Below are 72,089 nucleotides of genomic sequence, written 5' to 3'. Positions count from 1 at the left end.
CTACAGAGAAATTTCTATTAAATATTATTTGAACAGTAGTTAACATTTGATGGATTTAATGTGCATATAAATTATTCTTAATATTCATATAAGTATTATAGAGTAGTGAATAAATGTTATATATAATTCATAATTATACATAGTACATATTGTATTATATACTATATTCTGTAAATATATTTGTATAAATGCAAAAATATACTAAATACTAAAATTATATATGTATGTATAATTTTAGCCCACATTTTTATTTTGGCCAAACATTTAGAATTAAATCACTAAATTATCCTTGCCTTCCATAAATGAGTAGCATGAGGAAATGTAAAAAAATAAATAAGGATTTCGGATAATCCTGTGATTAGGTCATAGAATAAAAGAGGATAGATGTCTGGAGAGAGGTTTGCAAAAGTTAACTTAGGCCAAACTGCAAAGGCAGTCTTCTTGCTCATGGTAAGAATTTGGTTGGGATTTAAGGACACATTAAATATTATCAGAGAAGGGTTAGGTAGCTGTTTTTTCAGACAGATTGATGCAGAGGAAACAATTCTGTTTACCCAGAAGTGTAAATAAATGAATAAGAAGATTGAGCTTTTACTCATAAGAGTATGGGAAAAATAGACAAACTTCAAGAAATTAAAAATATAGCTACTGTATGACCCAGCAAGATCTCTTTAGGGTACATACTCAAAGGAGATAAAATCACCGCCTCATACAGGTGTCTGCACTCCCATGTTCATTGCAGCATTGTTCATACAATACCTAAGATACAGAAACAACCTGACTGTACATCAGTGGAAGAATGGGTAAAGAAACTGTGGTGTATACATACAATGGAATATTATCCAGCCTTAAGTACAAAGAGATTCTGCCGTTTGCCACAACACGTATGAATCTGAAGGGCATTATGCTAAGTGAAATAAGACAGACACAGAAAGAAAAATATCACATGATTTCGCTTATATATGGACAGAGAAAGAAACAGAGGAAGAGTTAAGCTAACACCATTGGATAACACTGAAATTTGTAGATTTAAAGGGTAAGGTAATTTGACTAAAAACACCCCTTTCCACCCTGACACACACGGTGCTGCCACAGAAATCTGTATTAAGCTGCATTTTAAGTTCCTGGTACTTGTTGTCTTACCAACTTTGATAGTAACCAGGGAGTTAGCTGGCAAGAGCTTCTAGGGGCAGGCAGGCAGGATTTTGGCTTGGATGGATCTTAGGAGATAAAAGATCTTTCACAACCTGTTTGTTCATTTTGTGATACAGCTCAGTTTAGGGACTTTTCTACTACCCGTATCACACATTCACTGCACCTCAGGAATTTGACTTCTCCTCCCTTAGTTACACATTCTCTCACTGCACTTAAGGAATTTGAGTTACTTCCTGTCAGTTTTGAATCACCCTATTTGGCAATCCTGGGATTATTTGAAAATGCTCTCATCTCCTCTGTATTATTTTTCCTCTGTAAACAAGTCTAGCGTTTTTCCTGAGCCCATTCTTTCAGTTGTGTTATCTCATATTTATTTTTTACAGGGCCTAGCTCTGTCTCTCTTCAGCGTAAGCAGTATAATGCTATCTAGAAAGACTCTTTGGTGAGGAAAAGGAATTCTGGTTCTATTTCTGCCATTGATAGATGTTCAGCTTTGGGTAAATGCTTTATCTCACTGGGCTTCTAGTTATTCATTCATGAAATACAGGAAGAGGCTAAAATAAACACACGTTGGCAGCTTTCCTTTCTTCCCATAAAATTCTTTTAGCTTTCCCCAGGTAATCTGGCAAGCTATCCATCTGATCTCTCCTTTAAAGTAACCACTGTATGTTTATTATTGTACTGATTACATTATATTGTAATAATCTTATTCATTTATTTATGTAGTATATATGATATTTATTACACTAATGCTGAGTATATGCCAGGGACTGGATTAAACACAATAACAAGACTCTTGGAACCAGTCCTTTTAGATCTTACAGTGTAAGTGACAATACAAATGAACATTCAGAAGTGTGATGGAAGTAGGCAGAGACAGATTTGAAGGGTACTATGGCATGTAAGACACAGGGATCTTCCCTAATCAGGAAGGAACTACCTTAAAGAAGGAGTTTAAACGGCGATCAAAGGAAAGAAACAGAAAGCGTTTTTCACAGAAGAAATCACATGTTAGAATGCCTGGGGGTGAGAGACAACAAAAATTCAAAAGAAGTTCTATTTGGTTAGGGAACAAAAAAAAAATGAAGGAAAAAGAATTACTGTGTAGAGAGGCAGGTGTGTGACCAGATTTTGCTACAAGGAATTTTGAACTGTTTCAAAGTTTTGATCCCGATTCTATGAACAATAAAAAAGCCTCTGAAAATTTTAAGCAGGGTTGTGACCTGGTCATATTTGCATTTTAAGAGTTTTGATCTAGATTCATAATGATATTGAAAGTAAAATAATAATTTCATTTCATGCTTACCATAGTCAAAACTGTACATTCTCTATGTAAGTTGTCTTAGTTATTCTCTACAAAAACTACAGTAGTTTCTTAGGAGTGTTGCAACAAATTACCACAAACTAGATGGCTTAAAAGAAATTTATTCTCTCATTCATATGGAGCCCAGAAGTCTGAAATAAGGATATCAGTAAGGTCATGCTTTGTCTGAAGAGGCTTCTGGGGAGTATCCTTCCCTGCCTCTTCCTAGTAGCTTGTAGTGGTTACTCACAATCTTTGGTGTTGCTTGGCTTATAGATTCATCACTCCAGCCTCTGCCTTCCCATATGACATTCTCCCCTGTGTCTCACATTGTCTTCCCTCTGTCCATGTTTCTGTGTCCAAATTGTCCTCTTCTTATAAGGGCATCAGTCATTGTATTAGTGTTCACCCTGATCCAGTATTACCTTATTACTTCTGAAAATCTCCTATTTCCATAATAAGGTCACACACTGAGGTTCGGGAGGACACTCTGGAGGACACTATTATTATTTTGAAGGACATTCTTTGTCCTCGTACTATAGCTGTAAGATGTTTGCCTCACTGGAAAGGTGAGGAAACTGAGGCACTCTGAAGTTTAAAAATATGTCCAGGTTCACAAAGTTAATACGTAGCAGAGCCAATTGACAGGGAGACAAGCTAGGAAATGACTGCAGAACCATGATGATATTTTTAGAGTAGACTCAATAATGTTTGTTAACAATTTTGATATAAAGAGAAAGTAGGGAGGATTCAAGAAAAATTACCAGTTTTCTGGCCTGAGCACCTGTGTAGACCTCCTATTCATAGAGGCAGAAAACACTGGACCAAGGGTAGTTTTAGAGAGAAAGGAAAAAGTTTCAGAGATGCCAGTGCTGAGTTTGAAGTGCCCATGGGATATGTAGTTATAAATAAATGGATATAATGGATATAATGTTCTAGCACTCAAAGAAAGATCTGGGTTAGACCATCAGAACACTAAAACATTCACTCATCATTCAGTAAACATTTTTGAGTGTCTACCATGTGTCAATTATTATCTTAGGTATCAAGGACACAGTTGTGAGCAGGATAGGCAAGTTTCTGCCCTCATGGAAACGTCATTCTTGATGAAGGAGACTGATAATAAACAGCAACAAAAAAGAAGACAATTTCAACTAGGGATGGCTGTTGTGTAGACAATAAAAAGGAGTGATATGAAAGTCAATGATTGGTAGAAATTACCTTCTTCAGTTTGGATGATGAAAGTAGCCTTCTCTGAGGTATAAGCACAGATCTGCATGATATGAGGAGATGATCTCATGAATCTAATTGTGCAAAAGCCCAGAAGCAGTAATGATCTTGTCATTTATGAGAGACAGAAACAAAGTCTGTGGCTGAAGCATAGGGAACCTCGTGGTGGTACAAGGCAGGCATCAGTAGAAGATAAGACCACAATATCAAGGAAGATGGTAAGACTGAACTGTGTGTGTGTGTATATATATGTGGTGTCTGTGTGTGTCTTTGGAAGATTACATTTCTTACAAAGATATACACACCCACACTGATTTTTTTTTTTAATTTAAAGCCATGGGAATAGAAGATATTGCTTAGAGAGACTATGCAGAGTGAAGGAAAACAAAAGCCTACAACAGAGGCCTTAAGCCTCTGGTCACTTAAGCCTCATGGATAAAAGGTGGTCAGACCAGAAGAAAGAACATAATGTGCTTTCATGTCTGTTTATCCCATAAAATGAAAACTGTCCCCCCAATCCCAAGCAAACTTCCTTTTATGAAATTGTGTCAATAAATATTTAATGAATTCATTTTTTAAGTTTTACTTTAAGGCCGGGGTACATGTGTAGGTTTGTTACACAAGTAACCTTGCGTCATGGGGGTTTGCTGTACAGATTATTTCATCACTCAGGTACTAAGCCTAGTACCCATTAGTTATTTTTCCTGATCCCCTTCCCCCTCTCACCCTCCACCCTCCAAAAGGCCCCAGTGTGTGTTGTTTCCCACTATGAATCCATGTATTCTCATCATTTCACTCCCACTTGTAAACAAGAACATGAGGTATTTGGTTTTCTGCTCCTGTGTTACTTTGGTAAAGATAATGGTCTCCAGCTCCATCCATGTCTCTGCAAAGGACATAATCTCATTCTGTTTTATAGCTGCATAATATACCAGTGTATATATGTACCTCATTTTCTTTATCCAGTCTGTCATTGATGGGCATTAAAGCTGATCAATTGATTTCAAATAGATGGAAGGACTTAGTAAGATAAGACCCAGATATGGTTTCTGTGTCCCCACCCTAATCAGTTGTTCAATTGTAATCCCCAGTGTTGAAGGAGGGATGTGGTGGGAAGCAATTGGATTGTGGAGGTGGATTTTCCCCTTGCTGTCCTCATAATAATGAGTTCTCATGAGAGCTAGTTGTCTAAATTGTGTAGCACTTCCCGTTTCACTCCCTCTCCCCTGCCACCACAGGAAGACGTGCTTGCTTCCCCTTCACATTTCCAACATGATTCTAAGTTTCCTGAGGCCTCCCAGCCATGCTTCCTATGCAGCCTGAGGAACTGTCAATCAAACTTTTTTCTTTATAAATTGCCCAGGGTCAGGTGGGTATTTATAGCAGTGTGAGAGCAGACTAATACAGACCCCCATTCATGGTATTTTTCATCAATGGTCATGTCTTCACTTTTCCCGAGTCCACACTATTTGCTATGTGATGTCACCGTTTCATGTATAAAAGGAATATAGCATAGTTTCCCAACCCTTGACCTGCACAGAGTTTGACTCTGTGACTTGTGTTATTCATTGACATGAGGTAAAAATGATAGTGTGCCAGTGCTGCATGCAGGTCACAAGAGGCTTTGCATGTTCCTTTTATACACTTGCACTTCTGCAATTACCATGAGAAGAACTTGCGTGAGCTAGACCCAAGGCAAAGAAGGAAAATTAAAGATTTCCCAGCTAGGCTGTCCCAGCCAAGCCTATCCTAGGGAAGAGCCCCAGTCAAATTGCAGGTATACATGTGAGTTGAGACTGGGTCAGCCTTGATTAGCCTGGTCAACTCACAAGCATGTTAGCTACAATAATGAAGGACTGGTCTTAAAACCATTGAATTTGGGGTGATTTGGTACAAAGAAAGGGCCAATATACTAATCTTTTGAGGGGATGACCTGAGAAAACAAGCTATGGGAAAATGAGGAATAGATAAATGGATCCGGGCACAGGGCAGGCCCTGGAGAAAAGCATTTAGCCATCTCCCACGTCTAAGTATATCTTACTATCTCATGAAGATTCTAAGAACTCAGTGGAATCCAGTATAAATATTTGCAAATTTGTATGAAAAAGGAACAGGTTTTTGAGACATGATTCATTTTATTCCCTGAATAAAGCTCTTCAAATTGGCCCAAAGTCTGGCGTGATAGGATAAAGCTTTTCTACATAAGAGCAGTGATTGAAGTTTAAGATTCATAGCTCCTAATGATATATATACTTTATTATAGATGTTGAATTGCACTGTTACTTATCATCTTACAGTGACTTACTCAATGTTAAAAAAGTCAATGTGTATTTTTAAAAGCAACTAAAAATGGCTAATTTTGATTTTATAACATTGAAAAAAGTATTTGATACTCTAATCAAGAGAACATGTGAAGGTCATGAAAAATATAATAGGTAAAGGGAAAGGCCTCTGGAGTCAGGAATGTACAGGTTGAATTTCAGCTCCATTATCTAACTGGCTGTGGTAGCCCTGAGAATGCACCTCCCAGACCTACAGTGAGCTTAGTTGACTGGGCTCAGCCTACTGACAATGAAACCTATTACTGTGTTTGGTTTGAGGCCATAACTTCCATAGGCTTATCTGATCAATGACTGAGTATAAGGAGATAGTAGGCTGATCTATTCCTGGGAGTTAGGCAAATCTTTTATCATTGACTTTGACTCAAGGGTTCCCAATGATTTCACTCAAACTTCTTTAGCCTATAGGCAATCTTCCCTCACTGGCTTCTTCATTCTGGACCAGACTTGCATTGTGGTCTGTGATAAGGTTTAGATGTGTGTCTCCTTCAAATTTCATGTTGAAATATGACCCCCTCTGTTTGAATTGAGGTATAGTGGGAGGTGTTGGGTAATGGGGGCAGATCTATCATGCATGGCTTGGTGCTCTCCTTAATTAATGAGTGATAATTGAGTTTATGGGAGATCTGGTTGTTTAAGAGTATGCACTTCTCCCCACCCTCTTGCACCCTCTCTTGCCAGATGGATAAGCCTGTTTGTTTTCACCATCCACTCTGATTGGAAGCTTCCTGAGGCCCTCACCAGAAGCAGATGCTGGCACCATGCTTGCTGGACAGGCTGCAGAACCATGAGCCAATAAATCTCTTTTGTTTATAAATTACTTAGTCTCAGGTGTTCCTTTATAGCAATGCAAAAGGGGATGAAACAGTCTGTTTTTCTTTTTTTCCCAGCCTTCTCCGGCCTTCTTTCTATTTTCTTCTACATAAGTGTTTCCTTTACTTAAATTTACAAATTTAATGCCATCTTGAGAGCTGCTTCTTGAGAACCCAGATTAACATACTAGCCTCTCTGACTCTCAGTTTTGTCATGTGTAAAATGTAACCTAGTCCATAGGATTGTAGTAATATTTAAACAAACCAGTGAATTTAAAGGAAAGTTGTACAGTGACTGCCATTTAACAAACTTTGAATTAGTTAATAGAGCATTTTATTACTCTTGTCATTATTGCTTCTTAAGCTTTTTTTTCAGTCAAAATCATGAAACATATTAGCAGATAGTGGACTGAAGATTGTTGCTGGAGAGAAAAAGGTATAAACAGATGGAAAGTAGAATAACCAAGAAACAAGCTATGTAACTAATAACAAATATTGCAGCCAAAAAAATCACGAAAAGTTAAGGTTATTTTATGTGCTAGCATATTAAAAGGAAAGGTAATATTGACTATAGGACCATTGGGAATTACATTCTCTTTTAATTGTGAAAACATTCAAGAGCATTCAAGTTAGACTGGACCATTTTCTCCCAAATATAAATCAGAATATCAGGGAGAGCTCCAGCGAGTACAGCAAAATGTTTTTCCTGGCTTAAATTATCCCAGTAATTGCATATATTCTGCGTTTTGCTTAGGTTGAGAACACACAGGTAATTAATGGTCTTAATTTGATAGTGATGATAATTTTGGGGTTATGCTTTTCTAAATACTGTTTGTCTGAAACTAGAGGGCAGTTGAAGGAGTGTGTGTGTGTGTGTGTGTGTGTGTGTGTGTTTTAAAGGCATGTAAGTTAGTAAAACAATAGAAAAGGAGTTCAGGATTGCTTCTTTTCAACTTCAAACATAATTTTAAAATTTCAAGAGTAAGAAAAGTTTGCCGAGTGAATTTAGTTTTTCTTTTTCTAGATATTGTGCCTGCCACATATGAACTCTCAGTAAATATTTGTTGTATTTAATTATATTGGAATAGCTCAGAAATAGAATATGTGATTGAAACAATCTTTATTTAGATCTGCCCTAAAGTAGAAGGACAAATAAAATGAACATTCCAGGTCATTTCCAGCTTTAGGAATATTTATGACACTATTTTGAAATGTTTATTCTAACAGTAAATTTCACTTTCTGCAGCAAAGTGCTGTTTGAATTTTGTATCCCAGACAGAGCTAATCGGGTTAGCTGCTAATCATGTAATTAGAAATCAAAGTAGCTATGGATGAGAAAAGTTACACAGAAAACAGCTGTATTTGAATGTGACAATTATCAGTGTCCCATTAGTATAAGCAAAAGCTACTATTCTAGAACATCAAAAGTTCCTTGAAATATTGTAGTTGCTTTCAGAATAGTTTGGGGCCTCCAATGAGAATCTCTTAGAATTTATTGGGGCTCTATTTTTTTTATCGAAAAGAAAAAGAAATAAAAAAACCTCTTTTCTTATATCAACAGTATAAGCAATGAGTAGATCACTGGTTTTAAACAATTATGATAGTGCTAAATTATTTCACATTTTTCTCTCCTCATTGTTCTACCCCTTATAAATAGGTGTCAAACAGACTTGAATGTTATCCAGCTCAGTATCTAGAAGCTTTACAGCCCTTAACTACAATTTAATTTCCAGCTCTTAATAGAATATACAACCAATAGTAAATATTCATTAATATTTGCTGAGTAAATTATTTTGTAACATGGGATAAACATAACATCTACTCCAAAGAGCTATCATGAGTATCAATACAAAGTCACAGAGACTGCCAACCAGTCAGTAACCTCGTAAGTTGCTTATTATTATATTATTAACTTTAAGATTATGACATCTTCAACCAAAATTCAGTCTGACTTAACTGCCATTGAGTAATTTAACAACCTCTTAACTGGTCTCTTTGCTTTCAGTCTCTTCTTTTCAACCTACTTTTCACACTATTCCAAAGTTATTATGTCTAAAATAAAAAGTTTATCATGATGAGTGCACCCAGCCTCCAATCGCTTCCCATTATTTATGACAATGTCCTTCAAAGTCATTTGGTCACCCAATCCTAATAGTAAAAACACGGATAAACGAATAAATTCTAATAAGTAAAAACATAAATAAATAAATTAAGCATGTACCCCAGGAATATGTATATTTAATTATATAATTATGTCTATGGACCACAAATTTGTTTTACTAAACCTTAAATGAAATTGTGATCAAGATGAAATAAACACTACTTTAAAGGTTTTCTTGCAGAGCTCTATTTTAACATTCAAGGTGCAGTATGTACTTAAGATTCATTCAAACCATTGAGCTATTAAGTCATCCTCTTCATATTTAATTCATTTACTTATCTATGCTTGGCTTTACCAGGTCTTTCTGTATCATCTTTTTTATTGATAAGTTGCTGACAAAGAGCTGGTTATAGTAGTAGAAGTGATAGCCCTCCTCTTCTCATGGAGTTTGTCTGTTCTTAACATTATTCATCTTACCTTCAACTCTTGGTTTCTGTTCTAGTTTCCTGTGGCTGTTGTAACAAATTACCACAAACTTGGTGGTTTAAAGAAATGCAGATTTGTTATCTCACAATTCTGAAGGCCAGAAGTCAAATCAACTGCACTGGGCTGAAATCAAGGTGTTTGAGGATTCCACTTTCTCTACGGGGTCTAAGAATCCTTTCTTTGCCTCTTCCAGCTTCTGCTGGCTGCCAGCATTCCTTGGCTTTTGACTACATCACTTCAATTTCTGCAAGTTATGGTTACATTTCTTTCTCTCTCTCTCTCTTTCTCATAAGGATACTGGTGACTATATCATTTAGGTCTCATCTTGATAATCATAGTTGCAAAGTCATTTTTTGTCATATAATGTAACACTCAGAGGTTTCAGGAACAAGGATGCAAATATCTTTTAGGGAACCATCATTTGGTCAACCACAGTTTTTTTGCAGGAATGTTTAATAAGGCTCTGATAGGTAGAAATCTGAAATGGTTTCCAAGATTTCCTACCTTGCCTACCTTGCATATTAATCTCCTCTTCTCCCCTTATATGTGAGTGGAGCTGTCATATGATGGATTTCACTTTTAATTTTGTCATATAAAAAGGGATATTGAAGATGAACTCTTTTCTTTATGACACTCTTGTGTTGTCTTGGTGTTCTCACTGATGGCAAGACAGGTGAACCAATCATTGTATCTTGATGCCTGGACCACAATCCGAGATGGCACATGATCTGATCTGGCCAATAAGAGACATTTCTACTTTTTAAAAGTGGTGCAAATAGGGCAAAATTTTGTTCTTACTGATTGTGAGATTGGGCAGAAAATTTCACAAGAAGAGATACAGAGCCAAGCCTAGGACTACTTGAAACCTTATCGGTCCAGGCTTTGTGGTGTTTCTGCCATTAAAGAATGAAGGAAACAGCAAGGGAGAAGCAGAGAGAAGAGATGGGAAACACTAAAGGGTTGAATACCCTGAACTTGGATGTCCTTGAGTTTAGATCTATTCCTGCCCTGTCCGATATCTCTGCTTTTTTTATGTGATCTCACAAAATCTTTCCATTTTCTCAGAGTAACTGTGTTTTTATACACCTTAAAGAGCTCTGCTTAACACATATAGTGCCTAACAAGTGGTTTGGCTCACAGAAAAGGCCAAAGTATTCATTCAATAAATCAACATTATTCTAATGGTCTTTCTTGGCACTGTTATATTCACCTGAAGAAAAGAAACTAGAAGACACTCTAACACACACAAAGCATTTCAAAGTTATTTTTAGAGCTCCTTTATGTTTGAATTACTCTTACACACAACAAACCCTCATGGTAATCTGGTCTCTGTTTCTCACACCATCATTATATATTTTAGAGGTAATTAAATGTCTGTGATAAATAGGGTTTTCATGGCTAGACTAAGAAGTGTTTGTTGTTGATGTTTTTAACTTTGTTTTTTTAATGTTGTAATTTCCACCAAAATATTGATTTCTGTGATTTTTCTTTACCTCCCCCTTAGCCAAATACTTAACAATTATTGACCTGTTAAAAATCCCCAAGTCCTGTTATTTTCTCTTCAAACTTTTGATTTTGGATGACAAAAGCAAGATGCTATGAACTCAGTTTATTTTTCTTATTGTACCCCAAAACCTAAAATGCAATTAAAAAAAAAGAAAAAAAAACTTTCTGATAAAAACTACTTGAGAAATAATTTTATACAAAGACCTACCTTTTCTCTAGGATGATTTAAACTTCATAAAAAGTTAAAGCAAAACATCAGATCTCAGGTTATTAGAAAAATGTGTGATTTATGGACTTTATATGTCATTCTCTAGTAATTCTAGTAATAAACATGTATGTTGTTACACTATTTTTAGAAGAAAAATTCCCTCGCAATCTTGTGAGAATCAGTATAGCACATTTTAATGGATTGTTCACGTGTATTGAGATGCTAGTGGCATGCACATAGCCATTACCAGATTACCCACATAAAAGAAAAATAACAATATAATTAATGATTGATGGAGCTTAGATAGGGAAAAAAGCGAAGCAATTTTCAGGTTCATACTTTGATTTCTCATGTCTGTAGAATTCTTTTGTTTGTTGTTGTTGTTGTTGTTTTTAACTTTCTACGAAATGTACCTGAAATGGTCAATTTTTAGCTTTTAGAGTCTTTCACATGAAGAAAATCCGGGTTATTAAAAACTGAACTGAACCTAAAATTATTTTAGGCTTCTCTAAAATTCTCTTAGGTATAGTTTAGATTTAGTCACCCTGAATTTCCTCTTGAAATTCAGGATAAAAAGGAAATTGAGGAAAATCAATGTGATTTTTGCTGAAAAGAATAAAACCCATTATTTTGGTAGGCTAAGAAAAATCTTTTTTCTTTTCAGGCTCTTATACCATGAAAATGTAAGAAATATATTAGTAATTACGTCTTTAGATTGTTTTTATTCTGCATTTTATGGAGTTAACAAAAAAACAAGCTTGAATATGTCTATTCATTTTTTCAGACTATCCTGATTAATTTCTGAGAAAAATATTGCTATAATAAATAAGATCTGAAAGCCATAACTTTCAAATTTAGGTGATGCTTGCTTATAACAAAATGTTGTATACATGAAGCATACATACTCATGTCTGGACAAATCTGTAGATTTTCAGACTAATGTGCATGTTGATGGAAAATTTTTGAACTGCCAGGCAGAAATACCACTGTGGAAAATTACCTATCTGTGGTAAGCCAAAGGCCTGTTTATCTAAAATGATTAGATAGCCCTTCCTCAATCTGATTTAAAACCCAATGTTATTCATACTAAAACATATAAAATAATTTACTTTGTAATAATGCTGACATTTAAAAGCTGTAGGAATATAAAATTCAATTAGTTATATTGGGGTAGCTCTCTGTTTTGAAGAAATAAAGTTTTATCTGTCCCTTACACTATAACATCTTACTGAAATAAATATTTCAAGCTATAAAAGAAAAATTATTATTACAACTATGGATAATTTATATGATTTTGAAGCATAGTAATTACAGATACCATATTATTATTTAGCTTGAAAATAGTTTATTATTCAATTGTTAAAAGTTATATAATATGGCATTCAAATTGCAAAACTATCTTATGTGAATTAATATACAAACATTTTAATGTAGTTGGCATATAATTCACTATGTAGATTATACACAGCCTTGCATTTTATATTCTCAAAAGATGTTAAAAATCCTATTGATTATTATCCAATATATTTAAAGTATATGTCATTATATCTACTTTAAAGCTTTAAAGATATTCAAATTAATCACAGTCCTTATTTTTGGAACTCAAAACAAAGTTGCTTTCATTTTTACAGGGGCTATTCATACAGAATCAATATCATCTTATGAGTGCGTCCTAATACAGAAGTTTGACAGAATTCTGTAGATGAGCTCTGTAGAATTCATACTCTAAAATATGAAACTTCTCTAAAACTATGCAGATCTGGGATTAGAAAAACATAACCTTGAATCTATCTAATCATTAAGCCAGACCCTTCTCTAACTGAGAACTCATAATTTTGGTTTGAAATTTTTCTCATATTTATTGTGTCCTCTCTCCTTATAGCCAAAACTTTGGTTCAAGCAATTTTATCTTTGCCTGGACTAACACAACAAGTCTTTAACACTTCTTTCACCTTTGTTTTCCCTTCCTCATTCTAGTTCCTCTTCTGTGCTTCACCTCTGCTCTTGAACGATCTTTCTCAACTTCAACCATGACCCTTAAGGAATTCTAATTTTCCAAAGATTAAAATCCATTTCCTCAGTATGATACTCAAAGTTGTTTCCCAAATAATTTAAACGTACCTTTCTGACTCCTACACCACACCCTGCACATTTGGTATGTTGACTGCATTGTTCTCTTTCACACATTGGTGTTTTACTGATGGTTTTCCATCAGCCCAGATTGCAAATGTTCCTCTTTCTTATTGTTTCTAAATCTTTCCATGCTTGTAAAATCAAACGACAGCCTGCCTAAAGCCATCTTTGAGTCTGTGTCAGTTATATTTCCTTCTCCATAATCCCACAGTATTTCAGACTAGTCTCATGGTCCTTATTATACGTTAATTTATATTGTATAAGTGTCTTTCTGCCACAATTTGTAAATTCCTTCACTGGAGAGATTGTTTGTTTTACTTTTATATTTCTTTATTCCTGTGGGTCATGGGTGTGCGACCTCTGGTTGTGGGACCCCAACCCACGGAGGCAGGCACCCAGTAGACACGATGCAGGACGCATGGTGACCGGTACCGACTTTATTGGGATCTCCGGGCGACTCAAGCGGGAAGGGAGGAATCGCGCGCGCTTTCCTTGTTTGGTCGGTTTTATAGGGGCAGAGGGCCTGGGGCGGTGGGAGAGCAGTGGCGGCGGGTGATGATTGGTTAGTCCTGGTTGCCGGGCGGGGAGTTTGCCGAACGGGAAGTTGAGTGGGCAGGAGGTTGATAGGGCATATGGTGATTGGTCAGGATTTGGGCAGGAAGTTTGCTGGGCGGGAGCTAAAGAGGCAGGTGATGATTGGTTAGGTGGTTGCTAGGCGGAAGGGGCTGGAGTTCCTTCAGTCGGGGGCATTGTGCCGAGTCAGGTAAGGAAGTTAAGCTCCTTCCATGTGGCTGGGGGGTGGGGCCAGAGAGGCCTTCTACCAGACAATGGGGACCCACATAGAGGTCTGATAGGAAGACTTCAATATATATATACAGAGTAGGACTCTAAACATGAGACTGACATGTATTGGTGGATAAGCAGTATTATTAATTAAAAAAAATGGGATCTTATATTCTGGTATCTTTCCTTTTTATGTTTCTTCCACAAATAAGAATAAATATCATTTGCTTTGTGATTTAGGAGAAATGCTTTTTTTTCTTTTTGCCTCCAATTTCTGTAAGCCCAGAGTGTGACTCTGAATTTTATGTCATAATAAGGGCCACTGAGAGTTACTATAAGGATACCAGAATAAAGTAGACATTACAAAGCATGTCTTCTCCAATAATGTAAAGAGACTATTTCATCTTGAGTGCATTCATTTCCCCAGTTCAGCAACTTGCAACTTCCAGGGTAGGAATGCCACATATGACTGAATATTTCAAGTAGAATAAAAATGAGGCTAGTCCCTCCTGAGTACAAGCACATGGATTAGTCATACAGAAAGATTCACTCTGTGAATTCTTTACCATACACAGAAGGTAGACTGGAGAGCAAAAGCATCACTAGGGATAACAACAATTGTAATTGCAAATTGTGTAGAATTTTGCAATAAGAGCTGGCTGTTTATTCCCAAGATTTCATAATTAATCCCCACAGTAAACTTTTCCTGCAAAATTAAAAAAACAAAAAAAAAGTTCATTGCTCGGGACTTCAACAAGCTAATATTGTATTAGACAACTAATGATGTCCTAACCCATCATACGAGTCTGCCTAAATTGAAATTCAGTGGACATCATTTTTTCATTAAATACAATTCCACTGCAGATCATGTTTCTTTCTTCCCATTGTTACCTTTGGAAGGACATCAGTAGTTACTGAAAGATATAATCCAATTAAATTGGTACATTTTCCTAAATAAGAAACCTTATGGGCTTTCCTTTGGAAAATATTCAGAGTTCAGGATACTACTGAAACCTAATTTATTATTATTTTTAAAGAATGAAAATTTTCAAATTGCAGAAGGCTTCATTCTGGGCTTTCTAATATTTTATTGTTTTGATACATATACTTACTCAAGCCAATACATTTTTCTTATGGCACAGTAAGTATAATTTGTAATCAGGGCATTTGTTTTCTGTATATAAGTGAATGTTTGGGAAATGCTATAATTTGGTCATTCAAGTGTTTTAAGCGCCTCCTGCAATTGCAATCTTGTTTGCATTATGATTTGTCTTATTTCTGGCAAAAGTTTTGATGAATAAAAATTATCATAAATTTTGCTCCTGCACAAATGACCTTAACATTTAAATTCAGACACTACACCATGTGCATGAAGGAGCTCCAAATCTGATTTTCTTGCCGTCTATTCAGTACAGTCACTCAGTTTCTTCCACATATGCTTCGGTTCTAGCTCTATGTAGGTGTTTAGTAAACCCTAGCTGAACTAAATGAGTTGAATCCAGTGCAGCTTTATTGCAATCCTACAGTTGTTTCTAAAAGTAAATGAATATAACTCTTCATTTATTGATGTTTCTTATCCTACATTGTGAAAAACTGTATCTTCAGTCAACTATAACTTAGTGAAAAGCTTTTAATGTAGCATTAGTACTAAGTACAAAGAGGATACAACCTAAATAAAATCTTGTTCCTTATAGTTTATTGGTTGAGTCAGACTGGCAATATTTACAGTTGAATGTGATCTGTGCTGATTCAAAGTTGCATGGGAACACTCAAGAAAAAGAGGTAGACTAATTCTGCTTGGGAAATATTTCACGGGGTACTTTTAAGATTTGAGCCAGGTTTTAGAGGGATAAATTCCCAAAACAGAGAAAATGGGCCAACATGACACTAAGGTGTGTTTTGTTTGTTTTTGTTCTTGTTTTTGAGACAGAGTCTCGCTCTGTCACCAGGCTGGAGTGCAGTGGTGTGATCTCGACTCATCGCAACCTCTGACTCCCTGGTTCAAGCGATTTGCCTGCCTCAACCTCCCAAGTAGCTGGGATTACAGGCACATGCCACTACGCCTGGGTAATTTTTGTATTTTTAGTAGAAACGGGGTTTCACCATGTTGGCCAAGATGTTTCTCCATCTCCTGACCTCATGAACTGCCGGCCTCGGCCTCCCAAAGTGCTGGGATTACAGGCATCAGCCACCGCGCCCAGCCAAGGGCTGGGATTCTTAACTGGGCTGGTCGAAGCTATGTAAGGCTGGGCTGAGCTGAGACAGAGGCTGGGCTGACCCTCAGTCTTTAAACTGTAGAACCAAAAAGAAACTGACTGTGTAATATTTAGAACAAAGTAGGCAAGAAACAAAGGAACTTTGCAAACCAAGTGTAGATGCCCAAAGAACTATAACAAATGGCAGAAATCTAGACCAAGGCAGAAGAAGTACAAAATTCTCTAAAACAGTGTAAATTATTTCCAGGGAGGACAATAAGAACAATTCCTAAGGTTTCAATATTCAGCCCCAGTCCTTCTTTTTTTGAGAGGAGGCCTGAAACCTCACATGTAGGTGGGAGAGAAACTAGTAAAGCAATAAGAATTGCACAAGCCGAGTTTGGGTCAAGGTTTGGGTTTCATAAAGATTTATCTGGTATTGGTGTGACGTGTGAGGGAGGGGAGGCAGGAAGACCATTTTAGGAGGACTTCTCAATCATCAGAATGAGAGAAAATAAGAAACTCAACTGGCATAATATCAGAATTGAAATAGGGAGCATGAGTGTGATAAGAACAAAATGTAGCTAGAGTTTTCAGTCCATTTGTATTATGTTCCATTCCATTATTAATTAAAAGATAATTATTTGTTTGGTTGAATGTCGGCCAGCATCTTAGTACTCTTTTATTTTTCCATTCTATTCTTTGTTCCATTTTTCCTCCTTTCCTTTTATCTTGGATTAACTCTTTTTTCTCCATAGAGTTCCATTCAGTTTCCTATATTGCCATTTTGTCTATTTCTTCTTGTTTTGACTTGTATTTTATTTTTATGTGGTTGCTCTAGTGACTATAATATGCATTCTTAAATTATTATAGTCATCTTCGAAATAATACTATAGTACTTCATGTACAAAGAACTTTATAAAAATATACATATATATATTCCCACTGTTCTTTGTGCTATTATTAAGTGTGATAAACTCCACAATACATTGTTATTATACTTGCTTTAAACCATCAAGTTATTTTTTAAGAATTTAAGAAAATATGTTTAGTGTAGGTTTGCTGGGAACTAATTCCTTCAACTTTATTTATGTTAAAATGTCTTATTCTAGCTTTTAAAAATAAAGAGCAAAAAAACTTGAACACTTCAATGTAATCATATTATTTCATTATTTCATTCAGTCAGTATTTACCCAGCACCCTGTATATGCTAGTCACTCAACAAGCACTGAGAGCTCACAGTCTTTATACTGTTTATAAAATGCTCAGTTGCAATGGGGCATTTGAACATGCATTATCTCAGTTAGTCCTTAGTGAAAGTGCCTTTGCAAAAATTGTAACCAAGGAAATTATGTCAGTGAAAGGGATTAGACCTAACCGACTCCATCTTGCTTCTAATGTGTAAGCTATTCTTGTTCATTTCTGGACATAGGCCGAACTAACCAAGGAAAAGAATTTAGTTTATGGTTTGGTTCTGAAACAAAATTGATAACAGACCTCCCCTGAAAAGACCCCCTTCTTGCCTTGGCATCAGTCTGCCTTTGTAGGACTAACAAATAAGCTACAAGATTAGAAATTATGGGCCTGTGTGGTGGCTTACACCTGTAATCCCAGCACTTTGGGAGGCTGAGGCAGGAGGATCATGAGGTCAGGAGTTCAAGACCAGCCTGGCCAACACGGTGAAACCCCGTCTCTGCTAAAAATATAAAAATTAGCCAGACGTGGTGGCAGGCACCTGTTATCCTAGCTACTGGGGAGGCTGAGGCAGAAGAATCACTTGAACCTGGGAGGCGGAGGTTGCAGTGAGCCAAGACCACACCATTGTACTCCAGCCTGGGTGACAGAGTGAGACTCTGTGAAAAAAAAGAAAGAAAAGAAAAGAAATTATGGTTTAGGGGTCATGCTGTGTCTGGCTGCAAAAGTCTGAAGGCCCCCAAATTGCTCCTGGAGACAACATTGATACAGGAGGAAGAGAAATTATTTAGGCAGATGATAAGGGCAAAAGAGTCCTCAGCAGAGCTTCCCCTCTAACAAAAAACAGCCTAAGAAACTACTTTTTTTCCTAGAAAAGAGCAGGCTGAAAAATTGAGCTGCAAACATAGGTAAGCAAGCTGGAAGCTTGCATGAGGGGAATGCCAGCAGCTGTGCCAATAGAAAAGGGCTATCTGGGGGCTAGATGTGTCCAACATGGGGTCTCCATCTTCCTTTTATTTTTTTTTTTTGTTACCACAAGTACAGTAATAAAGAAATGGGCAATGTGGTACAGCTCAGGTAGAGAATCCACCTGAATAATGAAAGATTAGGGTGGGGACTACCAGAGATTTGTGCCCTATGTAAATGGCACACCTGGTCTAACCAGTCTTTCACACCCTATGTAAAGCAGATAGTACCGCCTCACCAGCTCATCTATAAAGCCCCTGGCATTTCACCACATATTTGGCAGCCCATTTTTCTGGGATCCCTCTTTTTTACCTATTAAACTTCTGCTCTCAACCTCACTCTTTGTGTGTCCACATCCTTGTTCTCCATGGCAATGAATGAACGAACCCCAGGTGTTATTCCAGACAATGAGGCATTTCAACAACACTATTGTAAAACCTAAGATCAGTGCTTGAGATATTTTGCAGACCCTGCACTCCATGGATCACCTAATACCACCCAGGCCAGAAATCTGTTCTGTGATCCTGCTCACCAACAGAAGACAGCAAGAAAACCCCATTTCGACCCCTTGTATGATTCCATCTTCAACCTGACCAATCAGCACTCCCCACTTCCCGAGCCCCCTACCTGGCAAATTGGCTTTAAAAACTCTGCCTGATTTACTCTTTCTCCATTGCAATTCCCCTGTCTTGATAACTTGGCTCTGTCTAGGCATCAGGCAAGGTGAACCAGTTCAGTGGTTACATTAGTTCACTCTCATTTTTGAAGAATATTTTCGCTAAATAAAAAATTGCAAGTTGACTTTTTGTTTTAATTAGCTTTATTTCAAAACTAATTTATTTTCAGATGACAGTTAACTGAAGATAACTGAAATCTTGAAAAGCAAAACTATTAATAAGGATAGGCTACTGTATTCGTATCTCTGTCTCGCTATACATTATATGTTTTTGTTTTTTGCTGTCTTTCTTTTCCCTCTGCGGCCTCTTTTAAGATGCTCATTTTAGTTTTGGTTTTGGCCAAATAAGTGTATTGAGCTTCTTGCCTATATGCATTTTTTAAAAATCAAATTGAAAATTGTTTTCAAGCAACTATTTTTAAACTATATTATTATCTTCCCATTTCTCTTTTCCTTCGGAGACTTCGGTTACAACCACTTGATATTAATTCCCAGGGGACTAAATTTCTCCAGAATTTTTCTTTATTTTCTCTTTCAGTTTAGGTGCTTTTCACTGCCCTGTTTTCTAGGTCATGTTTTTAGATTCCTTTTTACTGTTCAATTTTCTATTGACACCATTCAGTGAATTTTCTAATTTCAGGTATTGCATTTTTTACTTATATACATTCTATTTGGCTGTTTTTCTACAACTCCCATTCATCTCTTTAAACTGATCCATCTTTTTGTCTTGAGAACTGGCTAAGATCTGAAAACTAGAAATTTTACTGGGAAGTTGCTCTCCGCCTCCTGTCTATTCATCCTTAACTTGTTTTGGTTATATGCACTAACACCCTTTTTAGCTGTTTATCTCTTCCTAAGAGCGCTATGGTCTATGAACTATCTTCATAGGTCTGCATATCTCTCATGTCCCCTGGCTGCCACTCTGACCTTTACAGTAATTATATGACCTTGCATCAGCACCACTGGACTATGTTTTTTGGGATTCCCCGTTGTTACCAGAGAGCTCATTCTGTAACAGCCCCCCTGCCATCTGTCCTGGCCTTCTGACGACAGCCACCACTAATCTTTTCAGCTATTCTGATGCTCCATCCACCAATGTACTCTTTATTGTATTGGCCATTGACGTGTCTTTTGGACTCTTCCATAGAATAGAGTTGGATAATGGGCTTCCAGCTTTAGGTGGTATAGCCATTTTGCTATGCACACTTCTCTGAGTCTTCTGATATTTCTTGTCACCATCTTCTATAAAAGTTCTAGTATTTCTACTTCACCTAGTATGAGCCATCTTTTTTCCCAGACTTCCAAGAACCAGCCTCGCAGCTCATTAATACCATTTTCCAGGATCCTTGACCAAGTATTAAACTTTGTATCACAGAATGATCCCAAGACACAGGCTTCTACATAATTCTTATATATATATAAGAATATGTATATATATATATATATATATATATATATGTATATATTTTAATTGTACTTTAGGTTCTGGGGTACATGTGCAGATCATGCAGGATTATTGCACAAGTACATACATGGCAATGTGGTTTGCTGCCTCCATTCCCCTGTCACCTATATCTGGCATTTCTCCCCATGTTATCCACCCCTAACCTCCCTACCCACCCACTGTCCTTCCCCTAGTCCCCCAACAGACCCCAGTGTGTGATGCTCCCCTCCCTGTGTCCATGTGTTCTCATTTGTTCAACACCCGCCTATGAGTGAGAACATGTGGTGCTTTATTTTCTGTTCTTGTGTCATATTGCTGAGAATGATGGTTTCCAGATTCATCCATGTCCCTAAAAAGGACATTAACTCATCATTTTTTATGGCTGCATAGTATTTCATGGTGTGTATGTGCCACATTTTCCTTGTCCAGTCTATCATCAATGGGCACTTGGGTTGGTTCCAGGTCTTTGCTGTTGTAAACAATGCCACAATAAACATAAGTGTACATGTATCTTTATATTTCTACATAATTCTCAGGCAAGGGGGAGCACTAGTCTTTAACTTGAAGAAATGGGCCCCTCCTATGAGCATAGAGAATTCATATTGGGAAAGCAAGGTTTGTAAGTACATCAGCCCGGATATTGCCTTTCCAAGTTTAAAGATCATAGTTCTTCTCAATCAGGGCTCTGATCTTGGCCTGGAAGACTTGCCAGGCAGCAGATCAATGCTTTTCTGGAGCTCTTATGTCCTGGGCCTGCATTTATTGTCCCTGCAGCTGTGGGAAATGAGAGTATTTTGTATGCTGCCTCTGACATTTACCTTAAATTGCTGATTTAAATTATGATGGATAGCTTTTAACCTTTCGTTTTCTTTCTTTCTCCAAATGTATGACATATTGCACCATCCGCGTATTACTTTCCAACATTATGTCATCCAAGTTCATCACTAATGAAACTTTTAACAATGTCACTGATACAGCATGCTAATGCTGTGAGTAATCCATCTATTCCTGTGACAGGGTCTTCATTTCCAGCTGGTTAATAGGTGATCTAGCTTTTTAAAATTCCATTTTAAAAATTGTATCTTAGGCTCACTCCTGATATCAATGATCTTAAGTCACGTTCCCTGGGGAAAGAGACTCTCACTTGGAGACTTAGAAGCGGAGATTTACTAACCAGTGCTCATATGAACACAACTGTAAGAGGGTGAGAGTCAGAATGGACACAGAAAGAAGTTAAACTTTGATACAGTTACATAAGCACTTTGGCCAATCCCACATGGAGCTCCTATTTGGGATGACCTTTCAGAGTTGACCCAAACTGGGGTAAAGGGTCATGACCCTGTTTTCTGCATGCTGAGATACGGACTGCTTTCCAGGAGGGAGGGCATCCTTAGGGAAGAAGCTCCCTGTAACACAGCAGTCGCTAGAGAGGATCTCAGTTATGAGCAATCAGCATCTAAGTCTCCCAGCAGCTTCGGGGAATGAGTATCTTACTCCTGCAGAGGGGTTTGAGAAACATACCGCAGCTTCTGCTTTATTTGATAAAATACAAGCTGAGACCAAAATTGAGAATGTCTGTTGTACACAAAGGCCTTAAAATTGCCCCAAAGCAGCATGTGGGAGTGTTCAAGGAACAAGTTAAATATAAACATTCAGGGTTTAAATTTCAGCACAATATCTAAAACCATGGGTTATTTTGAAATCCTTTTTATCTTTATCAAGACTGTTTTTTATATCTTGCTCCCCTTTGATTAGGGACATTCATTTGTCATCCTGAAAGGAACAAATATTCTTTTCTCTTTTATGTTATGATAGGATAATACTATCTGTTCTGATAAGTCAGAAGGCTTGCATTTGACCACGGATATTAAAGTGCCTAGTGAAACTTCAAATGTGATAGAAAGCAATATAATAAAGATCATTACTTCATGAAATAATCTTTCTATCTTGTGACCTTTTAGATAATTGATACTTAATACTTGAAATGATAAGCATAAGTTATCTTCCCCCAGGAATTTACTAACACACCAGATGAAAGCCATCAAACAGAAAAACTTGGCCTGTGAACTAGTGACTCAATACTACTTCTCCAGGGTGAATTTCCTCAGTGGGGAAATGCAATACATGCCTGTTGAATAAGCAAGGAATATATAATATATTAGGATTAGAGGGGAATCAATGTTAACATGTCCAGATGTCCAATTTATTATTTGTCAAAGAGTATTGTACAGACCATAGTGCCTGCAAAATGCTTTGTTTTGAAGTGGCTTTATTATGAAAAATGAAACCTTTTCTGTGTTGCTGCCTTAACTTTCTGGCCACAGAGCCTACTTTATTGTGGAACTCCATGTAATTATTAGAAGTAGTAGAATATATTTTATGCACTTTTGGATCCATTTCATTCTTGAAAATTTTTAGTGGCAGTAAGATGGGGACAGAAGCAATTATATTAATTAATATGACATATAAAGCTGTGGGCTGCAGTAGATACATTTTGATTACATTCCAATAATCCTTCCTCCCCCTTTTCTTTGCAAAAGTCTCTGTAATCTGTATTTTGATTACATTCCCATGATCTTTCCTCCCTTGTTCCTTTCCAGAAGTCTCTGCAATCTGATTTATGTCGGGTTCTGATGTGGTGCTGGGGAAACTGATGCTGCTTCTGGCTGCAGAGTAGTATACTTGGCTGTGGTAGGCAGCCTTCAAGGTAGCCTTCGTTGATCTCTGTCCCTTTGGTATTCATACCCTGAGCAGTTCGATCCCACATCCTGAGATAGGCCTGTGTGATCAATAGAATTCAGCGGAACTGATGATGTGTTACTTTTGAGATTAGGTTATCAGAAGACTGTGGCCTTTATCCTGAAAGCACACTCTGTCCCTCTGACCACTCTGTGGGAAACCAGCTTTCATGTCATGAGAATATTCAGGAAGCCACGGGAGGGGCTCAAATGACAGTGATCTGATGATCAGACAGTAACTGGTGAGGCACTGAGGCCTGCCAACAATGATGGAATAGACGCAAATCTTCCGCCCCGATTGTGCCTTCAGATGAGACTGTAGGCTTAGCTACCAGCTTGACTTGACCCTCATGAGAGATTCTGAGTCAGAACCACACTGTTAATGTGATGCATAAAAAAGAAAAGATTCATAGAAATGTTTTGTTTGAAACTGCTAAGTTTGTTTGGGTACCTTGTTACATGGTTGTAGATATCTAATACAGTGATTTCAACTAAATCAGCGTGTTTCATTCTTGTAACAGTGTTAGGAATAAAAGTGGACAGATGACTTAAGTCCATCAATTCAGAATGACTTACAGGACTTTTGAAGGAAATTCTTGTACGTGGATATTCTCCTATTTCCTGGATGATTAAATGTGTATATGTGAATGCTAGAGCCATTCTGTCAAGACAAGGAAAGCCAGCATGAAGACAAAGCTGTCATTCTGAAGAGGGTAGAGCATAAATAATTGGCTAAAAATGCTTACAATTCCACCTTTCAGCTATATCTTTTCCCTTTTCTAAGCTAGTCAAACCCTTTTATTTTTACACTTGATTTGGGTTTTCTTGTGTTTGCTACCAAAAACCATTCCAGTGTATGCCTTTAAACTTTAACAAACATCTTAGTTTATAATGTGTTATTAGACCAAAAATGGCAGTCTTGTAAAACATCCTCAAGCCTCTGATCTCAAATAGATAGTCATAAATCTTAACCTGATTATCCTTCCTTTCCATTGCTCTGGGTTATGCAGTCTTGTGTCATGCTCCTTGAAAAGCAGATCTTTTTTCAACATATCACTGTTATTCAACTTATTAATGTCATTTTACTGACTAGTAAATCCTGCTGCCATATGCAACTCTCTAATTTAAACCCTGTACTCAGATAGTCACCGCCTCCAAGGAGCCAATACTAAAGCAAGCTAACTTCACTGGCCCGCTGTACCCGACCATGTCTTTTCTTTCCTTTCTAATTATTACTATTAAGTCCTTAATTTAGCATATGTTTTAACTGATTCATAAAGCTATTGTGGGGTTCAGTTGAAATAGTTTGTTGATCTGGTTTAGAGAAGCTGTTCATGAGAGAATATGCAGTGAGAAATTGCTATAATTTGATTATCATGTTATTTTCGTTACACAATGAATATTCATTATAGAATAGAAAATCTAGATAAGCAAACCACACCAGCAATGAAAATCATCTGAAACATATTCATAAATTTGATGTACATTATCCTAATCTTTTTCTAATAGAAATTATATGAATATTTTAGAAAAATGAAACTTTACTAGTATTAGTTTTGTATCATTCAAAAGTGTGTTATGAACATCTTTCTATGTCCACAAACATGAACATGTTTATTTGTTTATTGAGTTTTGTGTCCTCGAAACCACTTTCTCACATATTTCTTTGTGTGTATCTTTAGGGAAAACAGTGACTCAGGTTCATGATCATAAACAAAATCTTACGAAAGACTGGCTGAAAAACTGACTAAGCCAGACTTAGCTCTGTTTAGACTTGTTTGTTGCAGGGAGGAACTAAATATTATTTTCCCTTTAAAAGGTGTGAGTAGATGAAACATGTGATGTTTTCATGAACTGAGAATTGGCAAAAAGCCTTAAAGCAAATTTTGTATTCTGAGAAAGGCTGAGACATACACAGGACATTTGCTTTTACCCTAAATACCTGACATTCTTCTATATTACGGGTCTGACAATGTAGTAGAAAGGCACAGAGCACTAAATGGGCCATTAGGAAACCTGGGCTCTTAAACTGGAATTATCACCAGCATTTCTGGAACCTTGGGAGGACCTCTTTCCTTTTAAGAAATATCTTAGAAGTATTCTAGCTCTGCTATTTTAAGTCTTTAAGATGGGATTAAAAGATGTGGTGAATTAGTTAGGTGGGGGTTTTGCTTCTTCAGCTTTTTTAATCTAATCCTGAAAGTTCCTCTATTCTCTAGAAGAAAGATAGTTAAGTAAATATTTCCTCAATTTATGTTGTCTTTAGCTACCTAATTTATGAGCATACTAGTTAATTTAAATTCAGTATTTTCCAAACAAATTTTAGTGAATGATTTTAGTGTCATATGTCTTAGTTAATATGACTACCAACTTAGTGTCAGTCATTACAGCTTTGTTGTAAAAATTCAGTTTCTAAATGTGACCATCCACATTGTGCATCACTTACCTTCAGCAGTGTAATTCACACACAGTATGATCTGAATGAAGAGCTAAACCTATGTTGTGTGCAACCTGAAATAAAGTATGTTTTAATTGTAAGTGTACTCATGACATTTGTGATGGTTAATACTAAGTGTCAACTTGACTGGATTGAAGGATGCAAAGTATTGATCCTGGGTATGTCTGTGAAGGTGTTGCCAAAGGAGATTAACATTTGAGTCAGTGGGCTGGGGAAGGCAGATCCACCTTTAATCTGGGTGGCTGAAATCTAATCAACTGCCAGCATGGCCAGAATATAAAGCAGGAAGAAAAATGTGAAAAGGCTCGACTGGCTTAGCCTCCCAGCCTACACCTTTCTCCCATGCTAGCTTTCTTGCTCCTCAGCTTGGAGACAGCCTATTGTGGGATCTTCTGATCATGTGTGTTAATACCCTTGGATATATATATACACATATATATATCCTATTAGTTCTCTTCCTCTAGAGAACCCTAATATAACAGGTAAGCATCTCATATGGGCAATCAGGTATACATGAGTCATACATATGTGAGGGTTATTCTTGCTCATGATAATTTCTTTTTAGTATATTCTCTGACTTTCCTCCTGTCTCATACGTCCAAACCCTACACTTTGTAGGTTCACTGCCACTCCAGGATATGGGAACAAGTGTATCTCTATTAAGAAGGAACTTAATAAGTCATAGACTAATACTCCAGGCAAAAGGAATTAAGTCAGACTCCGATGTTATCAATTTTCCCACTAATGCCTTCTCTTGAACTTATGTTCCCAACCTGTTCCTTGGGACCCAAATTATTTGCTGGTTTCCTTCAAACCAAAAGTTCTATGAAGTAGTGATTTTTGTCTATTTTTTCGCTGATATTATCCCAGACTGCAGGAAAACCTTGAATTAGGAGCTGACCAATAAATATTTGTTGAAGCTGTTAATTAACAAATATTCTGTCCAATTCAACTGGAAGCTGGTGATTTGCTCATTCCTGAACCCTGGTTTCAAGTCAGATGCTCAGTCTGCCAAAGTTTCTACCATTTTCCTTGGTTCTGTAAATTGCAAAACGCCAGATTCCCTGACACTGAAGCCCACATATTTGCTGTCCCAGGTCACTGAACATCTACCTGGCTGTCTGTTGGCTGCCCTTAGACGCCACAAGATTTTGCTTCTGTGCTCTCTGTCTTGAGCTGTTTGCCCTCACATATAAGGGTGTTTTAGTCTGGCTCTGAGCACCTGCTCCAGTATGAAATGTGTTTTATCTCAGCTCCCATGTCCTGTCTCACAACCTTTCTCACTTCCCATTTCCCAGCAGGATTAACTGTACTTGAGGCTGGCTAAGGATGAATCTTGCATTTGGACAGCGTTTGGAAATTATTGTTTTAACCCAAGAGTTGAAAAGCTTTGCAAACAGAGGGAGACACCACTGTCAGCCTCATTACCAATACTTTCAAGATAGACACCCAGCTTCTTCATATCCCTGAGACCGGGAAAAGTTACTAATGCTCCCTGAACTTCAGTTTCTCCAAAAACAAACCAAAATTAGAGCTAGTATTGAGCCTGGCACAGTGGCTCGCACCTGTTTTCCCAGATACTCAGGAGGCTGAAACTGTAGTATCACTTGAGGCCAGGAGTTTGAGAAAACACTGGGAAACATATTGAGACCCCTCTGCCCCCCAAAATTAAAAATAATATTTAGTTGGGCTTGTCTCACACACCTGTAGTTCCAGCTACTTGGGAGGCTGAAGTGGGAGGATCAATTGAGCCTAAGAGCTTGAGCCTGCAATGAGCCATGAATGTGCTACTGCCCTTCGGCCTTGGTGACAAAGACTAGGTCTCTAACAAAAAATAAATAAATTAATTAATTAAAATTAAACAAAAATGAGCTAGCATTTGTGAACTTGTGTAATGTGGCCCTTGGTCCCTAGAAATGTTATTCAAACTAGCTTTCCTTAGATCCTTTCCTTAAAGGAAAATATAAGAGCAGACATTCGTCAAAGGCCTTCTTTAAGTATCAAGGTCTTCCCAGTGTGGTGGCCGGGAGGACCTGTGCCTGTATCTGTTCTGCTTATCTGAGCCTGCATCTTTAGCTCCATCCAGTCCAGCTCCTGTTTCCTGACTATCGACCCCAGCCGTTTAACCCCTCATCTTTCTCTTCCTTCGGGCATTTCTGCCTGTGTCTGAATCCTTACTGTGCATGCTGATAATCTGCCTGACTCTGCAAAGGGCAGCCCCTTTGTTTGTTCTGCCTTCCAATCCCTGACATAGCCAGCTCGCTCTTTCTGTCTCTCAAGTGTTCTTTATCTGACATATGTAACGTTTAGGAAATCCAATTTCGAATAAGAATTTTAACAGCTGAGAAGTCTCTTCCCTTTTTCCTTATACTTTGAAAATGAGGCTCAAGGCAGTGATATGATTTTCCTAATATAATAAATATTTGTCTCAGTTGGGGTTGAAGCCAGGGTTTCCAGAGGCTTAGTCCATTGACTCACCCAATCTGCTCTTTATCCCTCATCCATCCTCAGGGAGTCCCTGAGCCTATTAGCTAGCAAATTCTTACTTCACACCTATGACCACAGCAGCATTGTATTAAGTTTCATTAATCGTACAGGCTAAGAACATATACTTTTATGAGTAACTCATTTAGAACAAATAAATTTGTTCTCTGATTCCCTATCTTCTTGAAAAGCTTCAAAGAAATTTTGACATAATGCTTTTTTTTTTTTTTTTAACCATAAAGGCTCTAAGAAAGACTATTCTTTACTAACTTTTTAAGTATAGTTTGAGTGGTTAGGCCTCAAATATAGTTATAATACACTGCATTTAACTAATTTATACTGCCTTAAATAATGCTATTGTGCTTAAGATAGATTGTGAGCTCCTAGAGAACAGGTCTTAGTTATCACTGATTATCCAATACCTAGACCAGTGCTCAGGCAGCATTCTTATTGTATGAATAAATTCCTCAGAATCAGTCAATGATGTAGGAAATATAATTGACAGTGGTATGTATTTTAAATTGTCTGTAATATGCCCACACTTTAAAAAATAGAAAACAGATTAGTATTGTTTTGGTGGTCTGACAAGAGAACTGAGAGACCCTTATACATTTCCCTTGCAAGTACAAGACTTATTTTACTTGTTAGGAAACTTCTAAATTACCCTTTTTCTCCATTTGGATGGGAGAAGCTTTTCAGTGGCTAAAATTTAGTTCCACATGCTTGTATTTCTTCTGAATAATAAAATGAGTAGAAATTTTAAGCAGCAAAATTTTAGCTTGTTAGGTTTTATGTCATATAATCATAGAACTCAGTCACAGAAAGGTTTTGGAGAGATCAAAATGCAGGTAAAAATCTCCAGATTCCAAGAATCTAGACTCATCTACCATATAAGTAATGGAGTCATCAATCTATGGGGGCATTAGGTTTCCTTCCAGCCCTGAAAAACGTGTGTGTGTGTGTGTGTGTGTGTGTGTGTGTGTGTGTGTGTGTTCCTAGTTTTCCCTGAATCAGAGTCAGAGACCCTTAATGCATAGGGCCAAATGTGTAAGTTATCAGCAAGTTCCGTGAATTGCTTTTGACCAGAAAAAGTTCATAGCCTATAAAGGATGTCATTTAAGGGAGCGGCAAGCTAAGTGTTTACTTCCCTTTCCTGCTCTTTCTAACAGCCTTAAACAATCCATTCTTTATCACTCTGCAGGACTGAACTCGTGTTGGCCACCTGTTTGGAAAACCATCCTCTTGTGGTTGGGCTTAATACATACAGCATGTGGAGGTCAGCAAGTAAGGTTTTGAGCTTTTTCCCACATCTAGACATTAACTTTCTAGCTAGATCTAGGCATATTATTTATGATTTTTAATTCTTCACTTTTCAGCCATTTATCAAAAAAAAAAAAACAAGAATACTTGTTTGTTAAAATAAACAAAAAAGTAAGTTTGTTTTTAAAAAGATCAAGGCTACTAAACCTAGATCAGATTTGAAAAATTTGACATGTCCTGTGTGCTGATTTTATTATTATATTTGGTCTAGTTTTAAGCATTATTAATGAGAATATAAGCAGACAGTAAATAAGACTTGACAGCTTCAAAATAAAGGTAGAGAGTAAGGAAGAGTTAAATAAGTTTACATAGCATTGGATTTACAAGTATCTTGGATTTATATCTATATTATATTTCTGTATTAAAAAAGGCATATACCTATAAAACTTTCAAAGGTACCTTGTGTGTTGTTGCAAAGAATTATCTTTTTATTTATCTCTTTTTTTTTTTTTTTGAGACGGAGTTTCGCTCTTGTTACCCAGGCTGGAGTGCAATGGCACGACCTCGGCTCACCGCAACCTCTGTCTCCTGGGTTCAAACAATTCTCTTGCCTCAGCCTCCTGAGTACCTGGGACTACAGGTGCATGCCACCATGCCCAGCTAATTTTTGTATTTTTAGTAGAGACGGGGTTTCACCATGTTGACCAGGATGGTCTCGATCTCTTGACCTCGTGATTCACCCCTCTCGGCCTCCCAAAGTACTGGGATTACAGGCTTGAGCCACCGCGCCCGGCCTATTTATCTGTTTACTACACTACACCCTCTCGTTTTTTATTCAAAAGGGATATTTAAACTCCGGTTAGTGAGATGCACTTGAGGATAAGCAGTAAGTCACCCTAGCTTTTTTTTCATATATAATTCCTTAAGATCAAAGAAATAATCTTTGTTTAATAACTTACTGACAGCATTTTTGCAAATGTTAACTGACCAAGAGGATTTAGGCTGTTTCATTTTGTTTTACAAACATGGTATTTAATTTTCCTTCAGCCTCTAGGCTCTTTGGAACGCCAAGTTTGCAAGTGTAGGATTGTTATAGATCTAGAGAAAGCTATTGGCCAGATGAAAGTCAGGTGAAAAAAGATCATATGATGGAATTAAGAGGAAGTACCTCATACATGACCATGGGTTATGATCATGCAGAAAGAAACCAATCTGTTTGACGGCTGATCCTAGTTTCAGTTGAGAGATTTAGACATTTCTACACAAAGCAGATAGCAGGCGGTTGAAAAACAGATTATTATGGTACTATTTGAAATTTTAAACATAAGTAAAACCAGATATTCATTAATGCATTTACTTGTTCTTCCTCTTATCTCTTTATTGAACATTTACAATTGATTCCAGTTTATTTCCTGTGAGTCTCCCCTCTATCCAGCGAGGCTTTTGTGGGTTAATGCAAAATGAGTGACTCAAAGGTATTCTATTTTTAGAAGATTTGGCTTCTCCAACTAAACTGTTACTTTCCTCTGGTCATCTTTTCTCTGATTCTTGTTCATTTCTTCACCCTTGCCTCTCAGTTAAACATTTCCATTTAAATAAATAAATAAATAAAACAACCTCATTAGTCTCTGCTGGCCGGTATCTTGATCTCAGAATATAGCTGGCAAAATAATTCCAGTAACCCCCTCCATTTTTGCCAAACATCACAATTATTTTCTTGGACATTTTGTTTGTTTGTTTTAGTGGCAGGTACTACTAGGTATAGCTTGGAACTGAAAGAGCAATAGGGTTGGATGTTTGAGGCGCAATTCTCAAAGGAATCCACATCACTGACTTCAGAATAAGTTGTGCTGAAACTATCAATTACAGATTTATTTATTATTAAGAATCCTGTACCCAATTTGAGCACTTAAAACTTTCCTTAGTACTTGTGCAGGAGAACTGGATTTCTGAGGAATAAATGATATGAAATATTAGAAAAGTAAAGAAATATAAAATGTTGATAATTCAACAACAGAAATGAGAGATATGTTGATGATTACTGAAGGAATCGCAAAATTGAAAAAATCTTAGTCTTGGATTTCAGGAGCTGAGAACTCAGTGGGAGAGATGCTCAAACACATAAATATAAGTAAGACTACAAAGTGTTGTGAGAGAAAAATCAACAAAAGTATCTTCCATGGGAATATACAGCAAGGAGAGAGTAATTTTAACCAAAGAGTCTGAAAGAGATATTGGAAAATAAAGGAATGTATATGGTCATATTGTGGGCAGAGGAAACAATTTGAGTAAATCAGCTAATGATCTGCCAACCTAATTTACTCATTTAGGTATCCAAACTTAATCACTGATATAATGCTGGCATTATAGAAATGTAAGGCATTTCTCTGCCTATAAAGAATTCCCAACTTGGTAGGGAGAAGAGACACAGAGAATTACAGCCTGATAAGTGATGTAACAGGAAGAGGTTGACTCTGAGAAGTTATCTCAGACTCTCCTGGTGATTCAGTTTTAAGAAATGACAATGCCTGTAAATCACTATTTCACTGGGCATCTGATGTTTAATAGCAATTCCCAGGTGACTCTGGTGATCAAACAGGTTTTAGAATCAACTGGCTATCGGATGATAAGACCTGTGTCTAGAAGGAGGCAGAGGAGCTAGTTAAGTGCTGACGGGGTGAGGAAAGGAGAAGGACAGAGAACTTCCAGGCAAAGGGAAGAGCCTTTTCTGGATCCCAGAGAAAATGTTATCGGGTTCAAAGGAACTGTATGCATTTCAGAATAGCAAGAAAGCAGAGAACATATTAGGGATGCGTAAGAAGTGAATCTAGAGAAGAAAAGAAGACCCGGCTTGGGAAAGATCTTGCAGGTCATGCTAAATACTTTGCATTTTACTCTACTATGAATGAGAATCTTTTAAAAGATACAAATGTGGTAATGGAAGCACCAAGAAAATGCTGCTGCTAATGCATTTGATATGCAAATAACTTTTTTTCACTTAAGTTTAAATTCTTAAGATGAACCATTTTACTAAAAATGGAGGTCACATGGTCATTATCCTTCTGTCATAAGAGTTTATACTCTTGGGCTCCATTTGCAACTTCATTAGTTACATCTCTGCAAATAAGTTTAGCTGAGCTTTGTCCCTAGTAAAACAAAACAGAACAACTCAATAATTTGAGATTCTCTGTTTAAAGTCTCCTTAGATATGCAAATAAGTAAGTTACTGCTTTGTATTCGATGTATGTTATTAATAACCATGATAAGCTCTAATATCTCTCTATTTTCTGATTAGTAATCTTTGGTTGCCAAAAAATTTCAGTGAAACATAGCTTTTTAAGCCCTTGCTATGAGCTGGATGTGTATGTAAATTCTGCAAGTGATAAGAGAGTGAGCAGGTGCCCTCTCTGCCCTTGTGAATCTTACAGGTACAGTAAAAGTATGAAGTGAAGAAAATTTGAGTCTGATGTGTCTCACTAACAGCTGTCATCCTGGATAAAATACTTGCCTGCAACCTCCATTTATTCATCTGTAAAATGAATTGGTGAATAAGAGTATCTCCAAGGTCCCTTCCAGTTTTAACTAGGAGTTTCCAGTAATCTAGTACAGAAGGATATGGAGCTAACAAGTTAGAAGTCTATATTGCATAGTGTTATTTAGGATCATGTTCTCTGGAGTCAGTCAAACCTGGGTTTAAATCCTGGCTTCATTATTTACTTATTGTAAAAACTGGGATAAGTTACCACCCCAATCATCTGTTTTCTCATCCGTTAAACATATGTTTATAATAGTGACTACCTCTTATATAATTATTATTACAACAAGCAAAGAGCTAATATTAATTCAAAGAAAAGATCACATACGAATGAGGGCTCACAATGCACTTATAAGAAGACGACAATTGAGAAGATCTTTAAAGTTAGAGGAGGATCTCAGTAAACAAGAGAGAGAATAGGCAAAGATGAGTGAAGTTCTTTCTAAGGAGGTAAAACTCACCAGGTTTTCATGCATGTATAGAACAGGATATACAGTTTGATAGAAACTTCTATCTTTCATGAGTGATGGTTCCCTGAAGGCTGATCACTCATGATCACTCATGATTGAAATGACTTCACTGATAAATTCAAGGGAATGAAGTGACACGCTTCATTGTTTCAGTAGAGAGCTTTCATGAAACAAGGATGACAATCCAAATATAAGTGCCAGACCCTGGTTCCGTGCTATTCAATGGTAGATGTGTTCTTACATATGAATCCTGCTTTAGGATCCTGATGAGTAAGAGCTTGGACAAGTAACAGGTGGAATGGAAGCTTGTTCCTGAATAAGTGCCAGTTTTGAGTAGGCCTTGCTCTCTTTGTGAGGACTTCCATTTCCCTGACTCACCTGCTCTGGCGTCCGTAATTTCCACTGGATGCTTGCCTGTGTTCTACTTGGCTTATCTTGGATCCAAACTCTAATTCTGCCACTTTCTAGCTATGTCATGTTGAATAAGTCACTTAATATATAGTCCTCATTTTTGTCATCTATAAAATGGTGATATTATGATGCCTTTCCAATTACGTCTTGTAATACAAAATAAAAATAAATGTGAACATTTATATACTCCAATTGAATATGACTAACATGAGGAATAATGATAGTTATTTCCATTAATTCTTCAAAAACTGGGCTATAGACCTTTGCTACTTTGAGGCATAGACAAGAAATTTACTTGATTTGTCTTTGTTGTTTGGAGCCTCAGTTACATAAGTTGGCTATCTACAATGGTCAGACTGACTGAACAATTGTCAAAGTTTCACTTTCTTTACTTCAATATAATATAAGCTAAAAAATTCTGAAGTGTACCTTGGACTGAAACCGAGTTTCTATAATTCCAGTCCATTTTGCTATTAAAGTTCTCTGCCTCTTGAATGCAAAATATTTTCCAAATAAACTACATGATTACAGCGTCACCTTAGAAGAATCTCTTTAGAATGCTCACAGTAAAATATCTCATCTCATAAAAAAAATAGCAAAAATCTACTGAGAGCCTAAATACAATTGGACACCATACCCCAACTAGAATATCTTGTTCACTGATTAATTTCTAGTGCCTAGCACAATGTTTGGCACATAGAATTCATTTGTTCATTTATTCATTCAGTCAACATATATGTATTGAAACCCAAAATTTAATAAAGTTAGTCACACAATCCCTATTCTCACTGGGTTTTAAGTCTTCAACAAACAAACAATGTCATCATGTGGTCATCTACAATGATACATTCACTATACTTGGTGGTGTTTTGCACTTACAATCAAAGTCAAAGGAAGGAATTCCTATTCCTAAGTTGTTTATAAGATGCTTCTAACAAACACATTTCTTAATAAAGTGATGCACATTCACAAGTCTTTGTCTTTGTTCAAAGGTTTTCTCTTTAGGAACACTTCCTTCTTTTCTAACCAATTCTTATTATTTAAGAGCTACACCAGCCATTACCTTTTCCATGAAGTATTTTGTAATGATTTCCCAGAGGCATTAATCATTTCCTCATTTATGATCCTATAACATTTTGTGGAAACATATATTTCAACACTGTAGATATAGATTGATTTATCATCTATCTATCTATCTATCTACCTATCTATCTATCATCTATCTATCTATCATCTACCTATCTCTCTCTCTCTCTCTCTCTATCTATCTATCTATCTATCTATCTATCTATGCCTCTACTTGCCTGCAAGCTTCTTGAATGGTGTTTTATTAATCTATAGATACTAAGTGCCTGACCCTGATCCTGACATATTTTTTACTCGGTGAAATCTCGTTCCCTTCCTTCCTTCCCTCCCTCTCTCCCTCCCTCTCTCCTTCTCTTCCTTCCTTCCTTCCTTCCTTTTGGTTATAGACTAATAAACATCACCTAGAGGCATCAAATATATAGAAAGCTTAACTGTGACATACTAAACTATCAGTTACTGATTATAAGTTCAACAGACAGAGAGGAAAGTGAACTGAAGATATCAATTTGGACTTCATAAAGTTAATATTTATTCCTGAGGATGGTTAGGATTATGATAAATGGTAGGGAAAATAAAAAGCACTTTAGGCAGAAGGAGTTGAATAAAAGTTGTTGAGAGACTGAAGTATTCAGGGTTAGGAAGAAAGCATAAAATTGACAAATGAGATCTTATTAAACTAAAGGGCTTTTGCACAACAAAAGAAATTATCAACAGGATAAACAGACAACCTATAGAATGGGAGAAAAATTTTGCAATCTATGCATCTGACAAAGATCTAATATCCAACATCTATAAGAACCTAAACTAATTTACAGGAAGAAAAAATACAACCCCATTAAAAAATGAGCAAAGGGCATGAACAGACACTTCTTAAAAGAAGACATACGTATAGCCAACAAACATGGGGAAAAAAGCTCAAATCACTGATCATTAAATAAATGCAAATCAAAACCACAATAAGATACCATCTCACATCAGTAAGAATGGCCATTATTAAAAAAAAACAACAGATGCTAGCAAGGGTGTACAGAAAAAGGAGCTCTTTTACACTGTTGGTGGGAGTGTAAATTAGTTCAACCATTGTGGAAGACTGTGTGGTGATTCCTCAAGGACCTAAAGGCAGAAATATCATTTAACCTTGGAATCCCATTACTGGGTATACACCTAAAGTAATATAAATCATTGTAATATAAAGATACATGCATGTGTATGCTCATTGCAGCACTATTCACAGTAGCAAAGGCATAGAATCAACATAAATGCCCATCAATGATAGACTGGATAAAGAAAATGTGGTATATATACACCATGGAATATTATGCAGCCATGAAAAGGAATGATATCACATCCTTTGCAGGTCACAGATGGCGCTGGAAGCCATTATGATCCTTAGTGAACTAAAGCAGGTACAGAAAACCAAATACCACATGTTCTCACTTATAAGTGGGAGCTAAATGATCAAAGCACATGGACACATCATTGACAATGACTTCATAAGAGAATACTTAAATATTTGGAGAGAAAGCAAGAAGAAGGAAATACAAAATGATGAGAGGATATTAATTATGACCAATTGAATGTATTTGAGTTAAAAGAAAAAAAAAAACAAACAAACCTCAACTTGTGAGATTAAGCCCAATTCAGATAGATTCATTTTATGTCCTATTTCATAATAAGCACACGATATATGTGGAAGGGTGTAGGGTGTTCAAGAGAAAGGCTTTGTGCCAGAATGACTTCATGAGTTGCCTGCTAACTCACAGGGAGTAAAATGTTAACCTTTCCATCAGGTTTATTCCATTCTGGTTCACTCAAAACACCCCTGATGGCTTAATCATGCTGTGCCATGATGAACGTCTTGTTTTTCCAGGTGAAATAAGTTACAGAATGAGTAATGACATATGCCTTGCTACTAAATTTGAGGCTGATTTTTGATGAATGATTCACTGAGTCATTGCTGAGATTTGGCTTAAGTAAAATTCAAATTCTATCTAAGAAAACAGATACGTAAAGAGCATAAATTTTTTAGGCCCCCATGCTTGCCCACACATTCTCCACATCGGAGATGTCAATTATTTCCATCATGAACTTATTCGTGAATTTTATAGGTAACATTTGTACCAATGGTGATCCTAGCACTACTGGAACTCCCACCAAACCACACCATTTCCCTTTCAGTCAGTTCTAATTCTTGGGAAGTTCTTCCTTAATTGAGCATAATTCTGCTTCTCTGTGCTTTTACAATATTTTCTAGTTATATTCTCTGAAGCCTGCAAGAAAGATCATAGTCCTTTGGGTCATCCACCCATTATTTAAAACCCACTGTCACATTTGCTCTGTTCCCTTTTAAAAAATTTAAAATACCAATTTCCTTCAGTCATGCCTGCTGTGAGATAGTTGCCAATCTCTTCATTAATATCACTAACTGGAACCTCTGTCGGTGGGCTTTAGTTTGTCTTAAATGATGGTACCCAAGAGTAAACACAACAAATTCAAGTGTGGTCTGCCCAGGATAAACACTAGACTTCCAGTGCAACATCACATAAGCCAGTGTGATAGGATTTTAAATTAGAATCATTTCTAACCCAGTTTTGACTGACGCCACTAGACAATAAAGACCAAGTTCCAAAATGAAGCAACAGACCTAGGCTGGAGTTGCAAAAATGGTGGCTGAGAACCAGTTCTGCAGCCCCTAGAGGACCTGCTATCTCCCTCCCCTTCAAAACAAACAAACAAATAAAATTAACTCCAAGAAAGGAGTTCAAGATTAAGAGATAATTTTTGGAGGGAGCTATTGATATGTACCGAGTTCCACTTTTATGTCACGATTGAGGAGGCAGGCACTGGGAGTTCTTGAATCATGTTAAGCAGAAAGAACAAGGCTTCAATTCATCTACTCTGAACACTTGGTACTTGCTCCCTGGATCTAGAGAAACAAGGTAAACTACTACACCTCTCAAGCATAAGAAATCTAAGGAACAGAAGTGGTAGCAGGCACATTGCCTGCATGATGGAGGATGACTGTGTGATGGAGGAGTGACTGCAAAGAGATTGTCCTGTGTACAGGTGTACAGATGTACAGATATTTATATCACTGGAAAGAAGCTGTATCTCTGTGCTTTGAAATGACAAAAAAACTTTATATTTTCTGAAATATTACCTGAAAATGACATAAATGTCATAGAACTTGCCCTATATTTTATTCAAGAGTCAGGGGACGAATAGGCCCAGACCAAATGGATTTGAAGACACCATAGGAGACAAAAATAAAATTGTTTTATGATTACACTTTTTCTTTCCTGTGTTTTCAATTTACTAAGTTGTTTTTTATATAGATATAGATGGATAGATAGATGCAGATACACATGCACACACATACATGTATGTATATACCAACATATGTATATGCATGACACATATGTAAAACAGCAAACTTGTAACAGAAAAATTATACTAGCTACAATTCATTGCTTATTTATGAGGTTCTATGGCCCGCATTAAGACCTTTACAAATGTTATTCATTTTTCACCACCATTTTATGGGACAGAATTCATAATTCTCATTTTATTGACCAGAAGGCAGCCTCAGAAATGTTAAGTATCTTGCTCAAGATCTGTCATATGTAAATAGGCTTAGCCTAAACTCTGGTCTGCCTGACTCTGAGGTTCAAGATTTTAACCACCGATTTATTTTACATTAGTTCTAGCTAGCATGGCCTTTGAGAACAGCAACTAATTTGATTGTCTAGATTTTTCCAATGAGCACCAGAAATTTCAAAGGGAGTGAGAAGACTATAAGATATGGAATAAGTCAGTTTACTCCTTCTAAGAACCCATATTATCATAATGAATACGGCGGGAACATTTTGTGACATTCATGGAAACAACAGAATTAACACAAAAACATTTTGCTATCCTGCTCAACTGAAAATGCAAGGCTGCTTCCACCTGCAGACCAAAAGGACAACTGCAGTACTTTCAGTTCTACAATTACTTCCTTTAATAGCCAGGGTGCTAGATTAAGGGTGTCACTCAACTGATCACCAGGTGGCTCTAAAACCTCATCCAGGAGTTGTGCAAGTGCTGGGTGAGTAGGAGCATAGTGCATGCAAATAGACCAACATGTTTGTCTTAGAGATCTTGCAGAATGAATAGCCTTTGAGCTGCACAGAATGGGACTCTTTTGCCAACCTAGTATCCATCCTGGAGGATGCTGAATGTTTCAGAAGGGGAAAGTCCAATATTACTTCCTCTTCTGTAAAATGTGGTGGCTCAGAATTAAATTAAATTAGTATACATTTGTTGAAGCCTACCCTATGCCAGGTAGAATTTTAAGCATGTGGGATGCACTGGTAAACAAAAGATGCCTGTCTTCATGGAGTTTAGATGAGATAATGTATTTGAAAATATTTTGTAAACCCTATTGAGCAACATACAGTGACAATTTTTTCTGTTTATAATAAATTGGAAAACACTTCATATTTCTAACTAATATGCCTATGTACTCATACTGGGAGTGGTAGTATAACTTAAGGCTGTTATCAGAATTACCTGAATGGAGTTCTTTGCTTCCTGCTTCTGGTTCACTCACTGAAGAGTAAACCTTTCAAGGACTAGGATGAGGTCTTCCAATCATTTATTTTCTGTGTCCCAAGAGAAAATACTAGAATCAGAGTACACTGTCCATAAATGTGTGCTGGATGGAATGGACTTAAACTATAAAAGAGTTGATAAAGCAAAATATTGAAGTCTAGGAAGTGGCAGAATGCAAAAGAGATGTGTTTATATAGATTGGTGAGCAATTCATTCTGCATCTGTGTCCTGCATCCTCACAACTCCCTGCACATTTCTTAGAAGTGCATTCACATCCCATCCATGAAGTCCTTACTGCTCTAACAGCCTGCATGATTCTCCTTTCTTGTATCTCCTATTATATCATGGCCTCACTCACAGAAATTAACATGTAAACCTGACTGTTTTATGCTATTCTCTAAAAGTAGTAAACTTCAACTCAGGAACAATTCTATAGCCACCTGAACAATTCCCTACTCCCAATCACATACAACATTCAGTGACTATGAATAAATGTTATAGTCTAGATCTTTTTTTTGTGTGGAAGAATCCATGATTTCCAGAGATAGTATGCACATGTGTGTTTGCATATGGCAATGCATGCACACGCTCAGCATTTATTTTTCTTCTTTATTTCTCTCCATTAAGTTCAGATATTTGGATTTGGGACGTATTCATGCTAGTTAGGGAGGAGTTTGTAGCAAAGATATAATTCTGATATTTTCTTTTCTAAAGCATTATCTGTGATTTGTAGTATATAACTCTAAAAAACTGATTCAGTTTTTTTTATTGTTCTAAACTCATCTCTCAAACATGGTCATCTGTTTCAAAATCAGAATATTACACAGAACACATGTAAAATATTAATTCCTAGCTTCCACTCCCAATTTCTTGAATCTAGATCTCTGGGAGTGGAATTCCTGGGTCTGCCTTTATAACAAGTGGCCTTAGAGATTCCAGTGCACACTCAGGTTGAAGAACTACTGCCTTGGAGTGCACTGTTAGCAGGTAAAGTACATTGTGAAAAGTCCCTGCATGAAAAGCTATCAAGAAGCCCAGGACTTTTCCTGTAAAGGACATCTGCTTTTGGAATTGGTTTGCTCTCCCAGATCAATAGAGTAAATCTCTACAGCATTTTAAATTTTAGGGCACAGGGAAAGATTCTCCTGTGACTCAACAAAGCAGCATGTGTAGGTGTGTGCATTCCATGGGCAATGATATTCTTTGCATGAGTACTTAAAAAACAGGTATTATTTTTTCCAATTGTTAAATAAAATAAGTCAAATAAAAAGCATCTGTGGTAGGGCGCAGTGGCTCACACCTGTAAACCCAGAACTTTGGGAGGCTGAGGAGGGTGGATCACGAGGTCAGGAGTTCGAGACCAGTCTGGCCAACATAGTGAAATCCCGTCTCTACTAAAAATACAAAAAATTAGCCAGGTGTGGTGGTGTGCGCCTATAATCTCAGCTACTCAGAGGCTGAGGCAGGAGAATTGCATGAACCTGGTAAGTGGAGGTTGCAGTGAGCCAAGATCGTGCCATTGCACTCCAGCCTGGGCAACAGTGCGAGACTCCCATCTCAAAAAAAAAAAAAAAAAAAAGCATCTGTAATGTACCTCATAAACTAGCTACAACAATTGCTAATGTGTACAGTAATCCCCCCTTCTCCTTGAGGGATATGTTCAAAGACTCTCAGTGGATGTCAGAAATGGAGGACAGTACTGGACCCTACACACGCCATACACAACAGTAGATCTGATCGCTGAGGCAGCTACTAAATGACTAAGGGGTGGGTAGTGTATACACTGTGGAAGTGCTGGACAAAGGGATGATTCATGTCCCACACGAAGTGGGATGGCTTGAGATTGCATCACGCTATTCAGAACAGTGCTCAATTTACAACTGATGAATCTCTTATCTATTAAATTTTCCATGTAATATTTGGAGACCATGATTAACCACCGGTAACTGAAACCTCAAAAAGAAACTTGTTTTTTAGATTGCAGGGATGGTACTGTAGACTCTCCATATAGAAATAATTAAGCTTACATTCCACCTATGGTTTTGCAGCTTTTGCATTTAAACTTACATTTATATACTTGAATACAATGAATTAAAATTAGAAAAACAAAGTTTAGTCACAAAAGTTTATCATTGTAATATATTTTCAAAAAAGTTTTATCAATACCGATTTTAGCCTTTTATACTCTATTTTGCAATCAAATAATTTTCAAGTGGAAAAAAAGTAATTCTTTATGAACTATTAGTAAAATAAATATCTTAGTAGCTGATTCATTCCAGAGTAATTAACTATTTCTGGCCTTTTCTTTACTCCTTTCTTTCTCTCTCTCCCAATTTCTTTCTCTCACCCTGTCTCCCCATTCACATTATTTCCTGCATTAATAATAATAAGTTTTTACTATTCTCATTCAAAACTTTTATTTTAGTATATAGACATCTACCTGATGAAGATAAAATGCTGATATATGTGCTTTTAAAAGCATATTAAAGAGTATCGGTTATGGAATTTTTAGACTCATTAAGGATATCTATTCAGATACAGGTATAATTCCAGTTGCCCTGTTATATTAAAAACTTTTTTTTTTTAAGAAAGAAACAAACTTTCTTCCTAACAGGTTTTTTTTTTCTTTATTAGACACATTTTCAAACATTGGTCCATGAGAGAAAAGTAATAATATAGGAAATTCTTAGTCACGTTAATATTTTCCATTTAGCTATTATTGATAGACACTATTCTAAGTGACTTACAGGCACAATATCATTTATTACTCACATGAAGAGCAAATATCATATAAAGAAGATATTAATACCTGCATTTTCAGAAACTACAGCCTAAGAGCTCTCAGACCATAAATTTAGGGCAAGGGTTTCCATCCAGAGCTGTCTGCATTAAAATGCACATTTGTTCCCATTCTATGGTGCTGAAAGGTTAGGAGCCTTGGCTGTCTCTACTGCCCAGGTGCTACAAATCCTTCATGGGGCTGTTCTGTGCAACACTTTGGAATGCAAACTCCCTTGAGCAACCACTTGTTTAGCATAGTTTCGCCAGTGGCCTGTCTGTCTAAGGTAGTCAGCGAATATTAAAATAGTCCTAACAATAAAATAACACTCAGTCAACCGTGTAGCCTTCTTCTGAGGGGGAGGAGAGTAGCTCACTCTCCCTAGAGGGCCTGAGAGAGATCAGCTTACAGGTTCCAGCATGGGGTGGGACCCTTCCTCCTTCCCCCATCTTGGCACTGGCACTTGGTCTGGTGACCACCATCTCGCATTAGCCCACAGTTGGGTCAGAAAACGTTACAGAACCCCTCTCTCCCCCACCCGAAACAGACTCAGCCCTTGCACTGACCTGGCTTCTGATTGGAGGCTGGTCGCTTGGGATAATGACCTCCAGGACCCCACTATTGGTTACAGCCTGTTTGTATTATTCTTACGGCAACTCAAGACACCTGCAGAGGGGTGTGAGAAAAAGTAAAAGACCAGTATTTTCACATCCACAGGTACCAGAAACGCAGAAGACTGACAATCGCCACCTGAGTGGGCCCAGGGCTGGCATCTGCCCATGTTGCTGTCTGGATGGGCTGCTTGCCACAATGAGGGATCTTCTTCAATACATTGGTTGCTTCTTTGCCTTTTTCTCTACTGGGTTTTTGATTGTGGCCACCTGGACTGACTGTTGGATGGTGAATGCTGATGACTCTCTGGAGGTAAGAAGATAGCAACTTCTTTTAGTGACTCATGCCAGTCCAAATTTCTGTTAAATCCCAACTGCCATATACAACATTCAGTATGTTTACTAAGACTAATGATAGTAAAAATAGGCAACATGGACTATATATTGAGTCTTTACATTATCAGCTCATTTAATTTTCATAGTTAACTTATGAGGTAAGTCTTGTTATCCCATTAAACAGATGAAGTTACTAAATAGTTCCTCTTTTTTTCTTAAGGATGAATTTACACAAGGATAATTAAATGATCTCTGCTACTGAGACCTCCAGAAATTCACATCTTCCGTTGCTGTATATATAAAATTGAAAAACTTTTCAGTACCACCCTTTTTCAAAGATAAATTTGTTACTCTTGATGACAGCATTAAGAATAGTGTGATAGACTCTTTTGAGGAGCATTAATAATCTAAAACATTAAGTAAGAAAAATGCAAATCATGCAAAAGCTACTCAACTACATGCAATAGAAAAAATGTTACCTAAATGATTTCAAAGTAAAAGAAAATATTTTGAGGGAGAAAATGTCTTTGCAGTGCATCCCAGTGTACAGGGGACAGACGTGGAATTAAGAAATTCTCCCTTGAAAATGAGTTGCTGTCAGGAACTGACCACTAGGCAAGAGATAAATAAGTAGGTTCACCTTTAAGGATTTTATTTTTCTCACTGGAGAAGCTCAGAAAGAAGTAATTTTGAAGTTAAAAAGCATTACCTGTGACCATAGGAATCTGAGAGAGGCAGAATTGAGTAAAAAATCAAATATTCAGAATTAGCTGCTATTCATTAACGAGGCTTAGGAAATTGCAGGTAAGAAAAAGAAACAGTATTTCAAGAGTTCAAAAACAGAGTATAGAGCAAAATAGTTTGCTTTTTTAATGTGCATCCTGAAGGGAACAATTTACCCTAGCAAATGCTGTCATGTCACCTCTATAAAGTTTAGGAAAGATACTCGAATGAGCTTATATTGTTTTTTATTCTAATTTTCTTTATAAAACTCTCACATTGGAGGTCCAAATGGAAAGTAATGATCATTCTATTTTTCTGTGCATTATGTTTGCTGTTCACTTTTTCTTGCTTTTGATTTTCCTCTGACTTCAATATGGCATTTCAAAACCAGTGGAGTTATGAATACCTCTTTAATGCTAGAAAGTTATATTTCCAAAAATTGTGATAGAATTGAACTACTGTAAAGGATGCCTGCTATAAGTGAGCCCAGTGATGCATTTTATCTGGCCATGAATACATGCAGTGAATGAAATAAATGCCCTTTGAACAGTGCTCAGAGAAAAGTGCAGATTAAACGTTCTAAAAAGTGCAGATTAAACGTTTGCCATTATCTAGACGGCCAGTGGTAGGTGATTAATACAGATTAATACAGAAATATGTTGAACTTGAGCAAAAAATGTAAAATCTCATCTAAAGGCATTGTTAAAATATTTTCTAAAACAATTTAAAAGTCCTTCTGTTTAAGCTGACATAACTGCTAACTTCATTTGATAAGAAATAGTTTTAGAAAGGGTCAAACCTTGCTGAGAGAGAGGCTGAGAGTCTTGGCATATAAAGTGCCTTCTTCTCTCATTTTAGTATAACCAACCAATTTGCCATCTGTCCCACGAAAGAATACTTTTAGTTAAAATGAATAGAATGAGCAGTCCAGGTTACACACCTCAAGTAAATCCTTGCTAACCTTGAACAATACTTAATATTTCTTAATTACCTTCTTATTTCCCATACTTAAAATGCATTGCTATAATATTCCCAAAGAAACCTTCACATTAAAAGAGGAGCCTTCTAACAAATCAGGCTCCCTTGCCTTTCAACAATGCCTTTAGTTGTCAGCGTTTTTTGTTTTGTTTTGTTTTGTTTTTGATTTTGATTTTTTGAGACGGAGTCTTGCTGTGTCGCCCAGGCTGGTGTGGCTCGCTGCAACCTCCGCCTCCCGGATTCAAGCGATTCTCCTGCCTCAGCCTCCCGAGTAGCTGGGATTACAGGCACGCACCACCATGCCTGGCTAAATTTTGTATTTTTAGTAGAGACAGGGGTTTCACCATGTTGGACAGGCTGGTCTCGAACTCCTGACCTCGTGATCCGCCCACTTCGGCCTCCCATAATGCTGGGATTACAGGCATGAGCCACCACCTCCTGGAAGCTGTTAATATTTTTAAAGAGACAGGAATCTCTTATAATAATTGCTACTTCAACAGGCCAGGATAGTACATTATCCACAAATTTGAAGGTTTTGATACTCACCAGCTCAATTACTCTTCTCTTTTCTTGCCCCCATCCTCATTTATATATCACCTTTGGTCGAGATAACAACTTACTTTATGTTTTTATTTTTATTTTTTTCTAGATAGAGTCTCACTCTGCACTCAGGCTGGAGTGTACTGGTGGGATCATATCTCATTGCAGACTCAAACTTCTAGGCTCAAGTGATCTTCCCACTTCAGCCTCCCTAGTAGCTAGGACTACAGGTGCATGCCCCACAACTGGCTAATTTTTAAAATTTTTTGTAAGAACAAGGACTTTGTGTTCTTGGCAGATCTCCAACTCCAGGCCTCAAGCGATCCTCTTGCCTCAGCTTCCCGAAGTACTTGCATTATGGGAGTGAACCACCACAACAGCTCACTTTAAACAATTGTTGGACAAAAGACAATACAAGTGTTTTTTGTTGCCGTTTGTTTGTTTTTAGGGAAAAAAAAGAGAATACCAATGGAAAATTTAAATAAGGAGTATTATATTTTTCTTTCTTTTTTTTTTTTTTTTTACTATTTTTGGATGAAGAGTTCTATGGCTCAGTTCAGTATAAAAAATATTAAAATTATGTCATGTAAAGGGAATTATGCTACTCCTACTAGGCAAGAAAAAGATAAAGCAAAAATTGCTCATGCCTTCCAGGAGTTTACATTTAATTAGAAGAAAACAAAAATACACATGAAACTATAATAAAATGCATAAATAAATTCATATTTTAAGAAAGAAATAAGCAAAGTATCATTGGGGCAGAAAATATACAATAATTATTTCCTATCAGGGACGCTGAAGCAGGTCTTATGAAAGAAAAGGCATTAGAGCAAAGCCTTGAAAGAATGTAAAGCATTTCAAAACGTAGAAAGGGCAGCAGGAGACTTTCAGATAAGCCGACAATGTGGCAAAGACTCAAAGTGAAGAAAAGCGCAGGGCTTGTTAGGGGAGTAAAGTGAGTAACTCAAAGCAAGAGGCAGAAAAAGCTCCTAATTCCTTTTGCCTGCCATACTCTACCGACCTCAAATGAAGTTCTTTGTATTAGGTAAAAATGCTAGGAAAAAAAATAGTGCAGAGAATTGCGATGTACACAACGCTAAATCAGTGACCAGAGGCCCTCAGCTACCATCCTGCTTTTGTCATTATTGATTCATCTGCGTCTGAGAAGACGGATGGGGAGAAGATAATTTGGGTTTTGAGATTTTTCAAGCATGTCTTTGCATCTTAACCCTTATTAACTGTCTTCTAGTAAGCAAGTCACATTTCTTGTCTTTGGCTCAGTTTTCTCCATTATAAAATAAAGTTGAACTCAGTTGTTTCTGAAGTCCTTTTCAGTGTCTCTCTCTCCCTCTCTCCCTCTCTCTCTCTCTCTCTCTCTTTTTAACATCAGGTCTCCCTGACTGTCTGCAACTCCATGTAGTTGGATACTCACTAAGGGACTGGTGGTGTCTGGCGCTTCCCCAGGCATTTCCATTGGAAATCTAATGGGAGTGTCCCCCATTCCTCCATTTTTCTGTAACTTCAGACACTCTCCCTTCCTTCTTTCCGACTTTTTTCTCTTTTTCCATCATTTCTCTTTTCCGGTCTTCTTTTATTTACTTCCCTTCCCTCTTTTCATCCCTTTTCTTATCTTCTTTTCTTTCCCTCCTATCTTGTCCTTTTTCTTTCTTTCCCTTTCCCCTTCATCTCTTTATCCCTCCATTTCTCTGTCTGTTCTTTCTACCTTTTGTCATTTCACAAATATTTTTTGACAACTTCTGTATACTTGGCCCTATGGTGGTTACAGGGTTATGAAGTAGAATGAGATCAGGAGCCTCCCTAGGTTGCTCCCAGTGCAGTGAAAGGGACAATAGGTAAACAGACAGTTATAGCATGATGTATCAGACACTATGATAATGAGAACCCTAAGTGGCTGACGGACTTGGTCTTGGATAATGAGTGAAGGCTACCTAAGAGAAGAAGTATCTAAACTAGAACATGAAGATCAGGTGAGTGAGGCAGGAGAAGTAGGCAGTATTGCAAGCACAGGAAATGACAGGAGCCATGATCAAGGTACAAAAGCACTGTATGTTTGTGGTATTTTATATATTTCATCACAGTACGAGTTTCGAGTTTAGGGAAAAGGATACAGGGGTTGGGTCATCGAGAGTTTCCCATAGCATGTAAAATACAGATCTTATACCATAGGCAAGCGTTTGTCACTCTAAGGAATATGTGCATGTATTTTAGAAAGATTAATTGTTCTGGCTATATGTAGGGAGAAGTCGGACAAGGTAAAACGAGGTATGGGAAGAAAAACTAGGAGCCTTTTGTTATAGACCACAAGGGAAACAATAGTGGTCTCAGTTTGAGTGGCAGCAAGCATGAAGAAATAGGAAATATGGGAAACTCTAAAAATGTCAAATTGATGAGAGTTATAATTGACTGCATGTGGGGAGGTAGGTGATGAAGAGACACAGTCAAAGTTAAAATCTGCCTTTCTGATCTGGGGCAATTGGAGGGATGGTGAAGTTACTCACCAACAGCTTAAATGAATGAAAATTGGTGCCTATATAGAAATCTTTATGGATCAATGTCAACCATCCTACTATATTTTTTTCTGCTTAGTTTATTATACAACACTTAGAGGTAGGAACACAATTCTTTACATTGGAGAATTTTACAGATGTAACTTTATGTCAGAGGGACCTGAGGTTAAATCCCACCTTGCCAGGCAGTGGCTGTATGAATTTAGACAGACTCTTAAATAGCTGTAAACCACATTTCCTCTTCAGTAATGAGTGAATAATAATGCACACATCATAAGTTCCTTGTCAGAATTAAATGAGCTTGTATATCAAAAGCATTTGCCACAGTAGCAGGCAAGTATGAATCCGCCAAAAAATGTTAGATATATTATTGTCTATTTGCACTTTATTGGTTTGTTTTTGTTCTGGAGAAGGGAATGACATTTTGCATAATGTTCACTGAACAGAGGAATATAAGATTTAAATTCTATTCCTATTTTTGGTATTGATTCTCTTGGAGAAATTTTGTTTACGTCTCTAAGCTGTCTTTTTTTTTTTTTTTTTTTTTTTTTTTTGAGAAGGAGTCTTTTCCTATTGCCCAGGCTGGAGTGCAGTGGTGCCTTCTTGGCTCACTGTAACCTCTGCCTCCTGAGTTCGAGCAATTCTCCTGCCTCAGCCTTTCCAGTAGCTGGGACTACAGGCGCTGCCCACCATGTCTGGCTAATTTTTTTGTATTTTTTGTAGAGACGGGGTTTTGACATGTTGGTCAGGCTGTTCTCAAACTCCTGACCTCAGGTCATCCACTTGCCTCGGCCTCCCAAAGGGGTGAGATTATAGGCGTGAGCCACCGTGCCTGGTCACCCATTTTTATATTTAGATCTATTTCCTTTTTGTCTGACCGGGGAAATAAGGCAAACAATAAGTCAGATAGTAAAGTTTATTTATCAAATGCTCACATTTGACAAAGAAAATAAATTATGAGATAATAACATTGTTAATATGTTAACTATAAGATATGTAATGCTTAATTATCTACACCAAAGAAAGTTTCCTTACACAGTTATTAACCTCTCAAATATAAAAAGCAAAAAATGTTTTCACAAGATTTTATTTTCAATTCATCTTTGTTAATTACTTACTGAGAACCTGCTATATGCTGAGCACTATTATGATTAAAACTTTATTACCTCAAAAGAAAGCAGCTCACATTAGTATTTATTTTATCTCTATAATCAGGTTCTCTCCTCGGATTTCTATTTTCATTAACAATATTACAATTCTTTTAGACACAAAGTAAATATTAAAATTATTGTATCCAGCCTGCACTTTGATTATATACTTTTTTTTTTTTTTTTACCTTCGAATTGATTTCAAACTCTTTCGGCAGATGTTTGAGGCTACACATATTTTCTTGTTCATCTCATGATTTCCTAAGCACCTAGCACTGATGTACATGTAATGTGAACTCATGATACATTTGCTCACATGAGTTGATAGAGCACCGAGTAACATACTTAGCATACTTGTTGAAAGAATGAATATATTGATGACTTAATATGAGGTGATTGTTGAAAATTTCACATTGAACCTTAAATAAGAGGTATGTCTGTAATAAAATGACTACTTGTTTTTAAAAAGCAAGATTTCATATCTTGCTACAATTTAAATATTTTCAGGATATGTATTTGGCTCATTTTTTAAAATAATTATGGAATAAAAATCTGATTATTGGGATATCTAATAAGGTTGATGAAGAGTATATTCTGGACTGGAGAATGTGGCTTTTTGCATGTTGCTTTCAAGAGATAAATAACAAAAAAATTAGAGAAAAAAGAAATTAATAATTTGTATTATTTCACTCAACATAAATTGTGATCTTTATAATTGGGCAATAATCATTATAAGGTTGTAATGCCATACTTTTAAAAGGAAAACATTTAACATATATAACAATTTAAAAATATTAGAATGGAAATATTTGGAAAGTTCAGATACGTAACTTAGGTCATATACCTGTGAAGAGCACAAAATTTTATTTTTCTACTAAGTTTGCATTATCCAATTTCTTATGATTTATACGTTTAGCCAGTGCTCCACAAATAACCAGAGTTAAAACAAATTTTTGCAGATAAACTCATGTTTTTTCTTTCACATCTTATAAATACAGGATATAGAGTGAAAAGAAAAGGCAACACTGATTTTGATTATTTTAGTCTTGCTCCCTCATATTTATTAAAGCCTGTATTGACTTCATTCAGGCCCTAGAATAGTTAAGACATATAAAATAAAACATAAAAGTAAAATGTTAAGAATCTTAGTTAAAAAATTCAAATGCATTTTATGTTAAAATTGAAAATGTTTCCATTTCTAGTAGTAAAACATTATTTACTACAATGTTATTAAAACTTTTGCATCTTAATAAATATATCTAAGTAAGCACTAAGTAGGTATCTAAGTAGGAAAGTTACATCTTCAATGTTAAAATATATCAGCTCATGGATGATAAAGTGGTGTGAAAATTATAAATGCTTATAATTTGTATACGCAAGGTGTTTTTTTTAAAAATAATATATCTTAATGGGCTATTTTGGTTGTCTCTGTACATTTATAATCTTAATGCATATTGACAAAGAAACATCTTTTTTGATAGTGATTAACCAAGAATAAACATTTACAAACTCTACCACATATATTTACTTTTCAAATAGATAGATAGATAGATAGATAGATAGATAGATGATAGATAGGCAGATAGATAGATAGATAGATACACACATAATTTTCTATGTTACTGGAGAAGAAATAAATGTCAAACACTGTTGAATGTCTCTAATTCTCAAGGATTTTTGAGTGTTTCTAATTCACAAAAGTTATATAAAAATATAAGGCAGACGAAATTGTTGCTGCTTATATTTCAAGGTGGATAAGAGAAACTGAGAAAGATTAGCAGCATGGAGAAGTCTCCATGGAAGACTGCTACAGAGACCAGAATAAGAAAACCCAGGTTTAAGGACCTAATTTATGCCACTATAATTCAATCGGGAAGAGTCATCATCTCTACGGTTTCCTAACACTTTTAAGTGACATCCTACTCATTTGTAGTACTGAAGTAAACACTTTCCAAGCCAGTTGAGTAGACAAAGCCCAGAATGACACCAAATCAATGTAAGCTCTTCAGTCTAAATCATAATGCTTTGGCTTCTGGATTTAGCTATTTTTGTTTATTTAGTCAAGTAGAATTGCACATATTAAGCAACAACTGCGCATATAACAGCCATTTTCTATTCCACACTTCCAATAAGAGTTAATATGCATTAACTGAAACACTGAGATTTCCTTATCCTCAATAAACATTTATTAAGCACCTATTATGTACCAACAATAAGAGGCTGTACGCTCCTTGAAGCCAGCTGCCATGTTTGTCTTAATCATTGCAGTATCTCCAGCATTAATATGGACACCATGTTGACTAGTAAATAACAGGCATTTAATGAATATAGTTTTTTAAATGACAGATGCCCTAAATGCACATATAAAAGATAATTCAATATTTCAAGGACTATATTAATATGGAGAAATTCCTGTGGGATTTCAGGGTAGAATGTGGTAAATGCCAGCTAGAGAGACTTGGGTGGCGGGAAGCTGATGAAAAATCAGAAGTCTTTAAAATGCAGCTTGAATAATAAGTAGAAGTTTGACAGGTTGAGAGCAAGGAAAGTTATTCTCATTAGTATAATTAGTATGTACCAGGAGGAGAAAACTCAAATGCCTTAAGGAACCAAGTACCAACATTCATGAGAGGCAGATTGGGTAGGATCTGTGGGGAACCTGGTGAGCACAAGCCCCACCTAAATGGGAGCAGCCACTCCTTTCTTGCTAATTGTTTCTTTATGAGACCGGTGAGTTCAGGTACCCAGACTGACCAAGTTTCCAAGGGGAGCCTGAAATCTGAACTTTTCTGTAACATCTCTATTACTATTGGCAACTAATTAAGAGATTTTTTTGTTTTCCTCAAGCTTGCGATTTCTGCTTTATTGTCATACCTTAAATAAATAAACCTACTTCTCCCCATTTAGGAAATAACCCACTCCTCACTTTTAGGAACAATAGATATTCATTGAAATAACATACAGATTAGCACTGTTTTAATGTTATTTATTAGTATATAAATTGGATGTTAGGAGAAATAAAATCTTCTATTTCAGACAACTCTGTCAGATTAAGTTACTACTTAATATTTGCATTTTTTAACCTTTAAGAAAAGTTAACAATAATATTTTAAACATCAATCTGCTTTTTAAGAACCCTGTCTTAAAATGTTCAAGAACTTAGATTTGCTCCCCTTTGAGTTTCTAATAAGCCATTTTATCACAGAGGAATAAGTAAATGAAGACCATAAATTATACCAGAGAACGTTCCTAAATTTGATAAAAAACATGAAAAATTTTAACCTTGCCTTTTGTACACAAAGGCACCTTTAAGGGTGTCTCCAGTAAGTGCTATATTAACACAGAAGTTTAGTTAATTACAGCCACTATTCTCACGTACCTTAACTGAGTGTGAATACCAAGCAATCTAATAGTGTGCCCCTGAGCATTAATACCTAATGAAATTGGATTCCTTGTTTTCTCTAATGAGCTCATTGCTTTTCTAAATGTGGTCATTGCAGGTAAATGATCAATAGCCTTGAAAGTGATACCACTACTGAATTATTCTGGCAAGATAGAAATACTCTTATTAGTGTAAAATAAGAATTTTTGATTATGCATATCAGATCACTTTCTAAACAGCCTCATATATAACAGGAAGGACCATAGCAGGCTAGCTTGTTTCAGTGGCCAGCTTAGAGAGTAAGAAACTGTGGACAGTCACTGTCTGATTTACGGCGGCTTCAAACTCATATCACCTAGCTTGAGTTAAAGTGAACTGGATTCGGTGTGTTCCTGTTGATTAAGAGAGGCAGGGGCAGTCAGCTTTGTGAAGGTCTGTTTTCTGTTATGCTACAGCAGTTCTGTATAAACCATCTCTACTATACTTGTTTCCTAGGGCTACCATAACAAATGACCATTAACTCAGTGGCTTAACAAAAGGTAACTTTATTCTCTCTCAGTTCTGAAGGCTAGAAGCTTACAATCAAGAAGTTTGCAAGGCTGCATTCCCCCGAAAGTTCTGGAACAATCTGTTCCTAGCCTCTTCCAGCTTCTGGTGGCTCTAGGCATTCCTTGACTTGGGGCTGTATCCCTCCAATCTCTCTGCCTCAGAGGTCATATTGCATCCTTCTTTTCTGTTTCCTGCATGTGTCTCTTGTATGAAATTTGCCATTAATTTACAGCCCACCTGGATAACTCAATATGATCTCCTAATCTCTATGTCCTCAGTTACATCTTCAAAAATCATTTTTCCAAATAAGTTCATATTCTGGGGGTAAGAATGTGGACGTATCTTTCTGAAGGCCGCCATCTTTCTCCATCTTCACTGTGGTTAGTTGATAAAGTCCAATACAGTCACTGCTCAAGTCATTATGATGTTTAAGCACTTTACTACTACTATTTTTATTTATTGAGCATATCGTTTATATTGCATATGTATTTATAATTTTTAATTCTTATAACCATCTATCATTACCTCCTGTATACAGATAAGGAGACTGAGGATCAAAAAAGGTAAGATCTTGCCCAAGGTTGCAAAATAGATAGTAAGAGTGTCAATCTATATTTAATATTTAATGCATATATGCATATATAAATTTAATGTCTGTGTAATGCCCATATAAAGTTAGATGTTCACATTCTTTAGAAATGTATGCATTAAATTTCACAGGATACCTGTTTATCATTAGATTTTTTGGTCTCTGTGTCACACAAGGTCATATAATCTTCCAGAAAGTCCAAGGCATTGCTTCCAGCTTAAACCTAAGGAAGAGCATGCCAAAGTGAAGTTTTGCAGAATAATATCATTGGGATGAGGTTCAAGTTAGGGCTGACTTCACCCAAAGCTATCATCCAATACCCAATTCTGGATGATTTATCTTAAAATGAATTTGGAATTCTTTTGTAAAAATTGTTTTTAAACATTTTTAACTGTTTAAACAATTTTTTTAGCACATGCACAACTTTTAATGGGGTACATAGAAATGTTTTGATACATACGATGTGTACTGATCAGATTAGGGTAATTAGGATACTCATCATCACAAACATTTATATTTTTTGTTGAAAACATTAAATATCCTTCTTCTAGCTATTTGAAATTATGTCACTGTTAACAATAGTTAGCCAAGAGTGCTATAGAACAGGGGTCCACAACCCCGGGCCACAAACCAGTACTAGTCCGTGGCCTGTTAGGAACTGGGCTGCACAGGAGGAAGTGAGCAGTGGGCAGGTGAGCATTACCACCTAAGCTCCGCCTTCTGTCATATCAGTGGCAGTGTTAACTTCTCATAGGAGTGCAAACCCTGCTGTGAACTGCACATGTGAGGGGTCTAGGTTGCATACTCCTTATAAGCATCTAATGCATGATGATCTGAGCTGGAACAGTTTCATCCAACACCATCCCAAAGCCCCTACCCCTTGGTTCCATGGAAAAAATTGTCTTGCGTGAAACCGGTTACTGGTGCCAAAAAAGGTTGGGGGCCACTGTTATGGAACACTAGAACTTATTCTTCTTATCTAGTTATAATTTTGTACCTCTTAGCACATCTCTTTTTACTCCCTGCCCCCTACCCTTCCCAGCCTTCAGTATCCTCTGTCCTACCTTTTACTTCTATGTGATCAACTTTTTATAGCTTCCACATATGAATGAAAACATGCAATGTTTAACTTTCTATTCCCGGGTTATTTCATTTAACATTATGTCTTTCAGTTCCATCCATGCCGACTTGAATAAACAAATTTCATTTTTAATGGCTGAATAGTATTCCATTGTGTATATATGGCACATTATATTTATCCATTGCTCTGTTGTTGGATATCTAGGTTGACTCCATGTCTTGGCTATTGTAACTAGTGCCACAAAGAGCACAGAGGTGCAGATACACTGATTTCCTTTCCTTTGAATAAATGCCCAATAGTGAGACTTGTTGGATGATAAAAAAAAAATGGGTTTTAAATACACTGCAATGATTAGGAGCACACACACTTACTGCTGTTTTTGAGTCCTGTCTCCTCCATTAACTATGATTTCTTGGGGTTATCACTTAACTTTCCTGTGCCCCAATTTTCTCATTTTTAAAATGGATGATAAATAATATCTCTTAGGGTCCCTTAAGAAATAAGCAAAATAAGGCCAGGTGCGGTGGCTCAAGCCTGTAATCCCAGCACTTTGGGAGGCCGAGGCGGGTGGATCACGAGGTCAAGAGATCGAGACCATCCTGGTCAACATGGTGAAACCCCGTCTCTACTAAAACTATAAAAAATTAGCTGGGCATGGTGGCGCATGCCTATAATCTCAGTTACTCAGGAGGCTGAGACAGGAGGATTGCCTGAACCCAGGAGGCGGAGGTTGCGGTGAGCCGAGATCGCGCCATTGCACTCCAGCCTGGGTAACAAGAGTGAAACTCCGTCTCAAAAAAAAAAAAAAAAAAAAGAAATAAGCAAAATAATAATATGCTAAATAGTAACTACCTCATGGTATAGACTCGGTATAGAAAAATTATTACCAATTATAAGTATTTTACATATAAAGTAGTAATAGAGGTACCACATTCAGAATTGTGATGAAGTTGCAAGCAGTAGAATTTTATTTGTCACATAACACAGCTTCAAAAAATAGCATGGGGCAGAGAGTTTCATAGTGCATGTCTTCCTGACTATTATTTTATTTTGCAAAGCAAAATGTTTTCATGGTTTTTTTCTCCCTACACAAATTTAACCCCTTTCCTTTGCATTCCTCTTCCCACCCTGCTCTGTTATTTATTCTTTTTTGGGGAAAAATTAAGTTTTTGTTTTCCAAGACAATTCATAGTTAAACTTTACTAAACTGTTCCCAGACAGACAAGGTAATTTCAATCCGTAACTGAGTCAGAGGAAACAATTGTATTAGCTCTGTTCCATACGCTGGAGCTCTAACAAGAACACCTAAAAGTATTTTCTGTTGGCATGTTTACGATTCTAAGAAATCCATTGTGACTTACAGTTTGTAGATAAAGTATGAGAAGGTTCAGGGCACTGGTACCTTTTAGCTCTAAGTGGATGCTTAGAGTCATCTGCACATCATTTCCAAGTAAAAATGGTTTACAGTTGTCAAGTTGTATGAAATGAATGCTCAGTTTGTTTACCTCCATTACATAGCTTAAACATTTGTAATATATCATGGAGCAAGAAATAAGATTTGGGGACTTTATATTTTATTTACTGGCATATTTTCATTTATTAGTTTTCTTTGCTAATTATTTTAAATTTATCTACTTCATATGTAAAGATAACATTTTTCTTCATGGAACTCAGTATTCATGATAAAGAAACAATATATATTTCTAATAGACTCAAGGTGTCAACAGTTATCTATTGTTACATGGGTTTTTTTTTTTTGGTGAGTAAATGTCAGTACAGAGAAATGAAATAATATTTTTCTGTAATCATAACTCAATGGTGGAAGTAGCCATAGATACTTAAATATATTTAGTTATGGTTTTATCTCTTCTAGCCGTGACTTATTTATCTACCTCCTCCCTACATGAGGAAGTGGATTCATTTCCTGGTCCAGAAAGGCTTTAATTGTGTGTGCTTAAAGGAAAATATTTTAAAATGCATTGTTTGTTGTAAATGAAATTCTGATCACCCGTGTAGCCACTTCCTTTGCTATTAAACACAACAGTCAACTTCTCCCTTTGATCAAGGGGAGCTGAAGTGTGCCTGCATGAATTGTTTCACACGGTGTCTTCTCTAACATTTAGGTGAGCACAAAGTGCCGAGGCCTCTGGTGGGAATGTGTCACAAATGCTTTTGATGGGATTCGCACCTGTGATGAGTATGACTCTATACTCGCGGAACATCCATGTACGTATGCCTTAGATCTCCCTGCTTACCAGGAAGGAGAAGAGACAGAAAACTGAGTTCAGATTTCCATTTTGTGCTTCATTTTCTAGTGTACTATATTAAAGCTTGGTCCAGTTTGAAATGGTTCAATTAGAAATTGAGTTCATCTTAAAATGTGAATGGAAATACATGCTTTAGCACATTTTCTATTTTCTCATATATTTGTAAATTTCTTGAGGGTAAAAATATTAACTTATTTATCTTCGCTATCCCCTAAAGGGCCAGGCATAGTGCCTCATACACAGTAGAGTTACAGTACATGGTTTTTAAATTGGAATGAATTATTTAGGGTGCTGTAATTTCATGATTAGTCTGGACACGTTAAGTGAAATGCATTTTAGAGATGTTTTAAGCAATGACTTAGTTCAAATAGAAAGTTTATAATTATTTCAATTAGAGGCTTGCTAAGAAAGAGAGAGTGAAGATACAGTGGCTGAGACAGAAAAGGGTAGACAGCCAGAGAGTGAGACATAGACTATGGGAATCACTAGAAGAAAACATCAACACATGTGACACACTGTTAGAGGCAACATTAAAGTTAGCTCCCTTATCTTCCCTACTTTTAGGTTTAAATTATCATTAAGGTCAGGTGCAGTGGCTCACGCCTGTTATCCTAGCACTTTGGGAGGCTGAGGCAGATGGATCACTTGAGGTCAGGAGATCAAAACCAGCCTGGCCAACATGGTAAAACCCCATTCCTACTAAAAAATATCCCCCAAAAATTAGCTTGGCATGGTAGTGGGCACCTGTAATCCAGCTACTTGGGAGGCTAAGGCAGGAGAATTTCTTGAACCCAGAAGGTGGCGGTTGCAGTAAGCTGAGATTTCACCACTGCACTTTAGCCTGGGTGACAGAGCAAGACTCCATCTTAAAATAAAATAAAATAAAATAAAATAAAATAAAATAAAATAAAACATAGTCACATGTTAGCAGAGCTCACAATGCTATGAATAAAGAAATCTCTTATATTTAAAAGTCTTATTGTTGATTCTCTCAATCCTTCTCCATAGTGTTTATTTATTTTTTTATTTAAGAAAAAAACACCAGTTCTGTTATGAAAGCAAAGTGGTTTTAGTCTCTTTCAAAGCAAATGATAGGTGATGGCACCATAAGCCAACTTCTTTTCTCAAGATAAATAAAAAGTTAAACCCTTGGAATGTGACTTTTCACCTGAACAGCTATTTCAGTCCCGAGGAAAGCACTTAAAAAGAGTAGTGCTCTAAAATTCTTCGTCTGCTATTTAAAAGTTGGGTGCCTGAAACATCTTTTAAAACAGAATTCATAAGTCCTTTGTTTTATTTTTGTTAAAAAAAGATTCTCTTAGTTCTTCTTCTTTTCCCCTCTCTGTGCTAACCTAGTTCAAAAAGAAACACTGTTTGCTGAACAGGAATGAACATTTAGCCTGTTCTAAAACTTCATTAAAATGGATTTTAATTCATAAGCTGAGAAGAAAATGAAAGATGAAATATTTCAAACTTTTAAATACTGTTATATACATTTATGCAAGAATAAAATACAATAACTCATAAGCTCACTACATAGAGGAAACTACTGTTTATATTTAAATATGTTCCTTTTTTGTCTTTGACTTATGCTATCACATTTCCCTTTTTTAACCTAGTACTTTCAAATAATACACTAAAGACCCATTACTTTTCTTTAAGAACTTCTACCACATTTAAAGACAGCAGAGATGAAAATGTGCCCTAGGAAAATGACATATCTATACCCTCTAGGTTAGGATGTTACGTATGAGGAAGTAGGATTTTATTTTTACTTTTTGCTATCTTTCACACAACTACAATTAGACAACTCTTTTCACTGTCCTATATACTTAAGGTGTTTAATCCAGACAAATATGTTTGTCATGGCTCCAGCTGACATAGATAATTGAGTCCCCACAAATCAGCATATTAACACTATTCTGGCAGTCAAATCTCACATGATCCCAGAAAAAGAAATTTATCGCTGGCCAGCATGACCTATCTGCTTTCAGGACTGCCTTCCTGGAGCCAGGCTGGCTATGGGGCCTCTGGTCCACCTCATAGGCTCTTGAGAGACCCTACATGTGGGATAGGAGTTGGAGAGTTCCAAAGGGAAGAAGACCTAGGCCCCCAAGAGTTTGAATGAGTTCAGACGGCCCTATTCTGATGATATTCTTGGCCCCAGGTAGTACTGTGTTCCAAATGGTACTTGAAAAATTTCAAGGGAGGACATTCAAAGAACAAGAACCTTTTGGCTTAGGGCACAGAGTAGGAGGCCTACTTATATATGCTATTTAGTGATTAAGGAGATATGTTGAAATAGTAATATTATCCAATGGGTTACGTATTTTTCTCTTTCCTCAATTTTGAGAAAAATGACTTTTAGATTTGGAACATTTAAATTTTTTGTAATAATGCTAAATTTTGAGATTTTATGAATTCTGTTTTAGAAACAAATATTCATATATATTAATAAGATAATTATGTTTATTAATGAGGTAGGGGCTGATTTTATGCATTGATTTTCTCTCTCAGATGCATCATAATTTTTTTTTAATTTTAAGAAAAGGAATATTGGCTGCATTTTTGCAAGCAACATATTCCCAAATAAGCCCTAAGTTTACCTACCACAGGAGAAAAATAATTTAAAATACAAGGAAACTCCATATCAATATGAAAATAAAACATAATTGCTATACCATAAAAGGAACAAATTTTATTACTTTTCTCCATCAGTCAGCTAGAATAGTAATAATTCTGACTTTAGTTAATTAAACTTCCATTTAAGATACAATTTCCTTAAGTTGAGCTCAGCATAGCTATAACTCAGAGTTCAGGAGGCTTTCACAGTTGAAGATGCTTCTACTGCAGAAGACAATTACTACTATTCCACTTTCATCTTCCTGATCTTTTCTTTCCTGGGCTGTCTACCATATATTCTTATTGCCTGTAGCTTTAAAATATGGTCATTTGACAATGCAAGGTTGAAGGCTTAATATGCAATATTGGCCAAGAAGAGTCATGATTTAAATCGCTGGAAGAGAAAATGATCTAATTTCCAGAAATACCCTTCTACTTAATAGCACAAAATAACTCTCCTTCTTCTAAAGATCTCCTGATGGGTTCTACTATGCTGAATTGGCAAAAGAAAAAAAGAAGTCTTGAAATATTTTATTCTAGTATCCTGTGTCAAATTTTAACTAATTATTATTATTTTTCAATAAAGTTTAAAACAATTATAATGATTAATTATTCAATATTTATTGGGAAATTTTTGTAGAATAGATACGCTACCTTCGATTCAGCAATCAGCTACAATATTTGTGAATGAGACATTTTCCAGAGCATGAGGCAAAAAGGAAAACATTTCTTTATTCTCCACTATCTACCAGAATGCAATCTGCTAGTATACCAACAAAACTAAGTAGTAAACAGTGCTTAAGCAAGCAATAATGTCAATAATCGAGTATTTTTTAGTTTTATGAAAACGTGAGGGGTACTCATGTCCAAGTTCATACAAATGTGAAACCTGACTTTTCCCAGTGGTTGTGTGTTAATGTTCGCTAGTTGTCTGATTTTTTTGCTATGTCTCTATGAGTTAGTATGTTTCCTTCCTCTGACTCTGTTTTAACCATATGCCCTGGTCTTCCAGTGAAGCTGGTGCTAACTCGAGCATTGATGATTACTGCAGACGTTCTAGCTGGGTTTGGATTTCTCACCCTGCTCCTTGGTCTTGACTGCGTGAAATTCCTTCCTGATGAGCCGTACGTGAAAGTCCGCCTCTGCTTTGTTGCTGGAACCACGCTACTGATAGCAGGTACTGGTCTGGCTGGACTAGCAATAGGGGTAGGGAGACTCTGCTAAGGACTTGAAGTAAAGAGGTGTGTTGCTCTGAAGCTGCTCATTTTCAGATTGTACGTGGCTTCCTTTTCTAGACTGAAAAACTAAAGATCACATCTACCAGCACTGCTGACTTTAATTTTGAAGTCAGGTAATTCGCCTTTTGTTACTATCTCAGAACAAAGTATAAAGCTCTCAGGCCAGGTGCGGTGACTCACACCTGTAATCTCAGCACTTTGGGAGGTCAAGGCAGGCAGATCACTTGAGGCCAAGAGTTTCAGACCAGCCTGGCCAACATGGTGAAACCCTGTCTCTACTAAAAATCCAAAGCCAGGAATTGTGGCATACGCCTGTAGTCCCAGCTACTCGGGAGGCTGAGGCAGGAGAGTCACTTGAACCTGGGAGGCGGAGGTTACAGTAAGCCGAGATTGCACCACTGAACTCCAGCCTGGGTGACAGAGCAAGACTTCATCTCAGAAAAAAGAAAAGAAAAAAAAAACTCTAAAACGATGTTTCAGCCATTTAGAAAGTTACGTAACTTCATTTTTAAAAATAATTTATTTTGTAATTGTTACTGAATTTAAAATCCTAAAGTAACCCCAAACATCTGCCTCCTTACCTGTACCCACCTCTACCAACTCCATCAACTCTTGTTAGCAATAAACTAAAAATTGTACCAAGTCCTATGTTAAACTTTTCCCATGTGCTAACCCATCTGTTTATAAATGTAACAATAAATAGATCATATTGGTATTCCCACTTAAAACGCAGATACAGAACTGAAGTTCTGAAGACTTCAAGTGTGGCTATAATAAATCAAAAAGCACTTTAAGTAGCGTTTATTAGTGAAACAGCAAAATTGATACTTTATTCAGGTCTATCTTCAACTTCAAAGCTTAGTCCTCTTCTTTCACAATATAATGTCTTCTTCTTGTCTGTTAGCAGGAAAAATCTTGTCTGTTAACAAAGCGAATATAAGTGGGAGCCTGACCAGGCAGTGTGGGGTAGTAAATCGATACGGAGTTTGGAACTAAAAACACTTGGAGATATTCATGTGTGATATCTTCACCCATGTCTCTGTTTCCTGATCTGCAAAGGAGCATGAAGCTAAGGTAGTAACATGTACCCTGAATTGCTATGGTGAAGATTCAGTGTGGGCACAGCAAACTCTTAGCTGACTGCCTAACCATTTATATGCTCAAAACTTGGGCCTCCCTGATTTTTTACACAGAAATGTTGAGTCAACATCCTAATAATCCTCAGATTGTATTACAAAGTTATAAACATTTAGAATTCTTCCCCTCTTTAAGCCATTTATTTCATTATCTAGCCCACTGACAGCATAAAACTTTTTAATATACAATGTATTTATTTAACATATTTAAACATCATTTAATCTAATTATTTATGGTTATACAGTTTTGTTCCAGAATACTTTTGAGACATAATCCGTAAATACCGATCTTACATAAAACAACAAAACAAATAACAGTAATAGAATAAGTCACAGAAAAAAATCCTGATAGGAATGACTGAAGAAATAACTAAATTAAAAGACAAAGCATGTCCTAAACTTTGGAAACATTATTAAGAATTAGTGTGCTATAAAATTTATTTTTTAAAGCCTATAATATATTTTGAGGTTTTAGAAAACGAATTTCTATCTAACTGAAAACTGCAGATAATGGTATTATAGAAAAGCTTTTGCAATTTATACTGCATTTTCTAAAGGTTATATGTGCATTATCCGGTCCTTCTTAAAGTTCTTACATTAAACAATTAGGAGAAAAATGAAGTTAAATAGTGATTTAAGTAGATATCTCGGACTCTCTAGGGAAAAAATTTAAATATTTTTGGAAACTATATATTTTATTTTATTATTTTGTTTAGGTTTGGGAAAGACAAATATATCTATATTTTATCTCATTAGATAGTGGAACAACTCTGGCAAGTAATTTGAAGAGATTCTTTGTGAACACATGAATCTAATTTAGCATAGAGTAACAAGTTTGAAATGAAAGAAAAGCAGGATCCAGTTATTTGGGGGTTGGTGGCCAAGATCTTGATCTTAATACTAATGTTGGCATGACTTCAGGATATCAGTAAGCATACATTTAGAAGTAAATAACTGAAAATCCAACTCAAGCACGCTTAGACAATATACAGATTACTGATTTCTTCTAACTACCTTCTGCTAGGCATTTAGTGTGTGGAGACTACATATTTTACAAACACTCTTTTAATACAGTGTTTTGTCCCCCAATTCACCACGTTTCTTTCTTGCATCTAGGTTTTGCTGTGCAATTTATACCTTTAAAATAACAGGAATCTACTGGCATCATTTCAAGCCAGTTAATTGTCAGAGAGGCTAATCTGTGGAAATATATTTAAAGGAAATAATGTTTCTTGGTCCATTCTTATATGGTGTTGGAGTAGTAGATAAATATTTATTTGAAAATAAAAACAATTTTTACTTCAATTGTTTGTTTTTGACCTCAAAACACCAAAATCAGTGACTTTAAATACAGTTTTCACATGGGTGCTGATTATGTAGCTGGCATAGCTTCAAAACAGGATATATGGAGCAATAAATATTCATAATGGTATTTACTCACAATTAAAAAATCAATATAGAATGAATATATGCTCTATGTTATTTGTGTTAGACTATGTCCTTTTTGTTATGTTTGGTTTTGTTTTTAATATTTTCTTTTATACAATACTAACATGGCACTGGAAAAAAAAAGAGAGTTAAAGAAAACCATAATCACAAGTTTAGATTTACACAAACAGATGAGCACGTTATTCCATTTTTTGTATTTTCTTTATGTATAAACTGAGATAAAATTTTAAAAATGTACAAGATGGAAGGCAAAAGAAAGAGATAGAAGAAGTGTCCAAAGTCTGGGTTGCCAGTGAATCCATGTTACCATTTTAAAACCTCTGAATGATGCAATGATGCCAGGCATTTTGGGTAGTAAGCAGGCATTTTGGGGTTTAAATTCAGAAATCGTTCCCTATTATTTGCTGCATCCTCCCTTTCAGGTGCCCCAGGAATCATTGGCTCTGTGTGGTATGCTGTTGATGTTTATGTGGAACGTTCTTCTCTGGTTTTGCACAATATATTTCTTGGTATCCAATATAAATTTGGTTGGTCCTGTTGGCTTGGAATGGCTGGGTCTCTGGGTTGCTTTTTGGCTGGAGCGGTTCTCACCTGCTGCTTATGCCTTTTTAAAGGTAAGAATAAAATAAAAGAGCAAACTTCCTTGCCTCCACTATCTTTTTTCCCAAGTCAGTGAAAACACATTTCAAAATTAAAAAATAATGCTATTTATTTAAATTCCTATCTATTACCATCAAAAATTCCAATTGTTCAAGGGAATGTGAATGGTATCCATATATATATGTATAATTCTAATACACATATATGTAAAATTCTAACATACATATATGTATGATTCTAATATACATATATTCTAATTATATATTTTTATAATTATATATAACCTAATATATAATTATAATAAATATATAATTATATATAGTAATATATATATTATTATGTACATACATACATAGGTATATATGCATCTGTACATATGTGTACAGTTACATATATGCACATGTACATATGTATACAGAAACATATGTGTATAGGCACACACTGCAAATGCATTTGTACATATATGCATATATATACACATATACATATATGTGTGCACACACACTTGCATATATATATATATATATATCTTCACCCACTCAAATAAATGTATGTTTAGTGTTAAATGAAGAAGTGCACTAAGAGCCAGCCAAAAGTTTCTTGTTAAAGGGTATAACATGTTATATTGGGTTTCTAAAAATAGCACCTTAGATTCTTCATCATAAAGAAAGAAAAAGAAAAGAAAAGAAAAAAGGAAAACTACTTGGCTGAATTTTAAACCTAAAGTAACTTTCAGCATGAAAATCTTAGATTGTCTTCTAGGATTCTTCTTAGAGTTCCAAGATGCTACCTACTTTGACTGTCTATATTCTTGCTCCTTTTGAGGAAGAACATATGAAATGGTGATTTATAATTTTCCAAAGTTCACTGAATCTTACTTATTTTTATATCTCTTTCAAACAGATGTTGGACCTGAGAGAAACTATCCTTATTCCTTGAGGGAAGCCTATTCAGCCACGGGTGTTTCTCTGGCCAAGTCATATGCAGCCCCTCGAACAGAGACAGCCAAAATGTATGCTGTAGACACAAGGGTGTAAAATGCACATCTCACGCTGTGTTTATATATGATTTAATCAATCAATATGGTTACATTGATAAAATAGAAAGTCAATCTAGGAACAGTTATTTAGAATTCATATTCAACTAAATTAATTGTTGGTTAATCAAAATGTTTGATTCTCTGCTACTTTTACTTTCTATTACTCTCATATCTTTCCCTCATTCTCTCTGCTGACCTTCCTCCTTATGCACACACTTTCCCTTAAGATTAGTCTGCTAGGATGTAGAAATGTTTGTTTGTGATTTCCACATAGCTATTACAGATTATGACGTGGTAATATTAAAATGAAATGATACTTAAATAGAAAGCAGTCTCAAAAGAGGCCAGGAACCCTAATCTTTGAAAAGATGTACAAACTTACCTTTCTCGCTGGCTTTTGGTTCACCTTTCATATTTTTAACAAGTGGGTGAATTATTTGATAAATTTGAGGAAGATTGTTCTTTTAAATTCAAACTAGTATATCAATGCCTACCATTACTCTTATTGTAACAAAACAGAAAAAGAAAATAACTTTGTATACCAGACACTGATGAGAGTTAAAGACAAGATCCCTCCTCCTACCCACTCTAAATGTCAAAGGCAAATGCTAAATTAATACTGGAGCTCCTGATGAATTTCTACCTCAGTAACAACCTAAGGGATCTGTGTATTATTTCACCACTATTCTAGCATTGCCTATATATTATCAAATTATTAGACTACAGAAGTAATAGCTCAACCAGAGAATTTACTCATTTATTGATCAAACATCCAAGTACTATTGTAATGTCATATGTTAAAATTCACCAATTCAAGTGCCTACGTGTCACTGAATCATCAGCACCAAGCAATGTATTACACATATGGCAAAATTTAACAGATATATGTTGATTTAAATAAATAAATGTTCATAACTCTACTGAAAAGTCAATGTTCCTCATAAAATGTAGGAATACAGAATTATATATACATAAAGAACTGACTAATGGAATTCCATTCATATTCATAATGTAATCATCTTGAACTTTTTAAATTGTAGAGTTTTTTTTTTAAAGGTTATAAAATTTAATCTCCAGTTTTCTAATTACTTGTCATTAACATTAATGACACTAATACCTTTAAGGTACCCTTGTACTACCTTAAAAGACTATCCGCTGAACTAGAAGTTAGTTCTTTGAAAAAACAGAAATTAAGTTGTGAATTTCTAAACATGTGGAAATAAGTGTTTCCAATTTAAAGAGCAAAGAATAATGTCAAAATTAGCTTATGATTCCTAGCACATGGATTAACATTTCGAGAATGTTGTTTATTACTTCCCACAGTATCTTCAGCAGTATTCTCTGAAGCAATTCCAATTCAGTTGGAGAATTAACAGCAATAGATTTAACTTTATCTCATTTTTATTATTAACTGTGTAATTGACATTAAAAATATTTGTAAATCATATGCACTAGTTATTTGATTATTATTCTATGTTCTATGCATTTAAAAAATAATTTTGTGTTTTTCCTCTCTATCTTGGTTTTTAACTTTTATTCTCATTTTTATTTGATAATTATCTGTCATGCTTTATCTATTCCAATAAGTCTCTTGAAATCTTCATGGGGAAAGGCAGGACAAAAATAATTAAACAGTTCATTAGATTTTAAAAATGTAATTTTTTTATTTTAAATATTTTATTTGTATAAGAAAATATTTCAGAGAACCATGATGATAATTGATGTGTGTGACTATTTTGAGTTTTGTCTCAATTAAAACATTTTTTATATAATGGGAAGAATGTCAATATTTGTTTTTAAAAATTTATTTGAAATATTCATTTCTAATTCATTGTAATGTAATGAAGCATCCCAAAATAAAGCATAAAGAAGACTATGCTTTGTATGGCAGCTAGTGACCAACAAAATAAATGCTAAATGATGAAGCTGTAATAATTGACAGGTTGTGGCACACATGACATAAGAGAAAAAAAAGGAATAGTTTATTTATTTATTTATTTATCCAAAAGTATATACAAGTAAGATTATTAGATTGAAACATTAAAATAGGTCACTAAATACTGTGTACTAAAATTTAGGCATGCCTATTAATTGCAATTTAAGGAAAGAGAAAATTAAAAAATTGGACAATGCTATTTAACCCTTTATTAAATATTTTCTAAAACCAAATATTTAAATTAAAATTAGCTTTCATCATTATAAAATTTGTATATGTTCATTGTAAAATCTTTGTGTAAAAATTAGAAAGATTCAAAAATATATCTTATTTAAATACCAACACACCATTCTCACCATATTCTCTCTACCTAGGACATCACTACTCCTAAAACTTTATTGAATATCTACACAGACTCTCAGATATTCTCCATTTATGCACATACACTTAAAGACATTCATATGAATATGTATCTCTTTTTGAAGAGATCATTTTATATGTTGCTCTATATCTACTTCTTAATCTAACCTCTGATTTATGGTAGCAATACATTTTCATATGTAATACCTAGTCTATGTTTAAATTTTCTCTAACATTTAAAAATATACTACTTAGCTACTTTGTCCAAAACGGATCTACATTTCATTTTGTTAAGTCCCTTAAGTATCTCTTAATCAAACTACATTTTTTCCCACTGATTTCTCTAATAATCAGTGATGGTGAGCTTTTCATATGTTTGTTGGTCATACATGTGTCTTCTTTTGAGAAATGTCTATTCATGTCCTTTGCTCATTTTTAAATGGTGTTGCTTGTTTTTTCTTAAGTTCCTTATAGATGCTGGATATTAGACCTGTGTCAGAAGGATAGATTGCAACAGTTTTCTCCAATTTTGTAGGTTGTCTGTTTACTCTGTCGATAGTTTCTTTTGCTGTGAAGAAGCTCTTATGCACTAAGGAATTTAAATCAATCTGTCATAAAGACACATGCACAAGTATGTTCATTGCAGCATTACTCACAGTAGCAAAGATGTGGAATCAACCTAAATACCCATCAATGATAGACTGGATAAAGTAAATGTGGGACATAGACACCATGGAATACTATGCAGCCACAAAAAATAATGAGATCATGTTCTTTGCAGTGACATGGATGGAGCTGGAGGCCAATTTCCTTAGCAAAGTAATGCAGGAACAGAAAACCAAATACCACATGCTCTCACTTATAAGTGAAAGCTAAATATTGAAAACACATGGACACATGGGAGGAACAACACACACTGGGGCCTGTCAGAAGGCAGTGGGTGAAAGCAGAGAGAGAATCATGAAAAATACCTAATGGACACTGGGCTTAATATCTGTGTGATAAGATGATCTCTGCAGCAAATCACCATGGCACACATTTATCTATGTAACAAACCTGCACATCCTACACATGTATCCCTGAACTTAAAAGTTGTATATTTCAAAGAAAACTTATTTTCTTTATAAATTACCCAGTCTTTGGTATTCTGGTACAGCAATAGAAAATGAACTAAGATGAAATACATGTTGTATTCTTAAAAACACGCAGAGAGTGATGTTAAGTGCTCTCGCCACAAAAATGATAGATATGTAAGGGAATGAATTTGATAATCAACTATATTTAAGCATTCCACGATGCATATATACTATAACACATCATGTTGTGCATGATAAACACCGTATTCATTAATTTGAATTGTTTAAAAGTATCTGTTGTTAATTTATGCTAAAACATTTATGTCATTCTGTGTGCTAGATATTAGGCATCTTATGCTTTAAAGAAAACCCTGGAATTTGTTTTGAACTCTCTCATCACTTACATTTTGATGATCAGCCAAAGATTAAACACAATAGATTCTAACTAATTTAAAGCCCTCTAAGTCATTCCCTTAGTCCAAGTTATTATCTTAATCCTAGTCCAAATTTTTATCTTCTCCCTGAGGTGATTGCAGCAGTCTCTTATATTCCTTCTCCCGATCCATGCTTCATACTGCAGCCAGATTGTCTTCCTATTTTTTTTAGGATAAAGCAACAAGAGTTGTAACCTAATTTTCAGGCTGGCCATGAATTCAGCTCTGGAAACTGCTACTGCCTCTCATTTAACCACTTTCCTCCCTGCTTATCACCTTCCAATCAGACTGCGTTTCTTTCTTTGCTTCAGAAGGCCTTATACTTTTCTTGCCTCTATCCCTAAACACCTGATCCGTTTCCTGATTTTTACCTCTGAACATCCTTCCTATCTCCAACAACAGATCATTTCTTAAGGAACACCTTTCCTAAATACAGCATTTTCCCCTCTTTCAAGGTAGAAAAATTGAGGTGAGGATATTTGCTAAAAAGTCCCTAATGCCGCAATTGGAAATACAACCCATATATTTGCTGCATCATTGATGGGGCAGTCTTCCTAAACCAGAGTTCACCATCACAGAGAGAATTCTGATTCTCTGTTTAGTCTCTTTACCAATCTCCGTTCCTTACACTTAAACTTGTTCGTTTTCTTTTTTTGTCTCTACATTCTCCAGCTTGAGAATAGTTTCAGCCTCATAGTCAGTGGATACACTAGAAATTAGTAGAAAAATCATTCCTGAAGCAGATTGTACAGCTTTTGTTCTCAAGTGGATCACGGTGGCTTCCGATATGCAGTAGTTAATTGGAAAATAATGTCATACACAATCCAGTATTGGTTGTCCTATGTTTCCATTACAAAAACGGGTAATTTAGTCATTTTGAGAATTTTCTGAAATAATATGTATTTGTCTAAAATAGAAAAGAATAAAGAATTAAACGAACAGATCATATCAATTATCCCAGCATCCAGAGAGTCTCTGTTAGCATACTTTAGAAAGTATACATATATAAGATTTCTAAACAATCAACAGTACAAAAATGTAAATATTAAACAATGTATCTTATTTACTCCTATAGGTTCCATTATTTGTCCTCGCACAAGAGGTGTACCTATCACCGATATTTTATATCTTTCAAAGAAGAAAATTATGAACATATTGTATGTGTAGATTCTTTGAAAATGTATATGCCATACTATTTTCTATATCTTCCCTTAAACTAAAAATAAAATTTATAATTATTCATTGATTTTTCCCATATGACCTCCTTTTTAACAGCTACATAGTTCATTGTATAAATGTACAATTATTTGTCTAAAATATCCCTTTAAGCATCATCACTATTTATATGTTTTGCTACTATAAACAATGTTGCAATGAATATTCTTTGAGAAAAATCTTTGCCCTTATGTAGCATTATAGTTGTAGAATTAATATCTGTGTCCAAAAGTAGAAATGTTGACAGCATGGAAATATCCACCAAAATTGTAGGTACACATAGCCAAATTGGCCTTCATAAAAAGGCTGCACAATGTTATACGTCCACTAACATTGTATGAAAGTGCTTGTTTCCCCATACTCTTGCCAAAACAAGATATTAACGATCTTTAATATTGCCAATCTTATGGATAAACAATGGTATTATATTGTTGTTTTGATATGCATTTATTTAATTAAATTGAGCACAATTGACCCAATTGAGCAACTTTTTCTATTTTCACTAATTGTTTGGACATGTATTCCTGAAAACGGGAATTACAAAGATATTTTTCTTGTTTCTAGTTCATCCTATGTTGTGTCTCCAATTTGTAAGCATATATTAGTGAACTTCTAAAAGGGTGACATATATACTTACTACCAATGGCATTTGAAACATATTTAGGTGGTACATAGAATATTTTTATTTTATAGCCATTATTTACTTTTATATGGACTTGAAAAAAGTCACTTTTCTATTTGTAATATGAAGATTCAATTTAAAATACATTTCAGTTTGAAACTGATTTCACTTTAAAATACATTAAATAAAATAAACAGAAAAGCTTTTCAGTCTGTATGTGAGGAACTGAATTTTGGTACATACTGGGTTAATCCATGTATTATTCTCATCATTAAATATACTCTAAGCAAAAGGAAAGATAGTTAGTTTCACTGCTTATGCAAAGCATAGCCGTAATAGTATCAGAGATAGGAAGTATAAATTGAAATGTGTTTACATTTAGTGCATAGGCTTTATTCACAGCCAGAAAATAAGAAAATTACAAAGTAACAAAAATGTTACTTTTTATCAGCATCTAATATTACACGTTCAAAAATGCCTGTATAGGATTATTTTGTACAAAATCACAAAGCAAAATGAATTTGAAAGTAAAAGAGTCACTTGGTATGTATAGTCTATTCCTTTTCTTTGTTCTTTTTTTTTTTTTAAAATCACTCTCAACAGAGTGGTTTTATAGGCAACACATTTTCATTATTTCATTTTCTCTTACACAATTCTGAAGAATTTCACATTTTGCCTTAAATATAATATTCGGGGTGAGTTTCATTCTATTGTCCACATGAATGCTATTTTAACTCTATCCCAACTCTATTTCATTTTTGTGAAAGATATTGAATTGTAAAATTGTCTGTTATAAAGTTGTGGTCCTAATGTAAATGAAAGAAATTTGTAACTAAAAATCTGAAAATTAAAAAGGAACTTGCTATCAGGTAAAAATGATATAGACTAGGCCTATGAGGCCAGCGTTGTAGATATTACACACCACGTGGGCATTATATGCACAAAGTAGCCAACCTTTGTAGACACCTCAAACTCATAGGTTTAATCCTCAGAAAGATGGTATCTATTTCAAATTTTCCACATTCTGATGCCAGGCATCTCACCTGATGCTCAGCTTTCTTGTGAAAGAAATCAGATAAGTCTTTGCAAATGTGAACTTCAATATTATTTCATTCTGCTAGGGTCTGTCAAAAGTTTGATATCAGTAGCAACTCAGCTTCATAGTTTCATCTAGCCATTAAAACAAATCTAGCTAATGGGCTGGAATCATAGATTGGCTTTCATGCCCTCTGGTGGACGCTCAAAGAAATTGCTACACTCATTAGTGAAAAAGAAAAAAACAACC

At 35.9% G+C, this 72,089-nt stretch overlaps 1 protein-coding gene across 1 annotated transcript; it reads left to right on the top strand.

Annotated features, from left to right (window-relative positions):
* The first annotated feature begins 42,691 nt into the window (after positions 1–42,691).
* CLDN16 (claudin 16) lies at positions 42,692–67,037 on the top strand. Its single transcript, XM_032298261.1, has 5 exons — positions 42,692–43,269; positions 56,934–57,036; positions 60,712–60,876; positions 63,945–64,136; positions 65,026–67,037. The coding sequence occupies exons 1-5, from the start codon at positions 42,946–42,948 to the stop codon at positions 65,157–65,159; spliced, it is 918 nt and encodes a 305-aa protein (XP_032154152.1). The 5' UTR covers positions 42,692–42,945; the 3' UTR covers positions 65,160–67,037.
* Positions 67,038–72,089: the final 5,052 nt, after the last annotated feature.

This window comes from Sapajus apella, unplaced genomic scaffold (assembly GCF_009761245.1).
Source record: "Sapajus apella isolate SASKATOON/1434 unplaced genomic scaffold, GSC_monkey_1.0 scaffold38, whole genome shotgun sequence".
In the NCBI taxonomy this organism is placed as follows: domain Eukaryota; kingdom Metazoa; phylum Chordata; class Mammalia; order Primates; family Cebidae; genus Sapajus; species Sapajus apella.
This window is presented reverse-complemented; position numbering and strand designations above follow the sequence as displayed.

What these genes read in the sequence shown, in the direction of transcription:
- CLDN16 (XM_032298261.1), top strand. Translation starts at nt 42,946, where the DNA reads ATGACCTCCAGGACCCCACTATTGGTTACAGCCTGTTTGTATTATTCT. An exon ending in TATACTCGCGGAACATCCAT is followed by an intron (nt 57,037 to 60,711) that starts GTACGTATGCCT and finishes CTGGTCTTCCAG; the next exon opens with TGAAGCTGGTGCTAACTCGA. An exon ending in CTGCTTATGCCTTTTTAAAG is followed by an intron (nt 64,137 to 65,025) that starts GTAAGAATAAAA and finishes TCTTTCAAACAG; the next exon opens with ATGTTGGACCTGAGAGAAAC.